Here is a 72,089-nt window from a genome sequence, read left to right on the forward strand (position 1 = left end):
TTTTTCTCGTATAATGCGAATTGCATTTTTGTAACAAACGATCTCTGCTTTCATTTCTTTCAACCAGTCCATACCGATTATCACATCAAAACTCCCTAACTCTACTGGTATCAAATCAATCTTAAATGTTTCGCTAACCAGTTTAATTTCTCGATTCCGACATATATTATCTGCTGAAATTAATTTACCATTTGCTAATTCGAGTAAAAATTTACTATCCAAAGGCGTCAATGGACAACTTAATTTAGCACAAAAATCTCTACTCATATAGCTTCTATCCGCACCCGAATCAAATAAAACGTAAGCAGATTTATTGTCAATAAGAAACGTACCCGTAACAAGCTCCGGGTCTTCCTGTGCCTCTGCCGCATTAATATTGAAAACTCTTCCGCGGCCTTGTCCATTCGAGTTCTCCTGGTTCGGGCAATTTCTAATAATGTGGCCCGGTTTTCCACATTTATAACAAACTACATTGGCATAACTTGCTCCGACACTACTTGCTCCGCCATTACTCGTTTCGACACCATTTGTTCTTTTCGTTCTATTAAGCCCTGGTCCGTAGACCTCACACTTCGCCGCGCTATGACCATTTCTTTTACACTTGTTGCAAAATTTGGTGCAGAACCCCGAGTGATACTTTTCACACCTTTGGCATAGCTGCTTCTGATTGTTGTTGTTGTTGCGGTTATTATTGTTGTTGGGATGATTGTTGTAGTTGCTGTTGTTGTTGTTGTTGTTGTTGTTTTTGGGCCGTTTGTTGTAGTTGCAATTGATGTTGCGATTGTTGGGATAATTGTTGCGATTATTGTTGTAATTGCTGTTGTTATTGTATTGGTGATTCTTATCACCGTTTTCCTCCCACTTTCTTTTGACTTGCTTCACATTGGCCTCTTCAGCAGTCTGTTCTTTAATTCTTTCTTCAATCTGGTTCACTAGTTTGTGAGCCATTCTACATGCCTGTTGTATGGAGGCAGGCTCGTGTGAACTTATATCTTCTTGGATTCTTTCCGGTAATCCTTTCACAAACGCGTCGATCTTCTCTTCCTCATCTTCGAATGCTCCCGGACACAATAGGCACAATTCTGTGAATCGTCTTTCGTAAGTGGTAATATCAAATCCTTGGGTTCGTAACCCTCTAAGTTCTGTCTTGAGCTTATTGACCTCGGTTCTGGGACGGTACTTCTCGTTCATCAAGTGCTTGAATGCTGACCACGGTAGTGCGTACGCATCGTCTTGTCCCACTTGCTCTAGATAGGTATTCCACCATGTTAACGCAGAACCTATGAAGGTATGCGTAGCGTACTTCACTTTGTCCTCTTCAGTACACTTACTTATGGCAAACACCGATTCAACCTTCTCGGTCCACCGTTTCAATCCGATCGGTCCTTCGGTTCCATCAAATTCCAAAGGTTTGCAGGCAGTGAATTCTTTGTAGGTGCATCCTACACGATTTCCTGTACTGCTAGATCCAAGGTTATTGTTGGTATGTAGCGCAGTCTGTACTGCGGCTATGTTTGAAGCTAGAAAAGTACGGAATTCCTCTTCATTCATATTCACGGTGTGTCGAGTAGTCGGTGCCATTTCCTTCAACATAGTCAAATGGAACAAGTTAATCATACAGAATATTAAGAGTAGTTAATAGTATTTCGTAGCATAATATGAACTCATTTATAAAAGCCTTTTCTTCATATTAGCGTTTTATAAGTTTAAATTCGGGTAGTACCTACCCGTTAAGTTCATACTTAGTAGCTAATATACAATTCAACTACTACAATTCTATATGAAAAACTGATTATAATAATATTTCGCGTTCAAACTTTTATACAATATTTTACAAACTTACAATACCGCTTATTTTACATAAAGCATGAAATATAGCACACAATAACTTTGATACAAGATAGTTGTGAAGATAATTCTAGCTAGTACACAAGTCGTTCAGCAAAGGCAATAAAGACACGTAATTCATATGTCCAGAAACAAGTCATACATTCTGGTTTTACTAGGACTACTTCCCATCCTTGGTCTTGTGGAACATAACCATTATGGCCGTTGATAAGACATCGTGTTGTAACGTCGTCAAAGGGACGAGGGTTACGTAATGTCCAACAGTCCCGTAACAATCTAAAAACCTCATTTCTTACCCCAATTACCGACTCCGTCACTTGTGGAAACGTTTTGTTTAATAGTTGTAGCCCGATGTTCTTGTTCTCACTTTGGTGAGAAGCGAACATTACTAATCCGTAAGCATAACATGCTTCTTTATGTTGCATGTTAGCCGCTTTTTCTAAATCACGAAGTCCAATATTCGGATATATTGAGTCAAAATAATTTCTTAACCCGTTGCGTAAAATAGCATTTGGGTTCCCCGCAATATATGCGTCAAAGTAAACACATCGTAACTTATAGGTTTCCCAATGTGATATCCCCCATCTTTCAAACGAAAGTCTCTTATAAACCAAGACATTCTTGGAACGTTCTTCGAATGTCTTACAAACTGATCTCGCCTTAAATAGTTGTGTCGAGGAATTCTGACCGACTCTAGACAAGATTTCATCAATCATGTCTCCGGGTAGGTCTCTTAAAATATTGGGTTGTCTATCCATTTTGTGTTTTTATACTGTAAAATAGACAAGAGTTAGATTCATAAAAAAAATACTTATTAATACAAGCAATTTTTACATATATCATAAAGCATAAGCACACTATATTACATATATTACACCACACGAATATAACTATCTTATTCCGACTCGCTCGTTTCTTCTTGTTCGGTTTTGGTTCGTTTTGCCAAGTTTCTAGGGATATATGATGTTCCCCTAATACGAGCCGTCGTTGCCCACATTGGTTTAGAAAAACCTGGTGGTTTAGAGGTTCCCGGGTCATTGTTACAACTTAAGGACTTCGGGGGTTGACGATACATATAAAGTTCATCGGGGTTGGAATTAGATTTCTCTATTTTTATGCCCTTTCCCTTATTATTTTCTTTTGCCTTTTTAAATTCAGTTGGGGTAATTTCTATAACATCATCGGAATTCTCGTCGGAATCCGATTCATCGGAGAATTGGTAATCCTCCCAATATTTTGCTTCCTTGGTGGAAACACCATTGACCATAATTAACCTTGGTCGGTTGGTTGAGGATTCTCTTTTACTTAACTGTTTTATTATTTCCCCCACCGGTTCTATTTCTTCTTCCTGTTCCGATTCTTCTTCCGGTTCTGATTCTTCTTCCGGTTCTGACTCTTCTTCCGGTTCCTCTTCGGGAACTTGTGAATCAGTCCACGAATCATTCCAATTTACATTTGACTCTTCATTATTATTAGGTGAGTCAATGGGACTTGTTCTAGAGGTAGACATCTATCACATAATATCAAACACGTTAAGAGATTAATATATCACATAATATTCATATGTTAAAAATATATAGTTTCCAACAAAAATGTTAAGCAATTATTTTTAAAGAAAACATGGTCGAAGTCCAGACTCACTAATGCATCCTAACAAACTCGATAAGACACACTAATGCAAAATTCTGGTTCTCTAAGACCAACGCTCGGATACCAACTGAAATGTCCTGTTCTTATTGATTAAAAACGTTCCATATTAATTGATTTCGTTGCGAGGTTTTGACCTCTATATGAGACGTTTTTCAAAGACTGCATTCATTTTAAAACAAACCATAACCTTTATTTCATCAATAAAGGTTTAAAAAGCTTTACGTAGATTATCAAATAATGATAATCTAAAATATCCTGTTTACACACGACCATTACATAATGGTTTACAATACAAATATGTTACAACAAAATAAGTTTCTTGAATGCAGTTTTTACACAATATCATACAATCATGGACTCCAAATCTCGTCCTTATTTAAGTATGCGACAGCGGAAGCTCTTAATAATCACCTGAGAATAAACATGCTTAAAACGTCAACAAAAATGTTGGTGAGTTATAGGTTTAACCTATATATATCAAATCATAATAATAGACCACAAGATTTAATATTTCAATACACATCCCATACATAGAGATAAAAATCATTCATATGGTGAACACCTGGTAACCGACATTAACAAGATGCATATATAAGAATATCCCCATCATTCCGGGACACCCTTCGGATATGATATAAATTTCGAAGTACTAAAGCATCCGGTACTTTGGATGGGGTTTGTTAGGCCCAATAGATCTATCTTTAGGATTCACGTCAATTAGGGTGTCTGTTCCCTAATTCTTAGATTACCAGACTTAATAAAAAGGGGCATATTCGATTTCGATAATTCAACCATAGAATGTAGTTTCACGTACTTGTGTCTATTTTGTAAATCATTTATAAAACCTGCATGTATTCTCATCCCAAAAATATTAGATTTTAAAAGTGGGACTGTAACTCACTTTCACAGATTTTTACTTCGTCGGGAAGTAAGACTTGGCCACTGGTTGATTCACGAACCTATAACAATATATACATATATATCAAAGTATGTTTAAAATATATTTACAACACTTTTAATATATTTTGATGTTTTAAGTTTATTAAGTCAGCTGTCCTCGTTAGTAACCTACAACTAGTTGTCCACAGTTAGATGTACAGAAATAAATCGATAAATATTATCTTGAATCAATCCACGACCCAGTGTATACGTATCTCAGTATTGATCACAACTCAAACTATATATATTTTGGAATCAACCTCAACCATGTATAGCTAACTCCAACATTCACATATAGAGTGTCTATGGTTGTTCCGAAATATATATAGATGTGTTGACATGATAGGTCGAAATATTGTATACGTGTCTATGGTATCTCAAGATTACATAATATACAATACAAGTTGATTAAGTTATGGTTGGAATAGATTTGTTACCAATTTTCACGTAGCTAAAATGAGAAAAATTATCCAATCTTGTTTTACCCATAACTTCTTCATTTTAAATCCGTTTTGAGTGAATAAAATTGCTATGGTTTCATATTGAACTCTATTTTATGAATCTAAACAGAAAAAGTATAGGTTTATAGTCGGAAAAAATAAGTTACAAGTCGTTTTTGTAAAGGTAGTCATTTCAGTCGAAAGAACAACGTCTAGATGACCATTTTAGAAAACATACTTCCACTTTGAGTTTAACCATAATTTTTGGATATAGTTTCATGTTCATAATAAAAATCATTTTCTCAGAATAACAACTTTTAAATCAAAGTTTATCATAGTTTTTAATTAACTAACCCAAAACAGCCCGCGGTGTTACTACGACGGCGTAAATCCGGTTTTACGGTGTTTTTCGTGTTTCCAGGTTTTAAATCATTAAGTTAGCATATCATATAGATATAGAACATGTGTTTAGTTGATTTTAAAAGTCAAGTTAGAAGGATTAACTTTTGTTTGCGAACAAGTTTAGAATTAACTAAACTATGTTCTAGTGATTACAAGTTTAAACTTTCGAATAAGATAGCTTTATATGTATGAATCGAATGATGTTATGAACATCATTACTACCTTAATTTCCTTGGATAAACCTACTAGAAAATAGAAAAATGGATCTAGCTTCAATGGATCCTTGGATGGCTTGAAGTTCTTGAAGCAGAATCATGACACGAAAACAAGTTCAAGTAAGATCATCACTTGAAATAAGATTGTTATAGTTATAGAAATTGAACCAAAGTTTGAATATGATTATTACCTTATATTAGAATGATAACCTACTGTAAGAAACAAAGATTTCTTGAGGTTGGATGATCACCTTACAATATTGGAAGTGAGCTAGCAAACTTGAAAGTATTCTTGATTTTATGAAACTAGAACTTTTGGAATTTATGAAGAACACTTAGAACTTGAAGATAGAACTTGAGAGAGATCAATTAGATGAAGAAAATTGAAGAATGAAAGTGTTTGTAGGTGTTTTTGGTCGTTGGTGTATGGATTAGATATAAAGGATATGTAATTTTGTTTTCATGTAAATAAGTCATGAATGATTACTCATATTTTTGTAATTTTATGAGATATTTCATGCTAGTTGCCAAATGATGGTTCCCACATGTGTTAGGTGACTCACATGGGCTGCTAAGAGCTGATCATTGGAGTGTATATACCAATAGTACATACATCTAAAAGCTGTGTATTGTACGAGTACGAATACGGGTGCATACGAGTAGAATTGTTGATGAAACTGAACGAGGATGTAATTGTAAGCATTTTTGTTAAGTAGAAGTATTTTGATAAGTGTATTGAAGTCTTTCAAAAGTGTATTAATACATATTAAAACACTACATGTATATACATTTTAACTGAGTCGTTAAGTCATCGTTAGTCGTTACATGTAAATGTTGTTTTGAAACCTTTAGGTTAACGATCTTGTTAAATGTTGTTAACCCAATGTTTATAATATCAAAAGATATTTTAAATTATTATATTATCATGATATTATGATGTACGAATATCTCTTAATATGATATATATACATTAAATGTCGTTACAACGATAATCGTTACATATATGTCTCGTTTCAAAATTATTAAGTTAGTAGTCTTGTTTTTACATATGTAGTTCATTGTTAATATACTTAATGATATGTTTAATTATCATAATATAATGTTAACTATATATATAACCATATATATGTCATCATATAGTTTTTACAAGTTTTAACGTTCGTGAATCACCGGTCAACTTGGGTGGTCAATTGTCTATATGAAACCTATTTCAATTAATCAAGTCTTAACAAGTTTGATTGCTTAACATGTTGGAAACATTTAATCATGTAAATATCAATCTCAATTAATATATATAAACATGGAAAAGTTCGGGTCACTACAATACATCAACAAATAACGAAGTATTGATTCATAATTTCAATGTCATTAAAGAAATACTGCGTAAAAGTTATGTACTTTTTAAAGCCTTTAGGGATTATTCAATTTTAGTTTCAACCGTAAATCAAATGAGTTTAATTTAACATTAACTCATTAAATCTATGTTACATCTGAAGAAAATATACATATATATATTTTCATAAAGACTGTAATAAAATTCTTTTGTACAAAATATTAATTGTGAATTTTTTTTTAACGGGTAGGTAATACCCGAGAGATATATAAATTCACAATTAATATGTTACATTCTTCGAATTTGATTCAGCAAATCATCCATTATACTCCCTACTTTCAAAACAATATACATTCTTTTATATAAATCAAAACAACCATACTCATTCAAAATTTAATTACATATTCTGATTTTGAAATCTCAAAATTCAACTTGAGATATGACCAAAATCATCACTCTTAGATCTTTACATCTTTCACAAGCTATATTTTGACTTCAAAACGGTGTTAGAACATCAAATGTATGTTAACGATTACAATTTGTGTTCAAACCCTTCGAAAATTTCTGAAGACACTTCGAATGATGAGCAATCGAGATGATGATCCAACCACATGTTACCCACAGTTATGTACCCGAAAAACTCTTGAAACCAAAGTAAAATTTTAAACAACGTATCCGCGTCAGATTCTTTGGCATTTATTAGCAAAAATAACTTTGCGACTCCTATTCAAAGTAGCCAGTTTTGTCACAGCTCCAGCAAGTCAACTTCGACTTTTCAGTCAGACTAACCTTATTATAACCTTGAGATATACACCATCGTTACCAGGGAACCTTTTACATTCCACCACATTATTAGCAGATGTACCAACAACTTCATTACCCTTTGACTTTAGCCTCTCCAAAAAGTCATTATAATTATTCATTGAAACCCCATCATTTACTCATTCGCATCTTGTAATGAGAATTGCCATACGAATCATTGGGAATTAGCAATCAGTAATTTGAAATCTCACAGCATGTCTACGCCAACAGTTATATGTGTATACATAACGTCTATCTTCTGGACTTAATTTGAATGTGAAGTTTCTGAAAAACACTACGAACTACGAATTGGTTCTCCGAAAATGGAAAAAATGCTGATGAAGCAGCAAAAACTATAAACGACTTTAAACGGTAAAAGCTGGATGATAATGATGAAGTGTGCTGGCAAAGCGCAGAAAAAGAGAAGTTTTGGAACTGGAAAACGGATTGAGCAAAGTAGGAAGGAGGCTGTGGACAAATTACAAAGACTGAACCTGACTTCAAAGAATCCAAATGATTCAGTACCTGCTGAAGTCATTAACGAATACCTTGCTCCTGACTCTAGACCCCTGCGGACAATATTCTTCATCATCCTCTGATCTTAGAAATTCTAAGATATCATCGTATCTTTCATTATAAATATCCTCCATATTTCTGAAGATATTTTAATAATTATTCTTATCTAAAATTATTTACCTCTTCGTGCTATCTATATTACATCATAAAAGAAACTATTTTTGTTTCTAAATTTTGAAACATTCAAGTTTAAAATAGGAATACTTTTGAAGTAGTGTTGGGGGCTGAAGCATGAGTTAGTATAATATAATGACACTTGATCAACGTGATTATATTACAGTAAGTCATGCTGAGTTTTTAAATGGAACATGATGATTCACAGATCATAACATCATCATGTGCCATGTTATACGACTCATGTATTCTACTTAATCTCTAAAAATATCAAGAAAATATTTTCTTAATAATTCGATCTTTTCCGAGGTATTCTGATAATTTGAAAAATCAAGATCGTGCCATTACGATTTCCTTCTTAGAACATTAACATTATTCCGAAATTTTTATATGCGAATTCTGGACCATTACAAGCAGTGCTTAATCGCAAGAAGAAGAAACGAAAGGACAAAACTCCGAAATAGAAATTGGGGTATAAATTACAGCAAATAAAAGAGAGAATTAACTATGAATGATAATGATTATAGAAGACAGAAGCAGAGACTTTGAAATATAAGGGAACATATAAAGCCCAACGACAAACCAGAAATTATAAACCATATATATCGATGCATATAGCAATATAAAGACACGGGAGAACTAGAAACACTATAAACCCACGAGTATAGTAGAAGTAAATAGATTCTTCCGGCGGTAGATGAAAAAAAAGAATGACCGATATGAAAGTTAGAAGTATATCGAGAATCAGAACTGGATGGAGCATATTGATGAATACTTTAAAATATGAGTTGATGGGGAAAGAATAGAAGGTGATGAAACATGACTAGGAACTTAGAAATCAACAGATTTAACTCACACAATGGCGGAATAAGTGAATCAAACCCTCTAGTGAATAGGTTAAGTTTTTTTTTTATTAATTTAGTCAAACCACAACTAAATCAAGTGTGATTAGATCAAAACCTAGAGCTATTATTCACCACCTGGGTGATTTGGACTGAGAAAGAATCGGAGGAGCTCACTAGATCTGAGTGTGTGTAACAAATGAGAGGCTTAACCTAAAATGAAGAACATAAGACTTTATATACCCCTGCTATTGACTCACCCATACGATTCATTCATCACACGTACGAGTTGGCTTCATCAGCCGTACGGGTGATCACTCACTAGTGTCTTCTCATTTAGGTTGTAATTGTGACTTAGCTCAGCATCAACCGTGCGTATGAGCCTATCAGCCGTACTAGTGAGGCTTCACTCGTACGTCTGACTAAGTCTAACATAGTCAAACATCTAAATCTCGTTCCTGCAGTTCCTGTAACCACATACAAACATGGATAGGATAATAACGAGCAATCATGGTGGCCTGTAAACTGTTGTACCTGCAATGGACGTGGGTAGATGTCTAGAGACTTGTATAAAATGCATCAACAGAAGGTGTGAGTTGTAAGGAAACGAAGGAGGTAAATTTATAAGAAAATCTCCGACAGAACAATTAAAATGGACGATCGCATTTAAAGCGGATCCTAATTCCCTTGATTACCGGAGAGTCAAATCTTATTAAGAAGATTTTCTTCAAATCCCTTGAAATCTGGGAATCAATCATATCTACGTCAAATGATAAGATGAATCTACACTTACTCATTTCACTCTTCTATGTTAGCTTCATTCGTACTCTTCATATAAATGGATTGTTTATCCAAATTATTCGCTGATGATAAAACTCTAATTTTCAGCCCGTATGCATCATGAAAACATACTTATTATCATTCACGACCTTTCCACTCAAATTTCGGGACGAAATTTCTTTAACGGGTAGGTACTGTGACAACCCAGAAATTTCCAACCAAATTTAAACTTTAATCTTTATATGTTTCCGACACGATAAACAATATTTGTTAAGTTAAATTTCAAGAATTTTAAACTATGTTCATACATTCATTCAACCTCGACCAAGTTCCAACGATTCACGAACCTTTAAACGAATATGATTATATATGTATATGTGTATATATATTATAACTTGAAACGTAAACAAAATATTAGATTAAATACTTTATATGATTATATATGTTTCAAAATGTTTATCAATGGAATTAGAAGATAAGATCAAATGATTGAATTATCAGATATATTAAATTATGATTACAAGTCTCTGTTGAAAGGCCCACGTTGATTTGAGAAATCTTTTCATTTTAACAATATTCGGAAAATGGTAAAGTGATTTATAAATAAGAACAAATTATCAATCATTGAGAACTAAATAAAGGATAGTGGAAGATTGAATCTCATAAACACTCTATTGATCTATTTAGTTTCAAACGTACAAAAACGTGAAAAGAACTTTATTATTAAAACGTATATAACTTTTATAAATATCTACAACCACTTTTGACAACTCATTACTTAACTAGTATGATAAAGATAACGATATTTATATTTTATTTTATTAAATATATATAACAATTTAAATTAATATTATATATATTTATACGCGTATTATACGTACATAGTTTTATACTTTTACTATACTTAAACTTTACCTTTACTTTACTTTTACTTTACTTTAACTTTAATAATTTACTTTAATAATTCATACTTTAATGATTAACTTTAATAATTCATACTTTAATAATTCACTTTAATAATTCATACTTTAATAATTCACTTTAATAATTCATACTTTAATAATTCACTTTAATAATTCATACTTTAATAATTCACTTTAATAATTCAAAAATCTATTATAAATAGAATTTAATAGGTTTCATTATTTCATAGAAACTTGAAAATATTTTTCTCTAAACTCTCTCAATCGATTTACATATATATATTTACTCCGTATTATTTCAAGATATTATTAGTATACATAAAATATTACGACGGAGTGCTGTCCGAGTGATTTTGAAATTGTTTTTCGAGTGGGATAGGATTAAGGAAATTATGGGTTATAGCTATGGAGGTGATTGAGTATGGTTCATGGGTATGCTCATGAGATCAATATAGTGTTTATCATTTTCGTTGCGTCTACGTACCTTTCCTGCAATATTGAATCTCAATATTGATACGTGAGTACTCATAATTTAACTTTTACATACTAATAGTGTATCCCTGACTAGTGCTCGAGTATTTAGGATTATGCATGCTTGTACTTTTGATATTGCCCTTAGACAGGTTAGGTTGAATCTTGAATTAGTTACACTTGCGGTTGAGATAAGGTATAAGATATGCATGTCCTTGGAAAGCTAGCAAAAAATTAAGAACTTTTCCTTTAGATATCGAATAGTTTCGATGAACGGATTAGAAGTTATAATCAATTGAATTTTAGATATTTTTATTAAAAATGATTATTATTATTATCGTCGTTTTTATCGTCGTTCTAGTTTTATCTTATTATTATCATTATTATTATCTTTATCAATAAAAGGGATTTATCATTAAAAATTGTTATTTTTTTTTATTATTACTATCGTTATTATCGTTAAAGTTATAATTAGTATTATTATTATTATCCAATTATTATTATTATTATTATTATTATTATTATTATTATTATTATTATTATTATTATTATTATTATTATTATTATTATTATTATTATTATTATTATTATTATTATTATTATTATTAGTATTATTATTATTATTATCATTATTAATATATATATCATTATTTAAAAATGGTTATTGTTATTGTTATTATTATTATTACTATATTATCATTAAGATAATTATTAGTATTATCATTAATAATGTTATAGTAACTATCATTATTAATATTAGTGTAATTAAAACAAATATTTGTAACACCTAATTATTTTGATTACTATTATTATCATTATTATGAACACGATATAAAAGACGATTAAAAGCTATTAAACGAAACGATTAGGAAATAATGAGTAAGAGTATCATGTTGAAATTAAAATATTATAAGATATTGATTTAGATAAAATTATCGTTCTTATTATTTTTATCATTACTATTATTATTAAAAGTATCGTTAGTATTAAAACTATCATTTTAACAAAAATTATCATTTTAATAGAAATGTCATTGTTACTATAAAATATCATTATTATTATTATTTTAAATAGAATTATTATTTTAAAGATAATATTAAAAATTATCGTAAATATTAAAGTTATCATAATTAGAATTATCGTTTTATCATAATGTCATCTTAGTAATTATAAATATTGATATTTTTATAATAATAATTATTATTACAAAATAATATAACTTTTACTTACTATCATTATAGATGTTATTTTATCAAATAAATATGTGATACAAACATATTTTACTACGTGTAATAACTTACTTTAATAATACCTATCATATTATCTTTATGATATTAAATGAACCCTATAAATTTTATTACTTAATATATATAAAAGTATATTTTATTATATAAATTTAATATAAAATTTTATTTATTAATAAATAAATTATATTATTTACTCTAATAAATCTTTTAAAAATATTTAAAAATATAAAACGACGATATTTAAACTATATATTAATCATGTATAGATTTTTGGAAATTATTTTGAGTCAAATTTACTTTTGTTGACTTTTACATATTAGTCTCGAGCATTAGGATTGTGGTACACTATGACTTGACCTAATTTGTTAGACAAATATTGACCAACACATAAATATATAATTAATTTAGGTTCGTGAATCCGAGGCCAACCTTGCACTTGTTCAATGACGTTATATGTATTTTTACTACGAAATACAGTATGGTGAGTTTCATTTGCCTTTTTACCCTTTATATTTTTGGGACTGAGAATACATGCACTTTTATAAATGTTTGACGAAATAGACACAAGTAATTGAAACTACATTCTATGGTTGAATTATCGAAATCGAATATGCCCCTTTTTATTAAAGTCTGGTAATCTAAGAATTAGGGAACAGACACCCTAATTGACGCGAATCCTAAAGATAGATCTATTGGGCCTAACAAACCCCATCCAAAGTACCGGATGCTTTAGTACTTCGAAATTTATATCATGTCCGAAGGAGGATCCCGGAATGATAGGGGATATTCTTATATATATCTAGTTAATGTCGGTTACCAGGTGTTCACCATATGAATGATTATTTTTGTCTCTATGCATGGGACGTATATTTATGAGAACTGGAAATGAAATTCTTGTGGTCTATTAAAATGATGGAAATAAATAATTATGATAAACTAATGAACTCACCAACCTTTTAGTTGACACTTTAAAGCATGTTTATTCTCAGGTGTTAAAGAAATCTTCCGCTGTGCATTTGCTCATTTTAAAGATATTACTTGGAGTCTTTCATAGTATATTTCGAAGAACGTTGCATTCGAGTCACTGAGTTCATCAAAGATTATTATTAAATCAATTTATAGTTGGATAGTGGATATTATGAAATGGTATGCATGCCTGTCAATTTTCGATGTAAAGAAAGTTTGTCTTTTAAAAATGAATGCAATGTTTGTAAAATGTATCATATAGAGGTCAAATACCTCGCAATGTAATCAACTATTGTGAATCGTTTATAATGTATATGAACGGGTCCTTTCATATGCATGCTTGTACTTTTGATATTGCCCTTAGATTTATGTTGAATCCTGAATTAGTTACACTTGCGGTTGAGATAAGGTATAAGATATGCATGTCCTTGGAAGGCTAGCGAAAAATTGAGAACTTTTCATTTAGATATCGAATGGGTTCGATGAACGGATTAGAAGTTATAGTCAATTGAATTTTTATAAAAGTGATTATTATTATCGTCGTTATTACCGTCGTTCTAGTTTTATCTTATTATTATCATTATTAATAAAAGGAATTATCATTAAAAATTGTTATTTTTATTATTATTACTATTGTTATCATCATTAAAGTTATAATTAGTATTATTATTATTATTATTATTATTATTATTACTATTATCTTATTATTATTATTATTATTATTATTATTATTATTATTATTATTATTATTATTATTATTATTATTATTATTATTATCATTATTAATATATATATCACTATTTAAAAATGGTTATTGTTATTGTTATTATTATTATTATTATTATCATTAAAATAGTTATTAGTATTATTAATAATATCATAGTAATTATCATTATTAGTATTATTGTAATTAAAACTAATATTAGTAACACCTAATTCTTTTTAGTACTATTATTATTAGTATTATGAACACAATATAAAAGACGATTAAAAGCTATTAAACGAAACGATTAGGAAATAATGAGTATGAGTATCATGATAAAATTAAAATATTATAAGATATTGATCTAGATAAAATTATCATTCTTATTATTTTTATTATTACTATTATTATTAAAAGTATCGTTAGTATTAAAACTATCATTTTAACAAAAAATATCATTTTAATAGAAATGTCATTGTTATTATAAAATATCATTATTATTATCATTTTAAATAGAATTATTATTTTAAAGTTAATATTAAAAAGTATCGTAAATATTAAAGTTATCATAATTAGAATTATCGTTTTATTATAATATCATTATTAGTAAATATAAATATTGATATTTTTATTAAAAGAATAATAATAATTATTATTGCAAAATAATACAACTTTTACTTTTTATTATTATCAATGTTATTTTATCAAATAAATATGTAATACAAATAATATAATTACCTTAATAAAACCTATCATAATATTTTTTTAAATTAACTTTATAAATTTTATTACTTAAGATATATAAAAGTATATTTTTATATAAAATTTTATTTATTAATAAATGAATTATATTATTTACTCTATTAAATCTTTTAAAAATATTTAAAAATATAAAACAACGATATTTAAACTATATAATAATCATGTATAAATTTTGGAAATCATTTTGAGTCAAATTAACTTTTGTTGACCTTTGCATATTAGTCTCGAGCATTAGGATTGTGGTACACTATGACTTGACCTAATTTGTTAGACAAATATTGACCAGCACATATATATACATAATTAATTTAGGTTCGTGAATCCGAGGCCAACCTTGCACTTGTTCAATGACGTTATATGTATTTTTACTACGAAATACAGTATGGTGAGTTTAATTGGCCTTTTTACCCTTTATATTTTTGGGTTGAGAATACAAGCGCAATTTTTATAAATGATTTACAAAATAGACACAAGTACGTGAAACTACATTCTATGGTTGAATTATCGAAATTGAATATGCCCCTTTTTATTAAGTCTGGTAATCTAAGACTTAGGGAACAGACACCCTAATTGACGCGAATCCTAAAGATAGATCTATCGGGCCTAACAAACCCCATCCAAAGTATCGGATGCTTTAGTACTTCGAAATTTATATCATGTCCGAAGGAGGATCCCGGAATGATGGGGATATTCTTATATGCATATTGTTAATGTCGGTTACCAGGTGTTCAATCCATATGAATGATTATTTTTGTCTCTATGCATGGGACGTATATTTATGAGAACTGGAAATGAAATTCTTGTGGTCTATTAAAATGATGGAAATGAATGATTATGATAAACTAATGAACTCACCAACCTTTTGGTTGACACTTTAAAGCATGTTTATTCTCAGGTATAAAAGAAATCTTCTGCTGTGCATTTGCTTGTTTTAAAGATATTACTTCGAATATTTCATGGCATATTTCGAAGAACGTTGCATTCGAGTCATTGAGTTCATCAAAGATTACTATTAAGTTAGTTTATAATTGGATAGTGGATATTATGAAATGGTATGCATGCCTGTCAATTTTCGATGTAAAGAAAGTTTGTCTTTTTAAAACGAATGCAATGTTTGTAATATGTATCATATAGAGGTCAAATACCTCGCGATGTAATCAACTATTGTGAATCATTTATAATGTATATGAACGGGTCCTTTCAGTATGCAACAGCGGAAGCTCTTAATAATCACCTGAGAATAAACATGCTTAAAACGTCAACAAAAATGTTGGTGAGTTATAGGTTTAACCTATATATTATCAAATCATAATAATAGACCACAAGATTTCATATTTAAATATACATCCCATACATAGAGATAAAAATCATTCATATGGTGAACACCTGGTGACCGACATTAACAAGATGCATATAAGAATATCCCCTATCATTCCGGGAAATCTTTCGGACATGATAAAAACAACATCGAAGTACTAAAGCATCCGGTACTTTGGATGGGGTTCGTTAGGCCCAATAGATCTATCTTTAGGATTCGCGTCAATTAGTAGATCGGTTTACTAATTCTTAGGTTACCAAGCAAAAGGGGCATATTCGGCTACGATCATTCACTGATATAATGTAGTTTCATTAACTTGTGTCTATTTCATAAAACATTTATAAAACTGTATGTATTCTCATCCCAAAATATTAGATTTTAAAAGTGGGACTATAACTCACTTTCACAGATTTTTACTTCGTCGGGAAGTAAGACTTGGCCACTGGTCGATTCACGAACCTATACAAATATGTACATATATATCAAAGTATGATCAAAATATATTTACAACATTTTTTATTACGTGTTAATGATTTGAGTTTGTTAAGTCAGCAGTCCTCGTTAGTAACCTACAGCTAGTTGTCCACAGTTAGATGTACAGAAATAAATAAATATAAATTAACTTGTATCAATCCACGACCCAGTGTATACAAGCCTCAGGCTAGACCACAACTCAAACTATATATATTATTTTAGAATCAACCTCAACCCTGTATAGCTAACTCCAACAGTACTGCATATAGAGTGTCTATGGTTGTTCCAAAATATATTATATAGATGGGTCGATATGATATGTCAAAATATTGTATACGTGTCTATGGTATCCCAAGATTACATAATATATATTAGAATACATGAATAATACAATATAAGTTAGCTAGGATATGATTTGTATAGAATTGTTACAATATTTCCCGTAGCTACAACAATCAAAAATATCCAATCTTGTTTTACCCATAACTTCTTCGTTTTAAATCCGTTTTGAGTGAATCAAATTGCTATGGTTTCATATTGAACTCTATTTTATGAATCTAAATAGAAAAAGTATAGGTTTATAGTCAGAAATATAAGTTACAAGTTGTTTTTGTAAGAGGTAGTCATTTCAGTCGAAAGAACGACGTCTTGATGACCATTTTGAAAAACATACTTCCACTTTGAGTTTAACCACGATTTTTGGATATAGTTTAATGTTCATAAGAAAAATCATTTTCCTAGAAGAACAACTTTTAAATCAAAGTTTATCATAGTTTTTTTTATCAAACCCAAAACAGTCCGCGTTGTTACTACGACGGCGTATATCCGGTGTTACGGTGTTTTTCGTGTTTTCAGGTTTTAAATCATTAAGTTAGCATATCATATAGATATAGAACATGTGTTTAGTTGATTTTAAAAGTCAAGTTAGAAGGATTAACTTTTATTTGCGAACAAGTTTAGAATTAACTAAACTATGTTCTAGTGATTACGAGTTTAAACCTTCGAATAAGATAGTTTTATATATATGAATCAAATGATGTTATGAACATCATTACTAACTCAAGTTTAGTAGGTAAACCTACTGGAAGTGACAAGAGATGATCTAGCTTCAAAGGATCTTGGATGGCTTGAAAGTTCTTGAAGTATGATCATGACACAAAAACAAGTTCAAGTAAGATTTTTACTCGAATTAAGATAGTTTATAGTTATAGAAATTGAATCAAAGTTTGAATATGAATATTACCTTGAATAGGAAAGATAACCTACTGTAAATAACAAAGGTCTCTTGATCTTATATGATTACTTGGAATGGATTAGAAAGCTTGGATGTAAACTAGTAAACTTGAAAGGATTTTCGAAGTGTTCTTGAAGTGTTCTTCCTAAGATGATTATAGCTTGATTCTTGAAGTAATTTTTGATGAAGATGATGATTAGCTACTAGAAAAATTCATTCATAAGTGTGTGTGTATGTGTGTGTGTGTGTGTGTGTGTGTGTGTGTGTGTGTTGAGAGAGAATTAGAAAAGAGAATTGGAAGTGAAATAGAGTGAATGATGAGTGGCAAGTGGTGAGTGGTGAGTGGGGTTAAAAGGAGTTCTAGTTAGTTGACTAGTTAATGGTAGAAGTTAAAATTGATTAGTCATACAAGACATAATCAAGAGTGGAATCACATGCTAGTTTCTATTGGTATATACCCACAGTAAGTACGTCTAGAAGCTGTGTATAATACGGGTGTGAATACGACTAGAATTCTTGATGGAAAAAGAATGGGAATGTAACTGTACCCATTTTCATTAAGTATGAGTGTTTTGATATATGTATTGAAGTCTTCCAAAAGTATATTAATACATCTAAATACACTACATGTATATACATATTAACTGAATCGTTAAGTCATCGTTAGTCGTTACATGTAAGTGTTGTTTTGAAACCTTTAAGTTAACGATCTCATTTAATGTTGTTAACCCATTGTTTATTATATCTAATGAGATGTTATATTATTATCATATCATGATATTATGATATATTAATATATCTTAATATGATATATATACATTTAAATGTTGTTACAACGATAATCGTTATATATATGTCTCGTTTCGAAATCCTTAAGTTAGTAGTATTGTTTTTACATATGTAGTTCATTGTTAACATACTTAAATATATATATAATTATAATTTTATCATGTTAAATATAGTGTAACAATATCTTAATATGATACATATGTATTTAGTAAGACGTTGTAATAACGATAATCGTTACATATATCGTTTCGAGTTTCTTAACTTAGTAGTCTCATTTTTATGTATATAAATCATTGTTAATATACTTATGGAGATACTTACTTATCATAATATCATGTTAACTATATGTATATTCATATATATATATATCGTCATGTCATTTTTACAAGTTTTAACGTTCGTGAATCGCCGGTCAACTTGGGTGGTAAATTATCTACATGAAACTCATTTCAAATAATCAAGTCTTAACAATTTGATTGCTTAACATGTTGGAAACACTTAATCATGTAAAAATCAATTTCATTTAATATATATAAACATGAAAAAGTTCGGGTCACTACACAAAACCCATGTATAAACTTACACATGCATACATCCCCACATATATATATATATATATATATATATATATATATATATATATATATATATATATATATATATATATACACACATTTACACAACAACTAACACTTTATTCAATTCAACCCATAAATGAACGAGTTATAATCGTACTGATGATTAAATATGTACCTTTAGACATGTATGGGAAAACGGGATGTTACAACTCTCCCCCACTTGAATTGGAGCGCGTCCTCACGATCGAAGCCGCATGACAAGCTGGAAGATAAACCAAAAGAAACTCTTCGTATTCCCACGTAAACTCGAAACCCTTTCAATGTCACCATTTCACTTTGAAAGTTCTAACTTCTTTGTTCCGCAACATTTTAACCTTCTCATCAAGGATTGCAATCGGCTCTTTGACATACTCTAACTTATTATTCAACGCGATCTCATCTAATGGCACCCAAGTCGAGTCATCCGCAAGAAACTTACGAAGATGGGAAACATGAAATGTATTATGGATTTTCGCAAGCTCTTCGGGTAACTCTAGTCTATAAGCAACCTCACCAACACGAGCCAAAACCTTTAAAGGACCAATAAACCGAGGAGCTAACTCTCCTCGTTTCTGAAACCTAATAACACCTTTCCATGGTGAAACTTTAAGCATCACCATGTCACCTTCTTGAAACTCAATCGTTCACCTTCCTTTATCGGCATAAGATTTTTGTCTATCTTGCGCCGCTTTAAGTCGAGCCCGAATCATATCAATCTTACTATTCGTCTCTAAAACCAAATTGGTACTCCCGATTTCTCGTTGACCCACTTCACCCCAACAAATAGGAGTTCGACACCTACGCCCATAAAGCATCTCATAAGGTGGCATTCCAATACTAGTGTGGTGACTATTATTGTACGAGAATTTCACCAATGGTAAGTGCTCATCCCAACTTCCACCAAAATCAATAACACACGCTCTTAACATATCCTCCAACGTTTGATTCGTACGCTCGATTTGACCATCCGTTTGAGGATGATACGCCGTGCTCATTTTCAATTGAGTACCCATATCTTCATGAAACTTATTCTAAAACTGAGACGTGAATCGAGTATCTCGATCCGAAACAATAGATATAGGAACCCCATGTCTCGATATCATCTCCTTGATAAACAACTTAGACAAAGTCTCCGATGATATCGTTTCCCGAATGGGAAGAAATAAAGCATTCTTTGTCAATCGATCAACTATCACCCAAATCGTATCAAATTGGGTTCTCGCCGTCTTTGGTAACTTGGTAATGAAGTCCATGGTAATGTGCTCTCATTTCCATTTTGGGACTTCCAAAGGTTGTAACTTACCGTACGGCTTTTGGTGTTCGGCTTTAACTTGCAAACACATGATGCATTGTTCAACATACTTAACAACATCACATTTCATGCCCGGCCACCAATACTCCTTATTTAAATCAACGTACATTTTCGTCGCGCCTGGATGAATGGAATACTTTGACTTATGTGCTTCATAAAGTAGCACCCGCAGGTAATCACCCATCTTAGGCACCCACACTCTTCCTTGAAAAGACAACAAACCATGCGGGCCTAAAGTAATGAACTCCGTTTTCCCCACGATTCGTTCCTCATGCTTGTTGTGAATGTAAGCTTCTATTTGAATCTCACCAATCTTTACAAGAAAATCGTTAGTAATGATCTACTTAACGCATCCGCGACCACATTCGCCTTGCCCGGATGATAAAGTATCTCACAATCATAATCTTTTACCACATCCATCCATCTACGTTGACGATAATTCAAATCTCGTTGATTAAAGAGGTGTTTCAAACTCTTATGATCCGAGTAAATCGTACTGTAAGACCCGAATATTTTTCCTTGTACATATGTGTAATTAAGTTACTTGTATAGTGGAGGTTTCGTTGTATACTTTAAAAGGGAAAAGAATTCTGGCCAGGCCATCTGCGCGCCGCGCAGGCCAGTGGCGTGCCGCACCAAAAGCTGCTGACAGCTCATCTTCCTTTTTAATTAATTATGGGTGAGGGCTTTTTGGTAATTACACTTGGGATCCGACTTTAAGGCTTGGGATCAGTTGTTGGAGCCTCATTTACTCCATCTTCAACAACCCTTATCACTCCCAATTTATTCTAGAGAGAGAGTAAGATCCTAGTGTGAGAAAGCTCAAAATAAGGAAGAAGAAGCTCGAATCGGGTCTAAGTGCAGCTTTAAAGTCGTTCATCTTCCCTCTAGCTACGTTTTGGTGGTAGTGGTATGCTCTAATCTTGATTTCTTAATTTTATTTTGATTAAGGGTTAGGGTTTGGGGTAGATGATGAACTTAAAACCCATTTATGGGTGAATTGGGGGTTTTGGGTGAAATTAGGTCGAGTAGACTCAAAGATGACTAACTAGGGTTTTCAAAGTGTTAAATTGATGTTTATGAACTTAAATTAGTTAGTAAATTGCTAGCACACCTATATATATGTAAATGGGCGTTGTGTGGGTTAGTGGATGACCCGAAATGGGTGTGTTGAATTTAATTGGTCAAATGGGTCAAAATGGACCTAAGTTAATTAATGTTTGTGATTAATGCATAAACCTAGTGTTGAAATGTGTTTTAAACCTATCTTGGCTAATGTTAGGGTTTTGGGTGTGAGTTGACCCAATTTTAGGGTTAAGTGTCCAAATGGGTCAAAACGACCTAGTGATGGTGAGTGTTGCGAGTTTGACCAACTTGAATGGATGTTGATTATGTGTACATTGTAATAGGTGTGTTACCTTGAAGTTTCAAGCTTGGTTTATCGATTCACCGAAGGTGTAAGGTGAGTGGAATGATTATACATGTGTGTATATAATGTATCTATTTGTTGGGCGGGGGATGGGGCTGGGTATACGTGTATATACCACCAAGATTTAGTGATATATTTCGTTGTACACTAACGATGGATATTTAGTTGTCCAAATTGCCCAAGAGTTAGTGATATATTTCGTTGTACACAAACGATTGCTTGAACGGATATTTCGTTGTCCGTGTCGCCTAGGGGTTAGTGATATATTTTGTTGTACACTAACGGTTGTTACGAACACCGATGGGAAATTCGAAGTACCATTCCCTTATGTTATTGGTTAACCATAATTACGCGTTGTATTGTAGTACATTATATTATTCGGGTTATATATATGATATTGTTGTGCTAGCTTGTGATCTTGAAGGGTTTAGAGTTATACTTGCGATGGTATGCTATGTAAATTGCTAGCGTGTATGAGGTATTTGTATAAGTGCTTGCAAGTACGTGTATTATATATGTATATGTATAATTATTGCATTCACTAAGCGTTAGCTTACCCTCTCGTTGTTTACCTTTTTAGGACCCGCTTGGATAAGGGCAAAGGTATTCGCTTGGATTAGTGGCTCGGGGATTATAGCTTTTTGGAAGTTCGACCGAGACTTGGGTAGTTTAACCCCAAACACCATGCTCGATGTGTCGTTTGGCAGTTAAACTTTTTGTGGTCGAAACTCGCGTTATGTATTAAACTTGTAATTTGGGTCGTGTGGGCCCTGCTTCGTAAAACTAATTTTATTAATGGAACGTGTTAGTTTTACATGTATGAGTATGTGGTTGAAAGCGTTTTGTCTAATTATGTCCGAAAAAGGTCAAACACTTTCGTGTAATTGACTTCCGGAGACAGCGGGCTATCCAGGTGATTCTGCGCTCTGCGCGAATACCTGGCGCGCCGCGCCACCAACTGAACAGCCTAAAAAAAAATTTATTTCACATTTTACACGGGTTGTTCGTGGTTTGGTTTGGGTCGTTACAAGTGGTATCAGAGCATGGTCTAAGGGATTTAGGTAGCTTGAGATATGCGCCTAGACTTAGACTTTTGTGTTGTTGTATTATATGCGGGACTTGTAGGATTACGGGTCGGTGCGGGTTTTGATTAGTTCTTTTATGCATAGGTGGACTAACTATGCTATATATATTGATGTTACTAATCATGTGTTATTGTTTTGAACATCGAGCGAGATGGTTGTGATACGTTTGAGCGTGGCATGGCATGTGAACGCAATAGTAAGTCGCGACCACTATCACGGTTGCAAGTCAGGTCAAGCAAGGACGTACGATAAGCCTTGAGCTAGATGTGGGGTGTGCACGGTCATATGCATAGGTATTTATGTGTATTAATTCGTTGGTGATGTCTAATCCATTCTTTAATCTTTAGAATGAAGATGAGAAACGGAACGGATACGAATGGCAACGGTGGTCCTTCTCATGTGGAGGAAACGGACGAAATGACCACCAAAATAGAGGCTGCTCTAGAAAACTATGTTTCGGTTTTCTCTCGAAAGGTTAAGCAAATTCTCGAAGAGTCGGTTTCGAAGCAAATTTTCGATATGATTCGAGAACGAATGACCAATGCCGTTAAAGAAGAAGTTGAAAGGAGGTTTCCTAGACCTCAAATTATGGGCGAGTTGGAGTTTAGCTATAAGAACTTCTTGGCGACTAAGCCTCCTCATTTTCACAGGGATCCCGACCCCATGAAAAGTGCGGTTTGGATTTCCGATGTTGAAGGTTGTTTTCGCATGACCGAGTGCCCTCCCGAGAAAAATACAAGGCTTGCTACTAGTTTGCTACGGGACCATGCTAAAGATTGGCTCGATGGTAAGATTGATATGGTGGGTGATGCGGCTTTCGTAGGGTTATCTTGGGCGGAGTTCAAGAAGGAGTTTTTCCTTGAATATCGTACGCAAGCGGATCTTTCCAAATTGCGCAACGAGTTAAGGAACATGCGTCAAGGGTCTTTGGACCTAAACGCTCTTAAAACCAATTTTCTCGTCAAGGCGCGTTTTTGCCCCGAGTATGTGGGGAATGATCAATTGTTAATGGAAGACTTTCATGCGACCCTTAGAGACGATTTGAAGGGTAAAATTAGTATTGGTCAGGTTGAGACTTTTGCTAAGCTTTTGGCGGTGGCGAAGGGGTTTGAAGCGCAAGCTTCGAGTCTGGTTAGTTATGCGCCAAGTAAAAGAAAGTTTGAAGCTTCTAGTTTTTCAAACAAGAAGAGTAAGGGAGTATGCGAAAGTGTTGGTAGTGTAAAGAAGGGTTCTCCTAGTGTTCACGTGACCACATGTTACAATTGTGGGCAAAAAGGTCACTACTCTCGTGATTGCCCAAAACCGCGTACTAATGTGATCACATGTTTCAATTGTCAACAAGAAGGGCACCGAAAGTCGGAGTGCCCCGAACTCCGAAATGATCAATTTAAGAGAATAGAGAAGGCGGCGGGGTGGGCTAGGGGACGTAATTATTTGATGACCAACGATGAAGCCAAGCAATCCAATGAAGTCGTTTCAGGTACTTTCATGGTTAACTCTAATCCGGCAAGGATTCTATTTGATAGCGGTGCAAATTTATCATTTGTGTCTCAAAAATGTGTGCCTAAACTTAATAAACCGTTAGCTAAGTTAAGTCGTCCGGTAGAAGTCGAAATAGCGGATGGCAAGACGGTGCTAGTGGTTGATGTGTGTAAGGATTGTAATGTTGTGTTTGGTTCCGAGAACTTTAAAATTGATCTCATTCCGATGACTTTGGGTGATTTTGATATCGTGGTTGGTATAGATTGGCTCGATCTTAACAGAGCCGATATTGCGTGCCATGAAAAGTCTATTCTTGTGAAGACCCCAAGTGGGGGAGAGTTAATTATTCATGGCGATAAACGTAGAAGACCTGTACCGATATGCACTTTTGCTCGGGCATGTCGTTTCCTTGTTAGTGGTGGCATGGCTTTTCTTGCCCATGTTGTCGATACTCGTGATGAGCCACCACCTATTCGTGAAATTCCGGTGGTAAGTGAATTTGAAGACGTTTTTTCGGATGAGTTACCGGGTGTTTCGGCGGAAAGACAAGTTGAATTTCGCATTGAGTTGGTTCCGGGAGCTACTCCCATTGCTAAAACTCCTTATCGTTTAGCGCCGACAGAAATGCAAGAATTGTTAAATCAAACCCAAGAGTTACTTGAGAAGGGTTTTATTTGACCGAGTGCTTCGCCTTGGGGCGCTCCGGTTTTATTCGTGAAAAAGAAAGACGGAAGTATGCGTATGTGCATTGATTATCGGGAGTTGAACAAAGTGACAATCAAGAACCGTTATCCATTGCCTAGGATTGACGATTTATTTGATCAACTCCAAGGTGCGACGCATTTCTCTAAAATTGACCTACGGTCCGGCTATCACCAAATGCGGGTCCGTGAGGAAAATATTGAGAAAACAGCTTTTCGTACGCGTTACGGGCATTTTGAGTTTGTAGTTATGCCTTTTGGTCTTACGAATGCATCGGCGGCATTCATGGATCTTATGAACCGAGTGTGCCAACCTATGTTGGACAAGTCAGTAATTGTGTTCATTGACGATATTCTTGTCTACTCTAAGGGTATGAAGGAACACGAACATCATTTACGCGAGGTGTTGAAGACTTTGAGAAAAGAGAATTTATATGATAAGTTCTCGAAATGTGAATTTTGGCTAAGGGAAGTTCAATTCCTTGGCCATATTGTGAACAAGGATGGTATTCAAGTAGATCAGGGGAAGATAGAGATGGTGAAGAGTTGGGGACAACCAACTACGCCTACGGAAATTTGAAGTTTTCTCGGATTGGCCGGTTATTATCGTCGGTTTATCCAAGACTTTTCAAAGATTGCTTCTCCATTAACTAAGTTGACAAGGAAGAATACGAGGTTCAATTGGGAGAACGAGCAAGAAATCGCTTTTCAATTGTTGAAAAAGAAATTGTGTCAAGCTCCGGTCTTAGTGTTGCCGGAAGGTGTAGATGATATGACGTTTTTTTGTGATGCTTCTTTGAATGGGCTCGGGTGTGTTCTAATGCAACGAGGTAAAGTCATTGCTTACGCCTCTCGTCAATTAAAGGAACATGAAAAGAGATACCCGACTCATGATCTTGAATTAGCGGCGGTGGTTCATGCTTTAAAAATTTGGCGCCACTACTTGTATGGTGTCAAGTGTACGATTTATTCGGATCACAAGAGTTTGAAACATCTTTTTGATCAATGGGATTTGAATTATCGTCAACGTAGGTGGATGGATGTGGTGAAAGATTATGATTGTGAAATACTTTACCATCCGGGCAAGGCAAATGTAGTCGCGGATGCGTTAAGTCGAAAGAGTCAACATCCGGCGTTACGATTGGGATTATTACGTATGATTATTACTAACTATTTTCTTGAAAAACTTGGTGTGATTCAAATAGAGGCTTACGTTCACAACAAGCATGCGGAACGAATTATGGGGCAATCGGAATTCATTACAATGGGTTCGCGTGGTTTGTTGTCTTTTCAAGAAAGAGTGTGGGTGCCTAAGATAGGTGATTTCCGAAAGGTGCTTCTTGATGAGGCGCACAAGTCTAAGTATTCCATACATCCGGGTGCGACGAAGATGTACCATGATTTGAGGAAAGATTATTGGTGGCCGGGCATGAAATGTGACGTTGTTAAGTATGTTGAGCAATGCGTCACGTGTTTGCAAGTTAAAGCCAAACACCAAAAGCCGTATGGTAAGTTGCAACCGCTAGAAATTTCGATGTGGAAGTGGGAGCATATTACCATGGATTTTATTACCAAGTTGCTGAAAACGGCAAGAACCCAATTTGACCCTATTTGGGTGATTGTCGATAGATTGACGAAGAGTGCATTGTTTCTTCCTATTAAAGAAGCAATTACATCGGAGGCACTCGCGAAGATGTTCATTAAGGAGGTGATATCGAGACATGGCGTTCCCGCGTCTATTGTTTCGGATCGGGACACGCTTTTTACTTCTCGATTTTGGAAGAAGTTTCATGAAGATATGGGTACGAGGGTGAATATGAGCATGGCGTACCATCCTAAAACGGACGGTCAAACCGAACGTACGAATCAAACGTTGGAAGATATGTTACGTGCGTGTATTATTGATTTCGGTGGTAGTTGGGATGAACATTTGCCTTTGGTGGAATTCTCGTACAATAATAGTTTTCACACTAGTATTGGAATGCCACCATATGAGATGTTATATGGTAGAATGTGTCGGACCCCAATTTTTTGGGGCGAAATGGGTCAAAGGGAAGTCGGGAGCACCGACTTGGTATTGGAGACAAATAGTAAAATCGATATGATTCAGGCTCGTTTAAAGGCGACGCAAGATAGACAAAAATCTTATGACAATAAACGTAGGCGACCGATCGAGTTTCAAGAAGGTGACATGGTGATGCTCAAGGTTTTGCCGTGGAAGGGTATTATTCGATTTCGAAAATAGGGAAAGTTAGCTCCTCGGTTTATTGGGCCGTTTAAGATTTTAGCTCGTGTTGGTGAAGTTGCATATCGATTGGAATTGCCCGAAGAACTTGCGGGGATCCATAACACATTTCATGTTTCCCATCCCCGTAAGTGTCTTGCGGATGATTCTTCATGGATGCCATTAGACGAAATTGAACTAAACAACAAGTTAGAATATGTTAAAGAGCCGATTGCTATACTTGATGAGAAAGTGAAAATGTTGCATAATAAGGAGGTGAGGACCTTTAAGGTTCAATGGTGTCGAAGTAAAGGTTGCGAGTTTACATGGGAACCCGAAGAATTTGTGTTGGTTTATCTTCCCTCTTGTCATGCAGCTTGGATCGCGAGGATGCGCTCCGATGTAAGTGGGGGAGAGTTGTAAGACCTGAATATTTTTCCTTGTACATATGTGTAATTAAGTTACTTGTATAGTGGAGGTTTCGTTGTATACTTTAAAAGGGAAAAGGATTCTGGCCAGGCCATCTGCGCGCCGCGCAGGCCAGTGGCGCGCCGCGCCAAAAGCTGCTGACAGCTCATCTTCCTTTTTAATTAATTATGGGTGAGGGCTTTTTGGTAATTACACTTAGGATCCGACTTTAAGGCTTGGGATTAGTTGTTGGAGCCTCATTTACTCCATCTTCAACAACCCTTATCACTCCCAATTTATTCTAGCGAGAGAGTAAGATCCTAGTGTGAGAAAGCTCAAAATATGGAAGAAGAAGCTCGAATCGGGTCTAAGTGCAAGCTTTAAAGTCGTTCATCTTCCCTCTAGCTACGTTTTGGTGGTAGTGGTATGCTCTAATCTTGATTTCTTGATTTTATTTTGATTAAGGGTTAGGGTTTGGGGTAGATGATGAACTTAAAACCCATTTGTGGGTGAATTGGGGGTTTTGGGTGAAATTGGGTCGAGTAGACTCAAAGATGACTAACTAGGGTTTTCAAAGTGTTAAATTGATTTTTATGAACTTAAATTAGTTAGTAAATTGCTAGCACACCTATATATATATAAATGGGTGTTGTGTGGGTTAGTGGATGACCCGAAATGGGTGTGTTGACTTTAATTGGTCAAATGGGTCAAAATGGACCTAAGTTAATTAATGTTTGTGATTAATGCATAAACCTAGTGTTGAAATGTGTTTTATACCTATCTTGGCTAATGTTAGGGTTTTGGGTGTGAGTTGACCCAATTTTAGGGTTAAGTGTCCAAATGGGTCAAAACAACCTAGTGATGGTGAGTGTTTCGAGTTTGACCAACTTGAATAGATGTTGATTATGTGTACATTGTAATATGTGTGTTACCTTAAAGTTTCAAGCTTGGTTTATCGATTCACCGAAGGCGTAAGGTGAGTGGAATGATTATACATGTGTGTATATAATGTATCTATTTGTAGGGCGGGGGATGGGGCCGTGCAGGGGCGATTTTATGAAGGGACAAGCGGAGGCGGCCGCCCCCGGTGGATTTGCAATTTTCAGTGTAAAAATTTTGGAGTTTTCGACTTTGCTCTCGGTGGATTTTTTTTTTTTTTGCCCCAAAACATACATATTTTGCCCCAAAACCTACATATTTTGCCTCAAAACCTTCAAATTTTGCCCAAAAATTTCCAAATTTCACCTCAAAACCTTCAAATTTTGACCCAAACCTCCATAATTTAGCTGAAAACCTCCATTTTTTTTGTCCCAAAACCTCCATATTTTGCCCAAAAATTTGATACGGTTTTAATTTTTTTTTGCCCCCGGTGAAAAAAAAATCCTGGTACCGCCACTGGGGCCGGGTATACGTGTATATACCACCAAGAGTTAGTGATATATTTCGTTGTACACTAACGATGGATATTTCGTTGTCCAAATTGCCCAAGAGTTAGTGATATATTTCGTTGTACACTAACGATTGCTTGAACGGATATTTCGTTGTCTGTGTCGCCTAGGGGTTAGTGATATATTTCGTTGTACACTAACGGTTGTTACGAAGACCGATGGGAAATTCGAAGTACCATTCCCTTGTGTTATTGGTTAACCATAATTACGCGTTGTATTGTAGTACGTTATATTATTCGGGTTATATATATGATATTGTTGTGCTAGCTTGTGATCTTGAAGGGTTTAGAGTTATACTTGCGATGGTATGCTATGTAAATTGCTAGCGTGTATGAGGTATTTGTATAAGTGCTTGCAAGTAGGTGTATTATATATGTATATGTATAATTATTGCATTCACTAAGCGTTAGCTTACCCTCTCGTTGTTTACCTTTTTAGGATCCGGCTTGGATAAGGGCAAAGGTATTCGCTTGGATTAGTGGCTCGAGGATTATAGCTTTTTGGAAGTTCGACCGAGACTTGGGTAGTTTAACCCCAAACACCATGCTCGATGTGTCGTTTGGCATTTAAACTTTTTGTGGTCGAAACTCGCGTAATGTATTAAACTTGTAATTTGGGTCGTGTGGGCCCCGCTTCGTAAAAACAAATTTTATTAATGGAATGTGTTAGTTTTACATGTATGAATATGTGGTTGAAAGTGTTTTGTCTAATTATGTCAGGAAAAGGTCAAACATTTTCGTGTAATTGACTTCCGGAGACAGCGGGCTGTCCAGGTGATTCTGCGCGCCGCGCGAATTCCTGGCGCGCCGCGCCACCAACTGAACAGCACAAAAAATTTTTTATTTCACATTTTACGCGGGTTGTTCGTGGTTTGGTTTGGGTCGTTACACGTACACTTGACACCATACAAGTAGTGGCGCCAAATTTTCAATGCATGAACCACCGCCACCAATTCAAGGTCATGAGTTGGGTATCTCTTTTCGTGTTCCTTTAGTTGTCGAGAGGCGTAAGCGATGACTTTACCCCCTTTGCATTAGAACACACCCGAGTCCATTTAATGAGGCATCACAATAAACCGTCATATCTTCAATCCCTTCCGGTAATACCAACATCGGAGCTTGACACAATTTCTCCTTTAACAATTGGAAAACAATTTCTTGCTCGTTTTCCCAATTAAACCTCATGTTCTTCCTTGTCAACTTCGTCAAAGGAGAAGCAATTTTAGAAAAGTCTTGGATAAACCGACAATAATAACCGGTCAATCCGAGAAAACTTCGAATTTCCCTAGGCGTAGTCGATTTCCCCAACTCTTCACTGTTTCAATCTTCCCCGGATCTACTTGCATACCTTCTTTATTCACAATATGGCCAATGAATTGAACTTCCCTTAGCCAAAATTCACATTTGGAGAATTTAGCATACAACTTCTCCTTCCGCAACGTCTTCAACACTTCAAGCAAATGGTGTTCATGTTCTTTCATACTATTAGAATAAACAAGTATGTCGTCAATGAACACAATTACCGACTTATCCAACATAGGTTGGCACACTCTGTTCATTAGATCCATGAATGTCGCCGGTGCATTCGTAAGACCAAAAGGTATAACTACAAACTCAAAATGCCCGTAACGAGTTCGGAAAGCCGTTTTCTCTATGTCTTCCTCACGGACCCGCACTTGGTGATAGCTGGACCGTAAGTCAATCTTAGAAAAATATGTTGCACCTTGGAGTTGGTCAAACAACTCGTCAATCCGAGGTAATGGATAACGATTCTTAATCGTCACTTTGTTCAACTCCTGATAGTCGATGCACATCCGCATGCTACCATCTTTCTTTTTCACGAACAAAACCGGAGCACCCCATGGCGAGGAACTCGGTCGAATAAAACATTTTTCAAGCAACTCTTGGGTTTGATTTAACAACTCTTGCATTTCCGTCGGCGCTAAATGATAAGGAGTTTTAGCAATGGGAGTACCTCCCGGAACCAACTCAATGCGAAATTCAACTTGTCTTTCCGCCGGAACACCTGGTACTGAAATGTCCCGTTCATATTGATTATAAACGTTCCATATTAATTTATTTCATTGCGAGGTTTTGACCTCTATATGAGATGTTTTTCAAAGACTGCATTCATTTTTAAAACAATCATAACCTTTATTTTATCGATAAAGGTTTAAAAAGCATTACGTAGATTATCAAATAATGATAATCTAGAATATACCGTTTACACATGACCATTACATAATGGTTTACAATAAGAATATATTACATCAAAAACAAGTTTCTTGAATGCAGTTTTTACATAATATCATGCAAGCATGGACTCCAAATCTTGTCCTTATTTTAGTATGCAACAGCGGAAGCTCTTAATAATCACCTGAGAATAAACATGCTTAAAACGTCAACAAAAATGTTGGTGAGTTATAGGTTTAACCTATATATTATCAAATCATAATAATAGACCATAAGATTTCATATTTCAGTATACATCCCATACATAGAGATAAAAATCATTCATATGGTGAACACCTGGTAACAGACATTAACAAGATGCATATAAGAATAACCCCTATCATTCCGGGAAATCCTTCGGACATGATACAAACGAATTCGAAGTACTAAAGCATCTGGTACTTCGGATGGGATTTATTAGGCCCAATAGATCTATCTTTAGGATTCGCGTCAATTAGTAGATCGGTTTACTAATTCTTAGGCTACCAAGCAAAAGGGGCATATTCGGCTTCGATCATTCACCTATAAAATGTAGTTTCAATTACTTATGTCTATTTTGTAAAACATTTATAAAACTGCATGTATTCTCATCCCAAAATATTAGATTTTAAAAGTGGGACTATAACTCACTTTCACAGATTTTTACTTCGTCGGAGTAAGACTTGGCCACTGGTCGATTCACAAACCTATAACAAATATGTACATATATCAAAGTATGTTCAAAATATATTTACAACATTTTTAATACTTTTTAATGTTTAAAGTTTATTAAGTCAGTTGTCCTTGTTAGTAACCTACAACTAGTTGTCCACAATTAGATGTACAGAAATAAATCGATATATATTATCTTGAATCAATCCACGACCCAGTGTATACACATCTCAGGCTAGATCACAACTCAAAGTATATATATTTTTGGAATCAACCTCAACCTTGTATAGCTAACTCCAACATTACTGCATATAGAGTGTCTATGGTTGTTCCAAATAATATATATACATGGGTCGATATGATATGTCAAAACATTTGCATACGTGTCTATGGTATCCCAAGATTACATAATATATTAGAATACATGTATAATACAATATAAGTTAGTTAGGATATGATTTGTATAGAATTGTTTCAATATTTCCAGTAGCTACAACAATCAAAAAATATCCAATCTTGTTTTACCCATAACTTCTTCGTTTTAAATCCGTTTTGAGTGAATCAAATTGCTATGGTTTCATATTGAACTCTATTTTATGAATATAAATAGAAAAAGTATAGGTTTATAGTCGGAAATATAAGTTACAAGTCATTTTTGTAAGAGGTAGTCATTTCAGTCGAAAGAACGACGTCTTGATGACCATTTTGAAAAACATACTTCCACTTTGAGTTTAACCATGATTTTTGGATATAGTTTCATGTTCATAAGAAAAATAATTTTCTCAGAAGAACAACTTTTAAATCAAAGTTTATCATAATTTTTAATTATCAAACCCAAAACAGCCCGCGGTGTTACTACGACGGCGTATGTCCGGTTTTACGGTGTTTTTTGTGTTTCCAGGTTTTAAATCATTAAGTTAGCATATCATATAGATATAGGACATGTGTTTAGTTAATTTTAAAAGTCAAGTTAGAAGGATTAACTTTTGTTTGTGAACAAGTTTAGAATTAACTAAACTATGTTCTAGTGATTTCAAGTTTAAACCTTCGAATAAGATAGCTTTATATGTATGAATCGAATGATGTTATGAACATCATTACTACCTCAAGTTTTGTGGATAAATCTACTAGAAAAGAGACAAATGGATCTAGCTTCAAAGGATCCTTGGATGGCTTGAAAGTTCCTGAAGCAGAATCATGACACGAAAACAAGTTCAAGTAAGATTTCCACTCGAAATAAGATTGTTATAGTTATAGAAATTAAATCAAAGTTTGAATATGAGTATTACCTTGTATTAGAAAGATATCTTACTGTAAATAAGAAAGATTTCTTGAGGTTGGATGATCACTTTACAAGATTGGAAGTAAGCTAGCAAACTTGGAAGTATTCTTGATTTTATGAAACTAGAACTTATAGAATTTATGAAGAACACTTAGATAAATAAAATTGAAGAATAAAAGTATTTGTAGGTGTTTTTGGTCATTGGTATATGGATTAGATATAAAGGATGTGTAATTTTGTTTACATGTGAATAAGTCATGAATGATTACTAATATTTTTGTAATTTTATGAGATATTCCATGCTAGTTGCCAAATGATGGTTCCCACATGTGTTACGTGACTCACATGGGCTGCTAAGAGCTGATCATTGGAGTGTATATACCAATAGTACATACATCTAAAAGCTGTGTATTGTACGAGTACGAATAAGGGTGCATACAAGTAGAATTGTTGATGAAACTGAACGAGAATGTAATTGTAAGCATTTTTGTTAAGTTGAAGTATTTTGATAAGTGTCTTGAAGTCTTTCAAAAGTGTATTAATACATATTAAAACACTACATGTATATACATTTTAACTGTGTCGTTAAGTCATCGTTAGTCCTTACATGTAAATGTTGTTTTGAAACCTTTAGGTTTACGATCTTGTTAAATGTTGTTAACACGTTGTTTATTATATCTAAAGAGATGTTAAATTATTACATTATCATGATATTATAATATATTAATATATCTTAGTATGATATATATACAGTTAAATGTTGTTACAATGATAATCGTTACATATATGTCTCGTTTCGAAATCATTAAGTTAGTAGTCTTGTTTTTACATATGTAGTTCATTGTTAATACACTTAATGACATGTTTACTTATCATTTATCATGATTAAACATAGTGTAACAATATCTTAATATGATTCATATGTATTTTGTGACGACCCGGAAATTTTCAACCAAATTTAAACTTAATCTTTATATGTTTCCGACAAGATAAGCAAAGTCTGTAATGTTGAAATCTCAAAAATTTTGAAACTATATCCATGTAACCAAATACCCTTTGACAGTGCTCAATGATTCACGAACAATTGTGTGTGTGTGTGTGTATATATATATATATATATATATATATATATATATATATATATATATATATATATATATATATATATATATAATATTTTGAATTAATAAAATACACTTTAACCAATTACAACTAAAAATGTATAAATAATAAATAAAATAAATAAGTTATAATTAAGATGAATATCTATATGATTTCAATGTTCAATTAGTATTATATTGTAATGTATGAATAATGAATATTCAATATATATTATTACATATATTACCTAATTAATAATATGTAATATTAATATAATCAGTTTAATCACAGGTTAAAAATATAATTGTGATAGTACTTTCATTATTATTAATACTATTAATAGTAATATCAATGTTAGTATTATTAATATATATAACACATAAACATAAAATTTGATATGTATAAATTGTTATTACTTTCATTATTATTATAATATCAATATTAATATCAGTATTATGAATGATATTAGTTATAATATAAAAGATATAGATATGAAATTTGGAAATATGTAAATGGTTATATCTTAAATATTATTTGTATTATTAATAGATATTATTATTCTCTTTATCATTAGAATTCATTATTTTTATTATTATCATGAATAACGTGATTATGTAGCATTTTTATAATTATTACTTCTATTATTGTTATTATTACTAAATCTATTAAGTGTTATTACCATTATCATTGAAAATCATTATAATTATCAATATCATTATTATTATTATATATATAAAAAAATAACACAAATTATTATTTTTATCATTAATACGATTAGTATTATCATTTATTACTATTATTATTATTATTGTTATTATTAATATGTATTATTAATATATTTATATTTATTAATAATTAGTATAATTAAATATGAAATAATAACACAGAAAAATATATTAATCTGTTATATATATCGATGTCCCTATTTTTTTTTCTCGTGACTTATTTTTCTGATTGAGAAAAGTTGAATCATGTTGCAGATATAGTTGATCAATCCAGCTGCTAAAAAATCATTCATTTTACTACTAACTTTAGCAACCACACAAAAATTCGTTTAAGCCTGCAATTGATCGATTTTTTTTTAAAAAGGAAAGGGGAAAAACCGCCACTGCCCTATTCCCATTTTATTTCTTGAAAAGCCCGAATTCAAAATTTGTTTCAAAATATAGTATTGTAGTTTTGTTAGGATTCTTTTACTTAATCTTTCTACAAAATTTCAGGATTCAATTCGTGATAACGAGTTCGAATTTTATGAGTCAAACCTTAAAAGTTAAAAGTCAAAGAATTCGTTCATCGCGAAATTCGTGTTTGTTTTGATATTTCAAGTTAAATTGACAATTTTGAAAGTTTCTATGAGTGATTTGAAACATCTTTTGTGTTATAATCTTTGTATAAAACGTCCTAGAATTTGAGATTTGAATTTGAGTTTTTCATTATTATTTTTTTCCGCGAACAGCGATGCATTCTATAAAATTTTTTTTATTTGTTTCGTGTCTAATATTTGATAATACTATTATTAGATGTTATTGTTGTTACAAAGCTACAGCAAATAACAATAGATGTTATGATTGGATTTGATGTGGGATCGATGCAAGTTATGAGGAAGAAGAAGATAGAACTTGTTTTCGGGTTAAATAAATTATGGGTAGAGGTATTATCAAGAAAACAGAATTGGTTAAATGGTGATGGGTGTTTGAGGGTGAGCGGTAGGTCTCGGGTTCGACTCCCGTCAGCAGCAATTCTTTTTATTCAAAGATTTTAAAGGGTATACCTTATTATTTTATCTCTAATATTATTATTATTATTATTATTATTATTATTATTATTATTATTATTATTATTATTATTATTATTATTATTATTATTATTATTATTATTATTATTATTATTATTATTATTTCAGTGTTTATTATTTCTATTGTTATTTTTATTATTGATGAGTGCTATTGTTACTAATACAATTATTGTAATTATTATTATTTTGTAGCAAATAAATAGTTTGTATATAAAATATACTTATAACATATACTATATTACATTAATATTATACAAATTGTTATAAAATATTATTATCCATAATTTTATATATAATTAATTTACATATAGTATAAATATATATTTTAACATAATCATACATATAAATATACATTTTGATACACTATATAATATTTTATGTATATATATATAATTTATAATAAATGACATATATATACACTCTAACTAAAATATTTTAATAAGAATTGAATATATATAAATATTAAGTATAATAATAATATTTGTTTACTATCATCATATGTGTTAATTGTATCTGATAAATAATTGATATAGGTTCGTGAATCCGAGGCCAACCCTGCATTGTTTAATTGTTCAATGTCGTCCTATGTATTTTTACTACAAAATACAGTATGGTGAGTTTCATTTGCCTTTTTACCCTTTATATTTTTGGGCTGAGAATACATGCGCAATTTTTATAAATGTTTTACGAAATAGACACAAGAAATCGAAACTACTTTATATGGTTGAATGATCGAAGCCGAATATGCCCCTTTTTGCTTGGTAACCTAAGAATTAGGGAACATCACTAATTTTGAGAATTACTGCACGCCTAATTGACGCGAATCCTAAAGATAGATCTATTGGGCCTAACGAATCCCATCCAAAGTACCGGATGCTTTAGTACTTCGATGTTGTTTTATCATGTCCGAAGGATTTCCTGGAATGATAGGGGATATTCTTATATGCATCTTGTTAATGTCGGTTACCAGGTGATCAATCCATATGAATGATTATTTTTGTCTCTATGCATGGGACGTATATTTATGAGAACTGTAAATGAAAATCTTGTGGTCTATTAAAATGATGGAAATGATTATTTATGTTAAACTAATGAACTCACCAACCTTTTGGTTGACACTTTAAAGCATGTTTATTCTCAGGTATGAAAGAAATCTTCCGCTGTACATTTGCTCATCTTAGAGATATTACTTGGAGTCATTCATGACATATTTCAAAATACGTTGCATTCGAGTCGTTGAGTTCATCAAGATTATTATTAAGTCAATTATAGTTTGATATATTATGAAATGGTATGCATGCCGTCAACTTTCGATGTAATGACAGATTGTCTTTTCAAAAACGAATGCAATGTTTATAAAATGTATCATATAGAGGTCAAGTACCTCGCGATGTAATCAACTGTTGTGAATCATTTATAATCGATATGGACTTCATCCGGATGGATTAGGACGGGTCGCTTCATATTTAGTAAGACGTTGTTATAACTATAATCATTATATATATATATCGTTTCGAGTTTCTTAATTCAATAAACTCAATTTTATGTATATAACTCATTGTTAAAACACCTAATGAGATACTTACCTATCATAATATCATGTTAACTATATATATAATCATATATATGTCATCATATAGTTTTTATAAGTTTTAACGTTCGTGAATCACCGGTCAACTTGGGTGGTCAATTGTCTATATGAAACATATTTCAATTAATCAAGTCTTAACAAGTTTGATTGCTTAAAATGTTGGAAATATTTAATCATACAAATATAGTTTTCATTTAATATATAATCATGGAAAAGTTCGGGTCACTACAGTACCTACCCGTTAAATAAATTTCATCCCGAAATTTTAAGTTGTAGAAGGTGTTGACGAATCTTCTGGAAATAGGTGCGGGTATTTCTTCTTCATCTGATTTTCACGCTCCCAGGTGAACTCAGGTCCTCTACGAGCATTCCATCGAACCTTAACAATTGGTATCTTGTTTTGCTTAAGTCTTTTAACCTCACGATCCATTATTTCGACGGGTTCTTCAATGAATTGAAGTTTTTCGTTGATTTAAATTTCGTCTAACGGAATAATGAGATCTTCTTTAGCAAAACATTTCTTCAAATTCGAGACGTGAAAAGTGTTATGTACAGCTGCGAGTTGTTGGAGTAACTCAAGTCGGTAAGCTACTGGTCCGACACGTTCAACAATCTTGAATGGTCCAATATACCTTGGATTTAGTTTCCCTCGTTTACCAAATCGAACAACTCTTTTCCAAGGTGAAACTTTAAGCATGACCATCTCACCAATTTCAAATTCTATATCCTTTCTTTTAATGTCAGCGTAGCTCTTTTGTCGACTTTGAGCGGTTTTCAATCGTTGTTGAGTTTGGATGATCTTCTCGGTAGTATCTTGTATTAACTCCGGACCCGTAATCTGTCTATCCCCCACTTCACTCCAACAAATCGGAGACCTGCACTTTCTACCATAAAGTGCTTCAATCGGCGCCATCTCAATGCTTGAATGGTAGCTGTTGTTGTAAGAAAATTCTGCTAACGGTAGATGTCGATCCCAACTGTTTCCGAAATCAATAACATATGCTCGTAACATGTCTTCAAGCGTTTGTATCGTCCTTTCGTCCTGCCCATCAGTTTGTGGATGATAGGCAGTACTCATGTCTAGACGAGTTCCTAATGCTTGCTGTAATGCCTACCAGAATCTTGAAATAAATCTGTCTTTCCTATCAGAGATAATAGAGATTGGTATTCCATGTCTGGAGACGACTTCCTTCAAATATAGTCGTGCTAACTTCTCCATCTTGTCATCTTCTCTTATTGGCTAGAAGTGTGCTAATTTGGTGAGACGATCAACTATTACCCAAATAGTATCAAAACCACTTGTAGTCCTTGGCAATTTAGTGATGAAATCTATGGTAATGTTTTCCCATTTTCATTCCGGGATTTCGGGTTGTTGAAGTAGACCTGATGGTTTCTGATGCTCCGATTTGTCCTTAGAACATGTCAAACATTCCCCTACGTATTTAGCAACATCGGTTTTCATACCTGGCCACCAAAAATGTTTCTTGAGATCCTTGTACATCTTCCCCGTTCCAGGATGTATTGAGTATCTGGTTTTATGAGCTTCTCTAAGTACCATTTCTCTCATATCTCCAAATTTTGGTATCCAAATTCTTTCAGCCCTATACCGGGTTCCGTCTTCCCGAATATTAAGATGCTTCTCCGATCCTTTGGGTATTTCATCCTTTAAATTTCCCTCTTTTAAAACTCCTTGTTGCGCCTCCTTTATTTGAGTAGTAAGGTTAGTGTGAATCATGATATTCATAGCTTTTACTCGAATGGGTTCTCTGTCCTTTCTGCTCAAGGCGTCGGCTACCACATTTGCCTTCCCAGGGTGGTAATGAATCTCAAAGTTGTAATCATTCAACAATTCAATCCACCTACGCTGCCTCATATTCAGTTGTTTCTGATTAAATATGTGTTGAAGACTTTTGTGGTCGGTATATGTAATACTTTTGACCCCATATAAGTAGTGCCTCCAAGTCTTTAATGCAAAAACAACCGCGCCTAATTCCAAATTATGCGTCGTATAATTCTGTTCGTGAATCTTCAATTGTCTAGACGCATAAGCAATTACTTTCGTTCATTGCATTAATACACAACCGAGACCTTGCTTTGAGGCGTCACAATATATCACAAAATCATCATTCCCTTCAGGTAATGACAATATAGGTGCCGTAGTTAACTTTTTCTTCAATAACTAAAACGCTTTCTCTTATTCATCCTTCTATTCCAATTTCTTCCCTTTATGCGTTAATGCAGTCAAGGGTTTTTCTATTCTGGAAAAGTCTTGGATGAACCTTCTGTAGTAACCAGCTAGTCCTAAAAACTGGCGTATGTGTTTCGGAGTTTTCGGGGTTTTCCACTTTTCTACGGTTTCAATCTTTGTTGGATCCACCTGAATACCTTCTTTGTTAACTATGTGACCGAGGAATTGAACTTCTTCCAACTAAAATGCACACTTTGAAAACTTAGCGTACATTTTTTCTTTTCTCAGCAACTCTAGCACTTTTCTCAAATGTTCTTCGTGCTCTTGATCATTCTTTGAGTAAATAAGTATGTCATCGATGAAAACAATGACAAACTTGTCAAGATATGGCCCACACACTCGGTTCATGAGGTCTATGAACACAGCTGGTGCGTTAGTCAATCCAAACGGCATAACCATAAACTCGTAATGACCGTAACGCGTCCTAAAAGCAGTCTTTGAAATGTCATCCTCTTTCACCAGCATTTGGTGATATCCAGAACGTAAATCGATCTTCGAATAAACCAACGAGCCTTGTAGTTGATCAAATAAGTCTTTGATTCTCGGTAATGGTGAAATGTCCCGTTCATATTGATTATAAACGTTCCATATTAATTGATTTCGTCGCGAGGTTTTGACCTCTATATGAGACGTTTTTCAAAGACTGCATTCATTTTTAAAACAACCATAACATTTATTTTATCTATAAAGGTTTAAAAAGCATTACGTAGATTATCAAATAATGATAATCTAAAATATACCGTTTACACACGACCATTACATAATGGTTTACAATAAGAATATATTACATCAAAAATAAGTTTCTTGAATGCAGTTTTTACATAATATCATACAAGCATGGACTCCAAATCTTGTCCTTATTTAGTATACAACAGCACAAGCTCTTAATAATCACCTGAGAATAAACATGCTTAAAACGTCAACAAAAATGTTGGTGAGTTATAGGTTTAACCTATATATTATCAAATCATAAAAATAGACCACAAGATTTCATATTTCAATATACATCCCATACATAGAGATAAAAATCATTCATATGGTGAATACCTGGTAACCGACATTAACAAGATGCATATAAGAATATCCGCTATCATTCCGGAAAATCCTTCGGACATGATAAAAACGAATTCGAAGTACTAAAGCATCTGGTACTTTGGATGGGGTTCGTTAGGCCCAATAGATCTATCTTTAGGATTCGCGTCAATTAGTAGATCGGTTTACTAATTCTTAGGTTACCAAGCAAAAGGGGCATATTCGACTTCGATCATTCACCCATATAATGTAGTTTCATTTACTTGTGTCTATTTCGTAAAACTTTTATAAAACTGCATGTATTCTCATCCCAAAATATTAGATTTTAAAAGTGGGACTATAACTCAGTTTCACAGATTTTTACTTCGTCGGGAGTAAATCTTGGCCACTAGTCGATTCACGAACCGATTACAAATATATACATATATATATCAAAGTATGTTCAAAATATATTTACAACATTTTTAATACATTTTGATGTTTTAAGTTTATTAAGTCAGCTGTCCTCGTTAGTAACCTACAACTAGTTGTCATAGTTAGATGTACAGAAATAAATTGATATATATTATCTTGAATCAATCCACGACCCAGTGTATACATGTCTCAGGCTAGATCACAACTCAAAGTATATATATTTTTGGAATCAACCTCAACCCTGTATAGCTAACTCCAACATTACTGCATATAGAGTGTCTATGGTTGTTCCAAATAATATATATACATGGGTCGATATGATATGTCAAAACATTTGCATACTTGTCTATGGTATCCCAAGATTACATAATATATTAGAATACATGTATAATACAATATGAGTTAGCTAGGATATGATTAATATAGATTTTCTACAATATTTCCCGTAGCTACAACAATAAAAAAATATCCAATCTTGTTTTACCCATAACTTCTTCGTTTTAAATCCGTTTTGAGTGAATCAAATTGCTATGGTTACATATTGAACTCTATTTTATGAATATAAATAGAAAAAGTATAAGTTTATAGTCGTAAATACTGGTTAGAAGTCATTTTTGTAAAGGTAGTCATTTCAATCGAAAGAACGACGTCTAGATGACCATTTTGGAAAACATACTTCCACTTTGAGTTTAACCATGATTTTTGGATATAGTTTCATGTTCATAAGAAAAATCATTTTCCCAGAAGAAAAACTTTTAAATCAAATTTATCATAGGTTTTAATTAACTAACCCAAAATAGCCCGTGGTGTTACTACGACGGCGTATGTCCGGTTTTACGGTGTTTTTCGTGTTTCCAGGTTTTAAATCATTAAGTTAGCATATCATATAGATATAGAACATGTTTTTAGTTAATTTTAAAAGTCAAGTTAGAAGGATTAACTTTTGTTTGCGAACAAGTTTAGAATTAACTAAACTATGATCTAGTGATTTCAAGTTTAAACCTTCGAATAAGGTAGTTTTATATATATGAATCAAATGATGTCATAAATATCATTACTACCTCAGGTTTTGTGGATAAACCTACTGGAAATGAAAAAAATAGATCTAGCTTTAAAGGATCCTTGGATGGCTTGAAAGTTCTTGAAGCAGAATCATGACACGAAAACAAGTTCAAGTAAGATTTCCACTCGAAATAAGATTGTTATAGTTATAGAAATTGAATCAAAGTTTGAATATGAGTATTACCTTTTATTAGAAAGATATCTTACTGTAAATAAGAAAGATTTCTTGAGGTTGGATGATCATTTTACAAGATTGGAAGTAAGCTAGCAAACTTGGAAGTATTCTTGATTTTATGAAACTAGAACTTATAGAATTTATGAAGAACACTTAGAACTTGAAGATAGAACTTGAGAGAGATCAATTATATGAAGAAAATTGAAGAATGAAAGTGTTTGTAGGTGTTTTTGGTTGTTGATATATGGATTAGATATAAAGGATGTATAATTTTGTTTACATGTAAATAAGTCATGAATGATTACTAATATTTTTGTAATTTTATGAGATATTTCATGCTAGTTGCCAAATGATGGTTCCCACATGTGTTAGGTGACTCACATGGGCTGCTAAGAGCTGATCATTGGAGTGTATATACCAATAGTACATACATCTAAAATCTGCGTATTGTACGAGTACAAATACGGGTGCATACGAGTAGAATTGTTGATGAAATTGAACGAGGATGTAATTGTAAGCATTTTTGTTAAGTAGAATTATTTTGATAAGTGTCTTGAAGTCTTTCAAAAGTGTATAAATACATATTAAAACACTACATGTAAATACATTTTAACTGAGTCGTTAAGTCATCGGTAGTCGTTACATGTATATGTTGTTTTGAAACCTTTAGGTTAACGGTCTTGTTAAATGTTGTTAACCCATTGTTTATTATATCTAAAGAGATGTTAAATTGTTTCATTATCATGATATTATGATATATAATATATCTTAGTATGATATATATACAGTTAAATGTCGTTACAACAATAATCGTTACATATATGTCTCTTTTCGAAATCATTAAGTTAGTAGTCTTATTTTTATATATGTAGTTCATTGTTAATACACTTAATGATATATTTACTTATCATTTAACATAATTAACCAAGTGTATCAATATCTTAATATGATTCATATGTACTTAGTAAGACATTGTTATAACGATAATCGTTATATATATCATTTTCGTGTTTGTTAATTCAATAGTCTCATTTTTATGTATATAACTCATTGCTAAAATACCTAATGAGATACTTACTTATCATAATATCATGTTAACTATATATATAACCATATATATGTCATCATATAGTTTTTACACGTTTTTAACATTTGTGAATCACCGGTCAACTTGGGTGGTTAATTGTCTATATGAAACCTATTTCAATTAATCAAGTCTTAAAAAGTTTGATTGGTTAACATGTTGGAAGCACATAATCATGTAAATAACAATTTCATTTAATATATATAAACATGGAAAAGTTTGGGTCACTAAAGTACCTACCCGTTAAATAAATTTCTTCTCGAAATTTTAAGCAGTTGGAGGTGTTGACGTATCTTCTGGAAATAAGTGCAGGTATTTCTTCTTCATCTGATCTTCTCGTTCCCAGGTGAACTTGGGTCCTCTACGGGCATTCCATCGAACCTTAACAATTGGTATTTTGTTTTGCTTAAGTCTTTTAACCTCACGATCCATTATTTTGACGGGTTCTTTGACGAATTGAAGTTTTTCGTTGATTTGGATGTCGTCTAATGGAATAGTGAGATCTTCTTTAGCAAAACATTTCTTTAAATTTGAGACGTGGAAATTGTTATGTACAGCTGCGAGTTGTTGTGGTAATTCAAGTCGGTAAGCTACTGGTCCGACACGATCAATAATCTTGAATGGTTCAATATATCGTGGATTTAATTTCTCTCATTTACCAAATCGAACAACGCATTTCCAAGGTGCAACCTTAAGCATGACCATCTCTCCAATTTCAAATTCTATATCTTTTCTTTTAATGTCGGCGTAGCTCTTTTGTCGACTTTGGGCAGTTTTCAACCGTTGCTGAATTTGGATGATCTTCTCGGTAGTTTCTTGTATTATATCCGGAACCGTAATCTGTCTATCCCCCACTTCACTTCAACAAATTGGAGACCTACACTTTCTACCATAAAGTGCTTCAAACAGCGCCATCTCAATGCTTGAATGGTAGCAGTTGTTGTAGGAAAATTCTGCTAACGGTAGATGTCGATCCTAACTGTTTCCGAAATCAATAACATATGCTTGTAGCATGTCTTCAAGCGTTTGTATCGTCCTTTCACTCTGCCCATCAGTTTGTGGGTGATATGCATTACTCATGTCTAGACGAGTTCCTAATGCTTACTGTAATGTCTGCCAGAATCTTGAAATAAATCTGCCATCCCTATCAGAGATAATAGAGATTGGTATTCCATGTCTGGAGACGACTTCCTTCAAATACAGTCATGCTAACTTCTCCATCTTGTCATCTTCTCTTATTGGCAGGAAGTGTGCTGATTTGGTGAGACGATCAACTATTACCCAAATAGTATCAAAACCACTTGCAGTCCTTGGCAATTTTGTGAAGAAATCCATGATAATGTTTTCCCATTTCCATTCTGGGATTTCGGGTTGTTGAAGTAGACCTGATGGTTTCTGATGCTCAGCTTTAACCTTAGAACACGTCAAACATTCTCCTACGTATTTAGCAACATCGGCTTTCATACCCGGCCACCAAAAATGTTTCTTGAGATCCTTGTACATCTTCCCCGTTCTAGGATGTATTGAGTATCTGGTTTTATGAGCTTCTCTAAGTACCATTTCTCTCATATCTCCAAATTTTGGTACCCAAATCCTTTCAGCCCTATACCGGGTTCCGTCTTCTCGAATATTAAGATGCTTCTCTGATCCTTTGGGTATTTCATCCTTTAAATTTCCCTCTTTTAAAACTCCTTGTTGCGCCTCCTTTATTTGAGTAGTAAGGTTAGTGTGAATCATTACATTCATAGCTTTTACTCGAATGGGTTCTCTGTCCTTTCTGCTCAAGGCGTTGGCTACCACATTTGCCTTTCCCGGGTGATAACGAATCTCAAAGTCGTGATCATTCAATAATTCAATCCATCTGCGCTGCCTCATGTTCAGTTGTTTCTGATTAAAATATGTGTTGAAGACTTTTGTAGTCGGTATATATAATACTTTTGACCCCATATAAGTAGTGCCTCCAAGTCTTTAATGCAAAAACAACCGCGCCTAATTCCAAATCATGCGTCGTATAATTCTGCTCGTGAATCTTCAATTATCTAGACACGTAAGCAATTACTTTCGTTCATTGCATTAATACACAACCGAGACCTTGCTTTGAAGCGTCACAATATATCACAAAATCATCATTCCCTTCAGGTAATGACAATATAGGTTCCGTAGTTAACTTTTTCTTCAACAATTGAAACGCTTTTTCTTGTTCATCCTTCCATTCAAATTTCCTCCCTCTATGCATTAATGCAGTCAAGGGTTTTGCTATTTTGGAAAAATCTTTGATGAATCTCCTGTAATAACCAGCTAGCCCTAAAAATTGGCGTATGTGTTTCGGAGTTTTTGGGGTTTCCTACTTTTCAAAGGTTTTAATCTTTGCTGGATCCACCTGAATACCTTCTTTGTTCACTATATGACCGAGGAATTGAACTTCTTCCAACCAAAATGCACACTTTGAAAACTTAGCGTACAGTTTTTCTTTTCTCAGCAACTCTAGCACTTTTCTCAAATGTTCTTCGTGCTCTTGATCATTCTTCGAGTAAATAAGTATGTCATCGATGAAAACAATGACAAACTTGTCAAGATATGGCCCACACACTCGGTTCATGAGGTCTATGAACACAGCTGGTGCGTTAGTTAATCCAAACGGCATAACCATAAACTCGTAATGACTGTAACGCGTCCTAAAAGCAGTCTTTGGAATAGCATCCTCCGTCACCCGTATTTGATGATATCCAGAACATAAATCGATCTTCGAATAAACAGACGAGCCTTGTAGTTGATCAAATTAGTCGTCGATTCTCGGTAGTGGGTAGCGGTTCTTGATGGTAAGTTTGTTCAACTCTTGGTAGTCGATACACAACCTGAATGTACCATCTTTCTTCTTGACAAACAAAACAGGAACTCCCCATGGTGATGTGCTTGGTCGAATAAAACCATGCTCTAAAAGTTCCTGTAACTGACTTTGTAATTCTTTCATTTCGCTGGGTGCGAGTCTGTATGGAGCACGAGCTATTGGTGCAGCTCCTGGTACAAGGTCTATTTGAAATTCAACGGATCGATGTGGGGGTAATCCCGGTAATTCTTTCAGAAATACATCGGTAAATTCTTTTGCGACGGGAACATCACTGATGTTCTTTTCTTCAGGTTTAACTTCCTCGATGTGTGCTAGAATGACGTAACAACCTTTTCTTATTAGTTTTTGCGCCTTCAAACTACTAATAAGATTTAACTTCGCGTTGTTCTTTTCTCCGTACACCATTAAAGGTTTTTCTTTTTCACGCATAATGCGAATCGCATTTTTGTAACAAACGACCTCTGCTCTTACCTTTTTCAACCAGTCCATGCCAATTATTACATCAAAACTCCCTAACTCGAATGGTATTAAATCAATCTTAAACGTTTCATCACCCAGTTTAATTTCTCTATCCCGAAATATATTATCTGCTGAAATTAATTTACCATTTGGTAATTCGAGTAAAAATTTATTATCCAAAGGCGTCAATGGGCAACTTAATTTAGCACAAAATTTTCTACTCATATAGCTTCTATTCGCACCCGAATCAAATAAAACATAAGCAGATTTATCGTCAATAAGAAACGTACCCGTAACAAGCTCCGGGTCTTCCTGTGCTTCTGCCGCATTAATATTGAAAACTCTTCCACGGCCCTGCCCATTAGTATTCTCATGATTCGGGCAATTTCTAATAATGTGGCTTGGTTTTCCAAATTTATAACAAACAGCGTTGGTATTACTTGCTCTGACACTATTCGTTCCGGCAATACTTGTTCTGACACTAGTTGTTCCTTTAATTCTGTTAAACTTTGGTCCGTAAACCTCACACTTTGTCGCGCTATGATCATTTCTTTTACACCTGTTGCAAAATGTCGTGCAAAACCCCTGATGATTTTCTTCACACCTATGACATGGCTGTTTTTGGTTTTTGTTGTCGTTGTTGTTATTGAGGTTGTTGTTGGGATTATTATTGTTGTTGAAACGGTTTTTGTAGTTGTTGTTGTTGTTGGAATGTTTGTTGTAGTTATTGTTAGGATTGCGGTTATTGTTGCGATTGTTGTTGCCGTTATTGGGATAGTTGTTGCGATTGTGGTTGTAATTGTTATTGTTGTTGTACCACTGTTTTCCTCCCACTTCCTCTTGAGTTGTTTCGTGTTGGCTTCTTCGGCCGCCTGCTCTTTAATTCTTCCCACAATCTGATTTATGAGTTTATGAGCCATTCGACTTGCCTTTTATATGGAAGCGAGCTCGTGTGAACTCACATCTTCTTGAATCCTTACTGGTAACCCTTTTACAAACGCGTCGATCTTCTCTTCTTCATCTTCGAACACTCCTGGACACAATAGGCACAACTCTGTGAATCATCGTTCATACGTGGTAATGTCGAACCCTTGTGTTCGTAACTCTCTAAGCTCTACCTTGAGCTTATTGACTTCGTTTCTAGGACGGTACTGCTCGTTCATCAATTGCTTGAATGCCGACCACGGTAGTGCGTAAGTAGCATTTTGTCCTACCTATTCAAGATAGGTGTTCCACCACGTTAACGCAGTACCTGTGAAGGTATGCGTAGCGTACTTAACTTTGTCCTCTTCAGTACACTTACTTATAGCAAACACCGATTTGACTTTCTCGGTCCACCGTTTCAATCCAATTGGTCCTTCGGTTCCATCAAATTCTAAAGGTTTGCAGGCAGTGAATTCTTTGTAGGAGCATCCTACACAATTTCTTGCGCCGTTAGCTGCATTGCTAGATTCAGAGTTATTGTTGGTATGTAGCGTAGCCTGTACTGCGGCTATGTTTGCAGCAAGAAAGGTACGAAATTCCTCTTCGCTCATATTCATGGTGTGTCGAGTAGTCAGTGCCATTTCCTTCAAAATAGCCAACTGAATCGAGTTAATCATACAGAATATTAAGAGTAGTCAATAGTATTTCATAGCATAATATGAACTCATTTATAAAAGCTTTTTCTTCATATTAGCGTTTTATAAGTTTAAATTCGGGTACTACCTACCCGTTAAGTTCATACTTAGTAGCTAATATACAATTCAACTACTACAATTCCATATGAAAAACTGATTATAATAATATATCACATACAAATATTCTTCAAACTTACAACTTCGCTATATTACATATAACATGAAATATAGTACACTTTGATACAGGACAGTTTTTGAAGATAAATCTAGTTAATACGCAAGTTGTTCAGCAAAGGAAATAAAGACACGTAATTCATAAGTCCAGAAACAAGTCATGCATTCTGGTTTTACTAAGACGACTTCCCATCCTTGGTCTTGTGGAAAATAACCGTTATGACCATTGGCTAGGCAGCATGTTGTAATGTCGTCAAAAGGACGAGGGTTTTGTAATGTCTAACAGCCCCGTAATAATCTAAAAACCTTTTTTTCTCACCCTAACTACTAAATCCGTCACTTGTGGGAAGGTTTTATTTAGAAGCTGCAATCCGATGTTCTTTTTCTCACTTTGGTAAGAAGCGAACATCACTAACCCGTAAGCATAACATGCTTCTTTATGTTGCATGTTAGAAGCTCTTTCTAATTCATGAAATCCTATGTTGGGATATGTTGAGTCAAAATAGGTTCTTAACCCGTACCGTAGAATTGTATTTGGGTTCCCCGCATTTAATGCTTTAAAGAGAACACGGCGTAACTTACGGTCTCCCCAATGTGATATACCCCACCTATCAAAGGAAAGCCTTTTATAAACTAAGTCATTTCTGGAAAGTCTTTCAAATGTTTGACAAGTTAATTTTGCCATAATTAATTGTGCTGTTGAATTCTGACCGACTCTAGACAAGATTTCCTCAATCATATCCTCTGGTAGATCTTCTAAAATATTCGGTTGTCTACCCTTAATGTCCATTTTGTTTTTATACTGTAAAATAGACAAGGATTAGATTCGTAAAAGATAATTAACAAACAATACAAGCAATTTTTACATAGAACATAAAAGTATAAGCACACTACAATACATATAATACACAACATGATTACAGCCCTCTAATCTGAATCACTAGTTTCTTCTTCTTCAGACTTGGTTCATTTTCCTAATTTTCTAGGAATATATGGTGTTCCTCTAATACGAGCCGTCATTTTCCATAATGGTTTTGAAAAACCTGGTGGTTTAGAGGTTCCCGGGTTATTGTTACATTTTAGGAAATACGGATGTTTTCGATACATATAAAGTTCATCGGGGTTGGAATCGGGTTTCTCTATTTTTATACCTTTTCCCTTATTATTTTTTACGCTTTATTAAATTGGGTCGAGGTAATTTCTATAACATCATCGGAATCCTCATCGGGATCCGATTCATCAGAAAATTGGTAATCTTCCCAATATTTTGCTTCCTCGGCGGAAACACCATTGACCATTATTAACTTTGGTCCGTTGGTTGAGGATTTTCTTTTATTTAATCGATTTACTATAGGTATCAATATTTCTTCCTCCAGAACCTCTTCTTCTTCTGGTTCCTCCTCTTCCGATTCCTCCTCTTCTGGTTCCTCTTCTTCGGGTTCCTCCTCTTCCGGTTCCTCCTCTTTCGGTTCCTCTTCTGGAATTTGTGAATCTTCCCAAAATATATTCGACTCTTTATTATTATTAGGTGAATCAATGGGATTTATACTAGAGGTAGACATCTATCACACAATAACAAACACGTTAAGAGATTAATATATCACATAATATTTACATGTAAATAATATATAGTTTCCAACAACAAAAAATGTTAAGCAATCGTTTTTGAAGAAAAACACGGTCGAAGTCCAGACTCACAAATGCATCCTAACAAACTCGGTAAGACATACTAATGCAATTTTCTGGTTCTCTAAGACCAACGCTCAGATACCAACTGAAATGTCCCGTTCATATTGATTATAAACGTTCCATATTAATTGATTTCGTCGCGAGGTTTTGACCTCTATATGAGACGTTTTTCAAAGACTGCATTCATTTTTAAAACAACCATAACATTTATTTTATCTATAAAGGTTTAAAAAGAATTACGTAGATTATTAAATAATGATAATCTAAAATATACCGTTTACACACGATCATTACATAATGGTTTACAATAAGAGTATATTACATCAAAAATAAGTTTCTTGAATGCAGTTTTTACATAATATCATACAAGAATGGACTCCAAATCTTGTCCTTATTTTAGTATACAATAGCGGAAGCTCTTAATAATCACCTGAGAATAAACATGCTTAAAACGTCAACAAAAATGTTGGTGAGTTATAGGTTTAACCTATATATTATCAAAACATAATAATAGACCACAAGATTTCATATTTCAATATACATCCCATACATAGAGATAAAAATCATTCATATGGTGAACACCTGGTAACCGACATTAACAAGATGCATATAAGAATATCCCCTATCATTCCGGGAAATCCTTCGGACATGATAAAAACGAATTCGAAGTACTAAAGCATCCGGTACTTTAGATGGGGTTCGTTAGGCCCAATAGATCTATCTTTAGGATTCGCGTCAATTAGTAGATCGGTTTACTAATTCTTAGGTTACCAAGCAAAAGGGGCATATTCGGCTTCGATCATTCACCCATATAATGTAGTTTCATTTACTTGTGTCTATTTCGTAAAACATTTATAAAACTGCGTGTATTCTCATCCCAAAATATTAGATTTTAAAAGTGGGACTATAACTCACTTTCACATATTTTTACTTCATCGGGAGTAAGACTTGGCCACTGGTCGATTCACGAACCTATAACTGAAGGTATTCCATATGCCCGAGAGACATATTAAATTAATGCAGCTAATGTGTTATGATCCAAGTCGGGTCATACCCAATAACAAGCTTACCAACACCTTATATGTATTTAATCTTAACGATTGGGTCGTTAGATAAATACGCTACACTTGAACTTTAGAAAATCGGTTTTCTAAAATATTATTACTTGAGATAAATTATTTGGATAATTTATATGATAAGGATTTGATTATTTACAATATTAAATAGTTCTGTTGTGTTACATTTTATAAAAGGGTTTATAAAATATAAGTAACAAATGCATGGTATATTATTTTGTAACAAGTTTATAAAAAATTGGAAGTTGCAAAATCTATAAAAGATCCCCTCATGGGGGACAGTTTTGGCAAGCCCAATATGTCCACCCATGCTTAATGTTACGTCTAACATATACCTAAAATCCTTGGGTTTTGATGCTTGACCAAAAAAGGGGTGCATGCATTTTAAAAGTTCAAGTAACACACTAAAAAACTAAGCTTCCTAGCTGCTGAAACTGCCGAGTTTTTGAGGGAATAAGAGGCAGTTTTGAGTCAAATTGAAAGTTTAATTTTTGGTGTAATAAAAATCCTAACTAAACTTCAAGGTGTTGGTGATAAGTTTGGGGTATTTCTCCTTGAGGTTTCATAGTTTTGAAGCTTCATTCATCATCATTCTTTCAACTAGCTGCTGTCCAGAATTTTGGATTCAAAGGAAGTGGGTTTCAAGGGTGAGTACATGATGGGGTTTTAATGAATAAGTATAGTGGCTTTTCGGAGAGGCTTAAGTCGAAGGTTAATGAAGTTGTTGATAAGTTTACTGCTAATGTGGCGAGATATGAAAGGTTCCCCGGTAACCATGATGAAGGGTTTATTCGTATAAACAAATGAAGGTGATTTGCTGGAGCTGTGACAAAACTGTCTATTTTGGAAAGAGATTGAAAAATTATATTTGGTAATAAATATCAAAGGATCTGACACGGATACGTGTTAAACTATAACTTTGGTTTCGAGAGATTTTCAGGTGCATGACAGTGGGTAATGTGTGGTTGGATCATCATCTCGCATGTCTTTAGGAATTTCGAAGTGTTTGAACACATATTGTAATTGTTAATATACATATGATGTTCTAAGATTTTGAATGATACAAATATTTTTGTGAGTTTCATGAATAGAAATGAGGTTCTAGGACAGTTTTGAAGTCAAAGTATAGTTTTGAAAGATGTAGGAATCTAAGAGTGATGATTTCGGTTATATCTTGAATCAAATTCTGAGATTTCAAAATCAGAATATGTAATTAGATTTTGAATGAGTATGGTTATTTTGATTTCTATAAAAGAATGTATATTGTTGTGAAAGTAGGGAGTATAATGGATGACTTGCTGAATTAGATTCGAAGAATGTAACATATTAATTGTGAATTTATATATCTCTCGGGTATTACCTACCCGTTAAAAAAAATTTACAATTAATATTTTGTACAAAAGAATTTTATTACAGTCTTTATGGAAATATATATGTGTATATTTCTTCAGATGTAATATAGATTTAATGAGTTAATATTAAATTAAACTCATTTGATTTATGGTTAAGGCTAGGATAGATAATTTCTAAACTTTGGAAATTACATAATCGCCGTAGAATGTTTCCCCAATGAAGTTATGAATCAATACTTCATCGTTGTGGTATTCCTTGGTATCTACATGGCGTTTGACGTCGATGCTCGTGGGACAGATTGTGAAATTAAGGTTTGCGATGCGGTTGTTGTTGGTGGTGGTAATGGTACTGTTGATGTTGTTGATGGTGATACTGGTTATGCTGCTGGTGCTGCTGCTGGTGTTTGTAACCTTTGCACTATATTCTCCAAAGCCACTATCCGAGCGCGAAGCTCGTTGACTTCTTCTATTACACTGGGGTGATTGTCGGTTCGAACGAGTGGATAAATAAGATCTAGAATTTGGTGTAGTATATAATCATGACGAGATACTCTGGAAATGAGAGAGAAAATGGTGTTTCAGACAGGTTCGCCGGTAAGTGCTTCAGGTTCATTGCCAAGAGGGCAATGTGGTGGATGAAAGGGATCACCTTCTTCTTGTCTTCAATGGTTAAGTAGATTACGAACCCATCCCCAATTCATCCAGAATAGATGATGGCTAATTGGTTGATCCATTCCGGTCATGCTGCTTTCGGAGCTCATGTGGAAATCCATATCGGCATAGCTGTCGGAATCCGAAGAACTCAAACTGGTTGAGGGATCCATCTTATATGATCAAGGAAAGAATTTTTTTATATGAAATAGATTGTAGAATTTAGATTTGGTATTCTTCATTACATAATTTACATATGTATATATAATACCAAAATCCCATAAATTACGGAGGAATCTTTGAAAGATGTCAGTCAAAGTTCACAGTAACAGATATGCTAAGATAAAAATTTTTCTATACACTATTATGCAATAAATGTAGGAAAACGCGTCTAGACTTAAGAATTGTAAGCAGGTAATTTCCTAAGGATGGTAAGTAAATGATTTTCGACTAAAAATGATAAGCAAAACTTTTGACATGCAGACACGGTCGAAGTCCAGACTCATTAATGCATCTTAACAACTATCAGTTAGACACACTAATGCAAGACCTGGTTCGCTAAGACCACCGCTCTGATACCAATTGAAAGTTGGGGATGCATCCCACTCAGTGCCTTCTCAGCTAACCGCCTGTGACCACTGAGCGTACCTCAGACACTGATTTTACGGCCCGCCTCTCGGCAGTACAGCCAACCCTAATAGGGACCGCGAGGAGTAAGAGCCAATGCTTCGTCACAGGTAACACTGTTAGAACCCCCTCTACGATTAACCCGCTAATAAACGGCATTAAACCAGCTCTGATACCAACTGAAAGGACCCGTTCATATACATTATAAACGATTCACAATAGTTGATTACATCGCGAGGTATTTGACCTCTATATGATACATTTTACAAACATTGCATTCGTTTTTAAAAGACAAACTTTCTTTACATCAAAAATTGACGGCATGCATACCATTTCAAATTACATCCAACTATAATTGACTTAATATTAATCTTGATGAACTCAACGACTCGAATGCAACGTCTTTCAAAGTATGTCATGAATGACTCCAGGTAATATCCTTAAAATGAGCTAATGCACAGTGGAAGATTTCTTTAATACCTGAGAATAAACATGCTTTAAAGTGTCAACCAAAAGGTTGGTGAGTTCATTAGTTTATCATAATCAATCATTTCCGTAATAGTAATAGCCCACAAGATTTCAGTTTCCATAAATATCCGTACACTCGCAAGTCTATAAAAGTATTCTATAAGTTGTAGGCACCCGGTAACAAGCCTTAACATTCATGTTTTACCCTCTGAAGTACACCAGAGCAGGTGTGTTTAAAATAACCTCGAAGTACTAAAGCATCCCATAGTCAGGATGGGGTTTGTCAGGCCCAATAGATCTATCTTTAGGATTCGCGCCTACCGTACATAGACAAGTAGTTTAATGTTACCAAGCTAAGGGTATATTTCTGGTTTAAACCCACGTAGAATTAGTTTTAGTACTTGTGCCTATTTTGTAAAACATTTATAAAAACAGCGCATGTATTCTCAGTCCCAAAAATATATATAAAAGGGAGCAAATGAAACTCACAATACTGTATTTCGTAGCAATTATGTATATGACGGCACTGAACAAGTGCAGGGTTTGTCTCGAATTCACGAACGTATCAATATTGTGATTCAATATTGCAGGAAAGTACGTAGACTCAACGAAAATGATAAACGTTAGGTTGACCTAACGAGCAATACCCTCGATCAATACCCATAACCTCCATAGCTATAACCCATAATTTTCTCAGCTCTATCCCGTTTGAAAACTTATTTTGAAATCGTCTGAATATAACTCCGTCGTAGTATTTTATGTATACTAATAATATCTTGAAATAATACAAAGAAAATATTTATATGTAATTCGATTGAGAGAGTTTAGAGAAATATATTTTCAAGTTTCTATGAAATAATGAAACCTATTGAATTCTATTTATAATAGATTTTTGAATTATTAAAGTGAATTATTAAAGTATGAATTATTAAAGTGAATTATTAAAGTATGAATTATTAAAGTGAATTATTAAAGTATGAATTATTAAAGTATAAATTATTAAAGTGAATTATTAAAGTATGAATTATTAAAGTGAATTATTAAAGTATGAATTATTAAAGTTAAAGTAAAGTAAAAGTAAAGTAAAGGTAAAGTTAAAGTATAGTAAAAGTATAAAACTATGTACGTATACTACGCGTATAAATATATATAATATTAATTTAAATCGTTATATATATTTAATAAAATAAAATATAAATATCGTTATCTTTATCATACTGGTTAAGTAATGAGTTGTCAAAAGTGGTTCTAGATATTTATAAAAGATATATACGTTTTAATAATAAAGTTCTTTTTAAACTGAAAACGTTTTTTTTTTTGTACTTTTGAAACTAAATCAAATAAATATGATAATTTTGTTTTCCAAAACTAAATATATTTAAGAATCATTTTGTTAAAAGGTTAAAATAATGAAAATCGTTATATCATAAAACATTTTAGAAAAGTAGAATTATATATATTCATAATAGGTTTCAAGTTTATAAATTACGGTCTGTTGGTGAAGCATGGGATAAAGTCCTAAGGTTAAATAAACGTATGAAATCATCTTAATGAAAAATGTCGAGTTACTTAACTTGTCGATATCCAACATCTAAGTTATTTACACTCCACGTTCTTATTTTCATATTAAATAAAATGAAAGTTAACATAGTTATCTTATCAAGGTCACGAGGAAAATATTATAAAACATGCCTTGGAAATTAAACAGGAATTTCCACTAACCCTTGTCTAGTTCCCGTTAATTGACACATTTGTTCTTACTTATAAATCACTTTACCATTTTCCAAATGTTGTCAAAAAGAATAGATTTCTTAAATCACAGTGGACCTCATAACATAGGCCCGTAATCATATAATAATGTATCTGATAATTCAATCATTTGATATTATCTCTTAATTCTGTAGATAAATATATCGAAACAAATACGTTCATGTAAAGTATCATATATCTAATACTTTGTTAATGTTTTCAGTTAATATTATATATTATATATACATATCTATATACTCATAATTGTTCGTGAATCGTCGAACACGGTCAAAGGGTAATTGATTACATGAATGTAGTTCCAAACTTTTTGAGATTCAACATTACAAATTCTGCTTATCGTGTCAGAAACATATAAAGGTTAAGTTTAAATTTGGTCAAAAATTTTCGGGTCATCACAGTACCTACCCGTTAAAGAAATTTCGTCCCGAAATTTGATCGAGGTCGTCATGGCTAACTATAAAAATGTTTTCATGACGAATATGAGTTGATAAATAGAGTTTTATCATCATTGAGTAATATAGATAAAACAATTTGATTACGCGAAGAGTATAAGTGAAGCTATCGCAAGAGAGTGAAATGAGTAAACGTATATTTGTTTTTAACCGATGACGTAGTTATGATTGATTTTCGGAATTCATGGGATTTAAAGAAAATCTTTGCAATAAGATTTGGTTCTTCGGCGATTAAGGAAATCATGATCTTCTTTGATTAAATGCGATAATCTGTCTCGATTTCTCTGTCTGATATTTTACTATAAATCCACCCCCTTCGTTTCTTTATTTCCATAGCTCACACCTTCTAGTCTTTCTCCCCAATTCATACTTTAAAGCATTCGATAATATGCTTCATCCAGTATTGATTCTTGATATACTCTTAACTTTCATATCTGTCATTCTTCTTTTTCATCTACCACCGGAGGAAGTTATTTTCTTTTACCATTACCTTGGGGTTATTGTGTTTTTCATTCTCCCGTGTCTTTATATTGCTATACGCATTGATATACACGGTTTGTAATTTCGGGGTTGTTATCGGGCTTTATATTCTCCATTATATTTCGAAGCTTCATGCTTTCGTTTTCTCTTCCCGGCCTTAAGTCAAGCGGATAATGGTCCAGGATTTGTAGATATGAATTTTTGGATGAACATAGTTAATTTTCCAAGAAGAAAATCGTAATGGCACGATCTTGATTTGGAAAATTACCAGAATATCCGAAAATATAGAGCTATGAAGATGATATGTTCTTAATATGTTTGGAAATTGGGTAGAATGTAAGAGTCATGTAAATAGTACATGATGACAGTATGTTCTGTGAATCATTACGTTCCATTAGAAACTCAGCATGACTTACTGTAATATAATCACATTGATCAAGTGTCATTATATTATACTAACTCATGCTTCAGTTCCCAACACTACTTTAAAAACATTCCTATTTTTTTAAATTCGAAATTTTTTTTTCTTCAGAATTTAGAAACTAACACAGTTTCTTTTTATGTTGTAACGTAGATATTGAGAAGAGATAAAAGATTTCGGATAAGAATGGTTGTGAAAATATCTTCAGGAATATCGAAGATATTTATAATAAAAGATACGATAATATCTTAGAATTCTTAACATAGATGGATGATGAAGAAGATTTGTCTGTGAAGGTTTAGAATAAGAAGTAAGGTGTTTGCTAACGATTTCAGTAGACACTGAATCATTTGGATCCTTTGAAGGCAGGTTTAGTCTTTGTGATTTGTCCACAGCCTCCTTCATGGTCTGCTCAATCCGTTTTCCAGTTTCAAACCTTCTCTTTTTCTCAGCTTTACCACCATACTATTCTTTATCATCAAACTTTTGACTGTTAAAGTCGTTTACATTTTTTGCTGCTTCATCAGCATTTTTTTCAATTTCGGAGAACTAGTTCATAGTTTGGGATGTTTTTCAGAAAATTCACATTCGAAGTATGTAAGTCTAGGAGATAGACGTTATATGTATACATATAACTTTTGACGTAAAATTGTCGCGAAATTCAAAATACTGATTGCTAATTCCCAGTAGTTGGTGTGACAATTATTGTTACAGGATGTAGGTGAGTACATGATGGGGTTTTAATGAATAAGTATAGTGGCTTTTTGGAGAGGCTTAAGTCGAAGGTTAATGAAGTTGTTGATAAGTTTACTGCTAATGTGGCGAGATATGAAAGGTTCCCCGGTAACCATGATGAAGGGTTTATTCGTATAAACAAATGAAGGTGATTTGCTAGAGCTGTGACAAAACTGTCTATTTTGGAAAGAGAATGAAAAATTATATTTGGTAATAAATATCAAAGGATCTGACACGGATACGTGTTAAACTATAACTTTGGTTTCGAGAGATTTTCAGGTGCATGACAGTGGGTAATGTGTGGTTGGATCATCATCTCGCATGTCTTTAGGAATTTCGAAGTGTTTGAACACATATTGTAATTGTTAATATACATATGATGTTCTAAGATTTTGAATGATACAAATATTTTTGTGAGTTTCATGAATAGAAATGAGGTTCTAGGACAGTTTTGAAGTCAAAGTATAGTTTTAAAAGATGTAGGAATCTAAGAGTGATGATTTCGGTTATATCTTGAATCGAATTCTGAGATTTCAAAATCAGAATATGTAATTAGATTTTGAATGAGTATGGTTATTTTGATTTCTATAAAAGAATGTATATTGTTGTGAAAGTAGGGAGTATAATGGATGACTTGCTGAATTAGATTCGAAGAATGTAACATATTAATTGTGAATTTATATATCTCTCGGGTATTACCTACCCGTTAAAAAAAATTTACAATTAATATTTTGTACAAAAGAATTTTATTACAGTCTTTATGGAAATATATATGTGTATATTTCTTCAGATGTAATATAGATTTAATGAGTTAATATTAAATTAAACTCATTTGATTTATGGTTAAGGCTAGGATAGATAATTTCTAAACTTTGGAAATTACATAATCGCCGTAGAATGTTTCCCCAATGAAGTTATGAATCAATACTTCATCGTTGTGGTATTCCTTGGTATCTACATGGCGTTGACGTCGATGCTCGTGGGACAGATTGTGAAATTAAGATTTGCGATGCGGTTGTTGTTGGTGGTGGTAATGGTACTGTTGATGTTGTTGATGGTGATACTAGTTATGCTGCTGGTGCTGCTGCTGGTGTTTGTAGCCTTTGCACTATATTCTCCAAAGCCACTATCTGAGCGCGAAGCTCGTTGACTTCTTCTATTACACCGGGGTGATTGTCGGTTCGAACGAGCGGATAAATAAGATCTAGAATTTGGTGTAGTATATAATCATGACGAGATACTCTGGAAATGAGAGACAAAATGGTGTTTCGGACAGGTTTGCCGGTAAGTGCTTCAGGTTCATTGCCAAGAGGGCAATGTGGTGGATGAAAGGGATCACCTTCTTCTTGTCTTCAATGGTTAAGTAGATTACGAACCCATCCCCAATTCATCCAGAATAGATGATGGCTAATTAGTTGATCCATTCCGGTCACGCTGGTTTTGGAGCTCATGTGGAAATCCATATCGGCATAGCTGTCGGAATCCGAGGAACTCGAACTGGTTGAGGGATCCATCTTGTATGATCAAGGAAAGAATTTTTTTGTATGAAATAGATTGTAGAATTTAGATTTGGTATTCTTCATTACATAATTTACATATGTATATATAATACCAAAATCCCATAAATTACGGAGGAATCTTTGAAAGATGTCAGTCAAAGTTCACAGTAACAGATATGCTAAGATAAAAATTCGTCTATACACTATTATGCAATAAATGTAGGAAAACGCGTCTAGACTTAAGAATGATAAGCAGGTAATTTCCTAAGGATGGTAAGTAAATGATTTCCGACTAAAAATGATAAGCAAAACTTTTGACATGCAGACACGGTCGAAGTCCAGACTCACTAATGCATCTTAACAACTATCAGTTAGACACACTAATGCAAGACCTGGTTCACTAAGACCACCGCTCTGATACCAACTGAAAGTTGGGGACGCATCCCACTCAGTGCCTTCTCAGCTAACCGCCTGTGACCACTGAGCGTACCTCAGACACTGATTTTACGGCCCGCCTCTCGGCAGTACAGCCAACCTAATAGGGACCGCGATGAGTAAGAGCCAATGCTTCGTCACAGGTAACACTGTGAGAACCCCCTCTACGATTAACCCGCTAATAAACGGCATTAAACCAGCTCTGATACCAACTGAAAGGACCCGTTCATATACATTATAAACGATTCACAATAGTTGATTACATCGCGAGGTATTTGACCTCTATATGATACGTTTTACAAACATTGCATTCGTTTTTAAAAGACAAACTTTCTTTACATCAAAAATTGACGGCATGCATACCATTTCAAATTACATCCAACTATAATTGACTTAATATTAATCTTGATGAACTCAACGACTCGAATGCAACGTCTTTCAAAGTATGTCAAGAATGACTCCAGGTAATATCCTTAAAATGAGCTAATGCACAGCGGAAGATTTCTTTAATACCTGAGAATAAACATGCTTTAAAGTGTCAACCAAAAGGTTGGTGAGTTCATTAGTTTATCATAATCAATCATTTCCGTAATAGTAATAGACCACAAGATTTCAGTTTCCATAAATATACGTACACTCGCAAGTGTATAAAAGTATTCTATAAGTTGTAGGCACCCGGTAACAAGCCTTAACATTCATGTTTTACCCTCTGAAGTACACCAGAGCAGGTGTGTTTAAAATAACCTCGAAGTACTAAAGCATCCCATAGTCAGGATGGGGTTTGTCAGGCCCAATAGATCTATCTTTAGGATTCGCGCCTACCGTACATAGACAAGTAGTTTAATGTTACCAAGCTAAGGGTATATTTCTGGTTTAAACCCACGTAGAATTAGTTTTAGTACTAGTGCCTATTTTGTAAAACATTTATAAAAACAGCGCATGTATTCTCAGTCCCAAAAATATATATAAAAGGGAGCAAATGAAACTCGCAATACTGTATTTCGTAGCAATTATGTATATGACGGCACTGAACAAGTGCAGGGTTTGTCTCGAATTCACGAACGTATCAATATTGTGATTCAATATTGCAGGAAAGTACGTAGACTCAACGAAAATGATAAACGTTAGGTTGACCTCACGAGCAATACCCTCGATCAATACCCATAACCTCCATAGCTATAACCCATAATTTCCTCAGCTCTATCCCATTTGAAAACTTATTTTGAAATCGTCTGAATATAACTCCGTCGTAGTATTTTATGTATACTAATAATATCTTGAAATAATACAAAGAAAATATTTATATGTAATTCGATTGAGAGAGTTTAGAGAAATATATTTTCAAGTTTCTATGAAATAATGAAACCTATTGAATTCTATTTATAATAGATTTTTGAATTATTAAAGTGAATTATTAAAGTATGTATTATTAAAGTGAATTATTAAAGTATGAATTATTAAAGTGAATTATTAAAGTGAATTATTAAAGTATTAATTATTAAAGTATAAATCATTAAAGTGAATTATTAAAGTATGAATTATTAAAGTGAATTATTAAAGTATGAATTATTAAAGTTAAAGTAAAGTAAAAGTAAAGTAAAGGTAAAGTTAAAGTATAGTAAAAGTATAAAACTATGTACGTATACTACGCGTATAAATATATATAATATTAATTTAAATTGTTATATATATTTAATAAAATAAAATATAAATATCGTTATCTTTATCATACTGGTTAAGTAATGAGTTGTCAAAAGTGGTTCTAGATATTTATAAAAGATATATACGTTTTAATAATAAAGTTCTTTTTAAACTGAAAACGTTTTTTTTTTGTACTTTTGAAACTAAATCAAATAAATATGATAATTTTGTTTTCCAAAACTAAATATATTTAAGAATCATTTTGGTAAAAGGTTAAAATAATGAAAATCGTTATATCATAAAACATTTTAGAAAAGTAGAATTATATATATTCATAATAGGTTTCAAGTTTTTAAATTACGGTCTGTTGGTGAAGCATGGGATAAAGTCCTAAGGTTAAATAAACGTATGAAATCATCTTAATGAAAAATGTCGAGTTACTTAACTTGTCGATATCCAACATCTAAGTTATTTACACTCCACGTTCTTATTTTCATATTAAATAAAATGAAAGTTAACATAGTTATCTTATCAAGGTCACGAGGAAAATATTATAAAACATGCCTTGGAAATTAAACAGGAATTTCCACTAACCCTTGTCTAGTTCCCGTTAATTGACACATTTGTTCTTACTTATAAATCACTTTACCATTTTCCAAATGTTGTCAAAAAGAATAGATTTCTTAAATCACAGTGGACCTCATAACATAGGCCCGTAATCATATCATAATGTATCTGATAATTCAATCATTTGATATTATCTCTTAATTCTGTCGATAAATATATCGAAACAAATACGTTCATGTAAAGTATCATATATCTAATACTTTGTTAATGTTTTCAGTTAATATTATATATTATATATACATCTCTATATACTCATAATTGTTCGTGAATCGTCGAACACGGTCAAAGGGTAATTGATTACATGAATGTAGTTCCAAACTTTTTGAGATTCAACATTACAAATTCTGCTTATCGTGTCGGAAACATATAAAGGTTAAGTTTAAATTTGGTCGGAAATTTTCGGGTCGTCACATATGACAACCAAGTTTGGGAACTTGTTGAACAACCTACTGGCTCAAGGCTAGTTGATTGTAAATGGCTTTTCAAAATGAAAACCGACATACATGGAAACTTGGATACATATAAAGCTAGACTTGTAGCAAAAGGTTTCACTCAAACTCAAGGGGTTGACTATGCTGAAACTTTTTCGCCTGTGGCAATGTTAAAGTCTATTAGGATATTACTTGCCATTGCTACTCATTATGACTATGAAATATGGCAAATGGATGTCAAGACCGCTTTCCTAAACAGACATCTTGAGGAAGATGTCTATATGGTTCAGCCTGAGGGTTTTGTTGATCCGAAATATCCTAAAAAGGTATGTAAGTTAAAGAAGTCAATCTACGGATTGAAACAAGCATCTAGAATGTGGAATCATCATTTCAATGAGGAGGTCAAGAAATTTGGCTTCATTAAAAATGGTGATGAAGCTTGTGTATACAAGAAAGCTAGTGGGAGCACTATCATGTTCCTTGTATTATATGTGGATGATATATTATTATTTGGAAATGATATTCTGGAAATGGAAGGTGTTAAAACTTGGCTAAGTAAGTGCTTCTCCATTAAGGATCTTGGAGAAGAACAATACGTTTTGGGGATTGGGATCTACAGGGATAGATCCAAGAAACTGATAGGTTTGAATCAAAGTGCATACATTAAAAAGATCTTAAAAAGGTTCAAGATGGAGAACTCTAAAAAAGGTTTGGTACCTATTCAAAAGGGAACACTTTTCAGTTCATCTCAGTGCCCCACCACGAAAGATGAACAGGAGAGAATGAAGAAAGTCCCATATGCGTCTGCCATTGGGTCAATCATGTATGCAATGATATGCACTAGACCGGATGTGTCATGCGCTCTTAGCTTGACAAGTAGATACCAGAATAACCCAGGAAACAGTCATTGAATTGCGTTTAAAAGTATATTGAAATACCTTAGGAGGACTAAGGATATGTTTCTAATATATGGGTCTGGAGAGGAGGAACTCGTTATAAAAGGTTACGTGGACGTGAGTTTCCAAACTGATCTAGATGATTCTCGATCACAATCCGGTTATGTCTTCACATTAAATGGAGGTGCGGTCTCTTGGAAGAGTTTAAAACAGGATGTTGTTGCATTATCCACTACAGAGTCAGAGTACATTGTCGCCTCATTGGCAGCTCAGGAAGCTGCATGGATGAAGAAATTCATCGACGACTTAGGAGTAGTCCCTTCCATTCAGGACCCTCTTGAGATCTTTTGTGACAACGAGGGTGCGATTGCTCAAATCAAAGAACCTCGTGCTCATCAAAAGACCCGTCACATTGAGCGAAGATTCAACTACATAAGGGATGAAGTTGAAAAGGGAAAGATATGTATTCGCAAAGTTCACACAGATCTTAACATAGCGGATTGATGTAGTGTGAGGTGTATACGATATAGTTATATTTTTACTACAAAATACGATGAAATATTACACAAGTTTTATATAATTTATTTACAAATGGGATATACCTAAACCTTGCTACAACACTATAGGTAGTGTACCTAATCGTAGAGTAGTATATTTTTTAGTAAGTCCAGTTCGTTCCACAGGGAGACGACTTATTATACACTATATTTTTAAACAATTATATTTGTATAAAATATATTATACATAGTAATAATATATAAAAGGGGGTTTACCGTTTAATGACCAGTTTGTCGATTTTATATTTTAAGTCACAATTAAAACCTAATGCAAAATATAAATGACGATAATTTAAGTGCGTAAAATTAATAACAATATAATAATTATGCTTATTTAAACTTCCGTAACCATGATGTTTGACGTTTTGATTATAATTTATTACCCTGGGTTAATTGTTCTTTGTCCTGGATGTATTTGAAGCCTATCTGGTTTTTGTCCATAATAGTTCATCCGTCATATTTATAAAATGCTCGGCAATTTTAACTTTATACCCAAAGTCAAATATTCTAACTAACTGGGGATTCGAACTGTAACAAAGTCTTAATACTTTGTTTAATGAATACACCAGGTTATCGACTATGTGTAAACCAAGGTTTTAATACTTTGTTAACAATTACACCAATTACCCTTGAATGTAATCCACCCCTGTTTTAATGAGTCCATTGACTATTAATTCATCCCCGTGTCCGGTCAAATGAACAATTATTAGTATTTATAAATATCCCGCCTACCGTATCCGATCAAGCCCAATTACCCCATCTTAATATTTAGCCTAACATCACGATTACTTCGGCTCAAATAAGCATAATAATAACTTAAGTATGAGACATTAATTTAAAAAGGAGAACATAGCTTACATTGATTATTTATCGCGTAGTGTTACATGGACAGAGATTCGACTTCAAAACCCGTAAAATAACCTTTACATAACCCAAACTAATCTAATATAAAACTACACTATACTATATATATATATATATATATATATATATATATATATATATATATATATATATATATATATATATATATATTATATAGTATAGTGTAGTTTTATATTAGATTAGTTTGGGTTATGTAAAGGTTATTTGTGTATCTTTTCTGGCCAAAACTCATTGCCTTTTATAGATGTGGCCAGGATTCTGAAGCCATGCGATCGCATGGATTTTTGCCTTCCAGGCCATGCGATCGCATGGCCAGCTGGATCCAGCCACATTATTTTGTTTCCTTGCCTGTCGACGTTTTATTTAAATATATATAATATATAAATAATTTATATAATTATTTAAATATTATATTATATTCTTGTCCATAGTTGACTTGTAATTTTTGGTCCGTTGCGTTGGGCGTTGATAGTTGGCTCAGGTCTCGGTTCCGGATTTTTGAACGTCCTTTCGTATAATTTAATATCTTGTACTTTGCGTTCCACAACTTGTACTTTTGTCATTTTTAGACGTTTCTCATAAATAAATTGAACCACTTGGATTGTATCTTGTACATTTGAGCTTTTTGGTCATTTGCATCTTCAAAACGTCATTTTCGCCTTTTGTCTTCGCACTTATTTAATATAAATGATTACAACTTAAAATAGGACAACTGCAACTAAATAATTTACATATTGGGAGGATATTGCTACTAGATATATGTTCATTTGGAGCACTAACAAATATCCCCACACTTGAACGTTGCTTGTCCTCAAGCAATACATAACTTGAAATAAAATCACACGAATCACTTCTTTATTCTTCACACTTTATACATTAGTGATTTTGATACGGCGGTATAAACAATGATAGTAACGATGTAGTTTACAGTCCCACATGACTATAAAAATTTAGATCCTTTAGGAAATTGGATCTTTATGAAAACATTTGATCTTTTGAAAATACGATCTAGCTTTTACCCTAGATAAGTTTTCCAGAATAACCCTTCACCGGTGTTTGCAAAATTTTTTTGTGGGTTTGGTGGGTTTCAGGTTTGAAAACTTTAGCTCAAAACTTGCGGTTTTGTGTCACCCATTTGCTAACCTTATATTGGGAAAGCAACACGTCCAGTATACTTGCTCCGTATATTACCTTTCGGTAAACTACCGTCCGGTTGTAAAGGAAAGCGTTGAACAAGCAACTGTTAAGGCAATGTCCCCTGACATGCTTTTAATTATGGTCTATAACGTGTCGGATGCAATTACTATCCTTGGTAGGAGCAATAGTAAAGATCACCCTATAATTTTTCGGTTTGGCACAAGATCCTGTCTTCGACCATGCTATGCAACCACCGTTCTTACGGTTGACACCCGATTTAGTTCAGGTGACCTAATGAATTCTATGTGAATTTCTAGGATTTTACGTTCAATGGTAATGAACGCATTGAAAATGGGTTTTCAGAAAACAAATCGGTTTTATTTTGATCAAAATATTTTCTCGTTCAAGCTCGAGTTTAGATATCATCGAATTCCATGAGTTTGTAATTCTCAATTTTTAAAGTCAATCTCAAGGATTGAGTAATATCAGGCTTAAAAGCTGATTTTTAATCTTTCAGGAGATTATCCTTACTGGGGGTCTGATTCATTAGTCTTATCAAGCTAATTTGCACGGCGCCCTCCCCATTTTACGAGACAGATCCTCTCATGGTTAGGATAAGTCTGACCACTTGGCGACCCTGTTTGATGCTGAGGTTCGTGGATTTCCTGCTGATTTTAGAGATGACTTTTCTAGATTTTTCGTCAACCTACAGCTGGTCTGGATGACAACTTCTTGACCTAAATCAAGAAGCGCGTGTCTTTTTCAGAAGACTTTACTTCCTTTTAATGATGGAATTGATTCATCGTGTAGATCCATCTTTTCTTTTATCTTTATTATAATATTGCGGGAAAAATAGTCAATTTAGTCCAAAACAAAAGCACCTGCAATAACTTTACAGAAACATGTGATAGATAGTTTTTAATTGAATAACTTGGTACATTCTCCCCACACTTGGCTTTTTCTTTGCCTTTTTATTCTCCTCTATTCCATTTTAAATGAATTCTAACATTTTGGGTTGTTTCTCAATTTATGTCCTTTCTGAGGTAACAATAATTTCGGTATTAGCACCTAGTTTTATCGTTCATAAATATGTTTAAACATGATTTTGAATTCATTTAGTTGAAATTTTTTAAAATTTTCACAAAATTTAGAAAATAAGCCAAGTATAAACCCAAGAGAATTTATAACCCTTCCCCACACTTGAGATCATGCAATGCCCTCATTTGCATGAAATCAGACTCTAATTATAAATTCATGAGGGTGATTAGTGTAGAAAATGATTAAAAATACCCAGTTTGTATTTTCAAAGCTCGTCGAATGATAGATGGTGCACCTCATCGTTCATCCCTTCTTGTTTTATCACACATGTTTTTTTTCTTCAAAAATGGCTGCTTTTCTGAGCTGTTTGTTAATATTTGAAAATGCGTCTTTTACCCTTACTTATTATGCATGTTTATTAACGAGTTATGCACTAACCCGAACCCTTAATTTAACGATAAGTGGGGTTAGACTTCCCCACACTTAGCTGACGATATGTGAAGTCGGTAGAATAAGTTCCACGAATTAGAATAGTGAACCAGTTATTTACATCTCGAGTGGTATAAAATATATCAATGGGTTTAAAGTTTAGACCCACCCGATCATCACTACTTAATTCTTTTTTAAGTGTAGCTTTTAGTAAATGGATATGTCTCTTTTCTGGTTCTCGGTCAAATGGATCGATATACACCGACATACATATTTCTATAGGGTGGACAATTCCTAACAGTTCCTTCCGTTTATTCTCTGGATCAAAGTTTTCACCTCTATTACCCAATTGGGTGAAATTCGAGGTGTCATTATCTATTACAGCTCGTAGTTCATCTTCGGTAGATGACTCATCTATTGAGAATATTTGGTTGGAAGGTTGTGGAATGGTGAATGTCGGGATCGAAGTAGATTCTTTTTCATTAACGGTACTTATCGGTCCCACCACTTTGGTCTCGGAGGTAAAATTTTCAACGTTTTCGTTTTCCCAAGAGTACCAATTTGTCACCCTTACTTCTTCTTCTTCATCCATTGATCGATCGTTGATTTCGTCGGTAGAGGCTAATGTGTCGATATGTTGTGAAATTGGTAAAGCTGAATAAAAAGTATCATCGGGATAATTGGTGATTTCAGAGCTCTCGAATTCAACAAAATTCGATGATATGAGATTTTCTTACATAATACTCCTCAGATCAACAGGTGTGTAATCTGATAGAGTTTCAGCTTGCCTATTTACAAACTCTCTCATTTGTTCATTTTGAGCATCAAGTTCTTCGAGTTTGATTTTCATATAATCTAAAGAATTTTCAGACACATAATTATCCTCGTCTTCTGGTTGTGGAGTTTGGATATATTCTTGGGAATAATCCCAATTAGAATTGTATTCCTCATAATCATTCCATTCAGGTTCCATCGGTGCATAATTTTCCATAGGAACGTAATAATAACATTCCCATGTTGAGTGATAATCTCCACAGATTTCACAACCAGTTATTGTTTCGTCATTCGTGATCCAAGATTGACCGAACGAATTGTCATCAACACCTGTTTGAGAGTATTGATGAAATTGATTTCGGATGTCATAAAGAGTTTCCAAGATATTTTCGAGATTTTCCATAATGCGCTTATTACCAAATTTTAGCTACAATATGGTGGATTTACTAACAAAAAATTATATAAGTTATCAAATTAATAGACTTTTTCTGCTTTTGCCCACGTTTCGAATAGCCAAAAGATGTAGCAGGGAGCCAGAACCCTTTAAATCGGAAGCTCACAACTCAGCCACTAACAAATCCAACTATTACTACGAACCAGAAAATTTGGATGTCTATCAATTTAACCGCTTAAAATAATTTTTCGCTTTTGAAATTTTAGAGAAGAAATAGAAAATTCTATGTCCTAAAAACTAGATCTTCGAGAAATAAGAAAGAAAAAGAAGCGCGTCGAAAAATGTCGAAAAATAAAAATAAGAAAGAAAAACGACGAAACTTAAAATCCTAAAAATTATATCTAAAAAGTTGCGCCTAAAGGTCTAAAGGTAAATGCAATTTTACTCAGAAAATGGCAATTACTTAAAGGCAGTAAAATCTATTTAAAACTAAAGCGAAAAACGGCTTCGCAAAATTCCAAAGCCCCTAAATCTTAATCTAAAGAAAAAGCACTTAAGGGATTTTACGGCAAAGCCTAAAAATCTAGAAATATAAAATAAGCTACGGCAAAATACTAGTCTTAAAACTAATTACGAACGATAAAGATACAAATATTACGAATAAACGATAAAAATACAAATTATAATTAAAATGATAAAAATACAAATTTTATAAAAATATTATTTTTATATTATTATTATATAAAAATATTAATCTATATATTTAATAATAATAAATAAACTTAAAATTACAAATTAAATATCAGAACAAACTTAAACTAATTAATATTATAATTAAACCCTAATTTAATTAATAATAAAATTATAAACCCTAACTGCATTTAATGCTCGAGTCAGACCTGTCAGGGCAGGCCATGCGATCGCATGGTGTTGAGGCTTCTGGCTCATGCGATCGCATGGGCCTGTAAGTCCAGTTTTTTTTTTAATAACTTTATATTGTTTTTCTAAAAATATATATAAATATATTTATACAAAAATAAATTAAAAATATTGCGTTTCGCCGACTCCCCGGCAGCGGGGCCTAAAACTTGATGTAGTGCGAGGTGTATACGAAATAGTTATATTTTTACTAAAAAATACGATGAAATATTACACAAGTTTTATATAATTTATTTACTAATGGGATATACCTAAACCTTGCTACAACACTATAGGCAGTGTACCTAATCGTAGAGTAGTATAGTTTTTAGTAAGTTCGGTTCGTTCCACAGGGAGACGACTTATTTTACACTATATTTTTAAACAATTATATTTGTATAAAATATATTATACATAGTAATAATATATAAAAGGGGGTTTACCGTTTAATGACCAGTTTGTCGATTTTATATTTTAAGTCACAATTAAAACCTAATGGAAAATATAAATGACGATAATTTAAGTGCGTAAAATAAATAACAATATAATAATTATGCTTATTTAAACTTCCGTAACCATGATGTTTGACGTTTTGATTATAATTTATTACCCTGGGTTAATTGTTCTTTGTCCTGGATGTATTTGAAGCCTATCTGATTTTTGTCCATAATAGTTCATCGGTCATAATTATAAAATGCTCGGCAATTTTAACTTTATACCCGAAGTCAAATATTCCAACTAACTGGGGATTCGAACTGTAACAAAGTCTTAATACTTTGTTTAATGAATATACCAGGTTATCGACTATGTGTAAACCAAGGTTTTAATACTTTGTTAACAATTACACCAATTACCCTTGAATGTAATCCACCCCTGTTTTAATGAGTCCATTGACTATTAATCCATCCCCGTGTCCGGTCAAATGAACAATTATTAGTATTTATAAATATCCCGCCTACCGTATCCGATCAAGCATACGTGGTTATATATAACTACGTCAAATTGTAAATCTCTATATTAATCAAATATAAAGTCCATTAATAACCCATAGTCTCATTTCCACAAGTGTCGTTCTTTTGTCCAAACCCCAATTATGGTCCAAAGCCCAATTACCCCATCTTAATATTTAGCCTAACATCACGATTACTTCTGCTCAAATAAGCATAATAATAACTTAAGTACGAGACATTAATTTAAAAAGGAGAACATAGCTTACATTGATTATTTATCGCGTAGTGTTACATGGACAGAGCTTCAACTTCAAAACCCGTAAAATGACCTTTACATAATCCAAACTAATCTAATATAAAACTATACTATACTATACTATACTATATAATATATATATATATATATATATATATATATATATATATATATATATATATATATATATATATATATATAT

Source organism: Rutidosis leptorrhynchoides, chromosome 2 (assembly GCF_046630445.1).
Source record: "Rutidosis leptorrhynchoides isolate AG116_Rl617_1_P2 chromosome 2, CSIRO_AGI_Rlap_v1, whole genome shotgun sequence".
Taxonomy (NCBI): Eukaryota; Viridiplantae; Streptophyta; class Magnoliopsida; order Asterales; family Asteraceae; genus Rutidosis; species Rutidosis leptorrhynchoides.